The sequence below is a fragment of the Elephas maximus genome, chromosome 15 (assembly GCF_024166365.1).
Source record: "Elephas maximus indicus isolate mEleMax1 chromosome 15, mEleMax1 primary haplotype, whole genome shotgun sequence".
NCBI classification, from domain to species: domain Eukaryota; kingdom Metazoa; phylum Chordata; class Mammalia; order Proboscidea; family Elephantidae; genus Elephas; species Elephas maximus.
The window spans coordinates 31,138,256-31,210,344 of NC_064833.1; positions in this window are offsets into that span (position 1 = coordinate 31,138,256).

The following is a 72,089-nucleotide window of genomic DNA, read 5'->3' on the forward strand; positions in this document are numbered from 1 at the left end:
GAAAGAAAACCTGTGGAATTCACTGTACATAATAATCAAAATTATTCAAACCATTCTGCTCCACCATACCATCACTCGCAGTGTTATATCATTTTAAGGGATATGTTAGTGGAGTTTGCAGTTATCTGCACAAAGAGAACCATGGATTCCAAGTGTAAATAGTACCAATTTACTGTAGAAAATAATAATTAGAGCAGCATTTAAAAAAAATTCTGCTGGTGTTAGGCACCATTACTTCCTTCTTTTTAAACCACAACAATCACCTGATCATGCCAAAATTATAAGTCAAGTTTTCCTTACCTGCCATAGCAAATAAAGTGTTCTTGCTTAAAATGGTAATTATTGGTATTGATAATAACTTCATTTCTCCACCTTCAGTGCAGTGAAGGTTTGAACATTTCTGCCCCTCAAATTGCCTATTTGGCAATTTTTGCCCAAATAAATGCAAGAGAAAGTGATGTTTCTCATTTCTGCATGGATGGGTTTAATTTCCCATGAAAGACTCTATAGATTCACTGCACTGGTTATTGTGAAAGCAACTGTTGATAGGTAGGTGTAACCTGGAGGCATCAATTAAAGTGACGTTATTCTGGAGAGTGACCTAGATCTGAGGTAAACTTTACATGAGCAAGAAATATCTGCAGAATTTAAGACTTTTTTTTTCACTGTAACATGTCATTAGCCTATGCATCGTATATTGATAGATACATTAGCCCTGGTGATGCAATGGTTAAGTGCTAGGCTGCTAACCAAAAGTTCAGTGGCTGGAACCCCACCACCTGTCTATGGAAGAAAAGACCTGGCTATCTGCTCCTATAAGGATTATACCCCTATGGGGCAGTTCTACTCTGTGCTACAGGGTCACCATGAGTCAGAATCAACTGCACAGCACACAACAACACATTGTTAGATTACTTCAGTGTTGTTATTTCGATTGATAAATTCTAGCTAAGAAGAGAAATCATGAACTTTCCAACTAATAAAGAGAAAAAACTAAGTGATTGCATGGAATACTAAATATCAAGAAGGGCAATAATTCCTATGCCTACAACAGGAATGAGCATATTATCTACTTTCAAATGTATATTCCAGTATCGTCATAAGTGTTAAGATTTCAGTTGGGGAGCAGGAGTTATTATTTACAAACTTAGCTTACGATTCAAATTGGCAGCTTAAGCATTTTATTCAATCCAAAGTTTTGTCTCTTTTTTATTAAAAGCACATTTTACTATAAAGATTAAATTAACCATTGTTGTCAAGTTGATTCCAACTCATAGCGACTGTATAGGACAGAGAACCGTCCTCATAGGGTTTCCAAGGAGTGGCTGGTAGATTTAAACTGCAGACCTTTTGGTTAGCAGCCGGACACTTAACCAGTGTGCCACCAGTGTTCTAAAAGATAAACTGTGTATTAAATATACCATTAACTGCTAGAAGAACAAAAAAATCTGTCTTGGAAGAAGTATAGCCAGAATGCTCCATAGAAGTGAGGCAATGAGACTTCATCTCATCTACTTTGGACATGTTATCAGGAGGAACCAGTCCCTGGACAAGGACATCATTCTTGGTAGAGTAGAGAGTCAGCAAAAAAGTAGACACTCAATGAGATGAATTGACACAGTGTCTGCAAAAATGGGCTCAAACATAGCAACGATTGTGAGAATGGGGCAGGAACAGGCAGTGTTTCTGTTGTACATAGGTTGCTATGAATCAGAACCAACTTGAAGACACCCAACAACAACATGCATTGCATGAAATGAACAAAGTAAATTAATTTTAGAATATTATCTAAAAAAACTTACTATAAATATTTGTATTATGAATATTTGTTTATTTCAATAAATTACCTAGTAGCTTTTGGTTGTTGTTGTTAGTTGTCTTCAAGTCAACTCCCATTCATAGTGACCTCCCAATTCATACAACAAAACATAGTGCTTTTAAGAGTCTTCGATATTATTGTTTCACTAGTTTGTTCACTTTTATTGCTGAGTAGTATCCCATTGTATTAGTATGCCATAACTTGTCTATCAATTCAAATGTTTGTAGACATAGAGATATTTTTCCAGGTTTGTTTTTATGAATACAGATACTGTAAACATGCAGGTACAAGCCTTTGTGTAGATATTTCCTTTTGTTTATCTAGTGTAAACACCTAGAAGTAGAATTTTTCAAGAATTTCTTGGTTTTATGGAAAGCCTATGTTAACTTCATGACAGTGTCTCAAATTGTTATCTTTTTTTTCCACCAGCTATACATGAGCATTCTGGATGCCTCGCATCCTTTCCAACACTTGAAATTACCAGACAATTAAAATTTTGCTTTTCTAAAGGGTATGTTTAAATTGGCATTTCTAATGATTTTGAGAATTGTTCCATTGGCTTATCAGTTATTTGAATATCTTCTTTTGTGAAGTGTCTGTTGAAATATTTTGCTCAATTATTATTATGTTATTTGTTGTCTTATTATAAAATTGTAAAAGTATTTTAGATGCTATCTACAAATCCTTTATGAAATAAGTGTGTGGGAATATTTTCTCAGCTTCTGTGGCTTGCCTCTTCAGCTTAGTAATGTGCCTTTCAGTGAGCAGAAGTTTACAATTCTAATAAAGTCAGACATAATTTTTTTTAAATTTTATGTTCTCTGGATGTTTTGTCTTATAAATGTCACAAAGCTTTTCTTTTATGCTCTCTCTTCGAAGTATGCCTAATTTATATTCAGGGAATAACAATTTTATTTTCAAAATAAAGTAAAATTTGTTTTTGGTTTTCAATTTAAAGAACCCGCATACAAAGTAGTAGCATACTTACATTTATCCAGTTCAGTGTGAAAAATCCTAGAAATAAGAAATGTGTGGAAGTAAACATGATAAAATGAAGTGTGAATGTCCAGAGGTTTTAAATTTTTGTATTTTTTCAGTGGGGTCACCATAAAAACTATTGAGAGATTATTAATCATTACATGAGGCTTAATTATATAAAAGATTCAATCAGAAGAATAAAAGTTATTAGGCAAAATTTACCATATGAGGAAATTTAATGAGTTAAAATCTTCAAGTTTTGAAGTTGACAATAAATAATTTTTAGAATTCTTAAGTCAAAATAGATCTAGGAGCTTAGCACTTACTATTATAGCACTAACTGATGGCAGAACAAAATAGTCAGTCAAACGTGTTTCCCTCTTAGGGGAATGGGATTCTTTTTTATATGCATATAGTGCTGTAAGAATGTGATTTTTTAAAGAAATATATTTCATTTTATAATAAAATATATAATATTTACAATGGTTTGGCCAATTTTTATGACATTGAGATACAGAAATTCAGAAATAGACATATCATTTTTGTCCCTAAGTCATTGACAAGATACACCTTCTAATATGGAGTTGTCATATGTGGCCTAAGGCAACTTAGGGACTTAGTTTTTCACATTGAGAAGAAAAAAAAAAAAACTTCTGCTAATCTGAAACATTGTAGAACTTCCTTAAAAAAGGCAAAATACAAGTATTACTAATTCTGCAATCTGAAAATTAGCAATTAGTGTTTATAGGTAATGAGAGTTTGGGTGATAAAAGACTAAACTTTTGAATATATGAAGATGGTTAAGAATGTTTAAACATGCTTAAATAAAATATTTATTTTGTATTATTCTTAGTGATGTAATTGTAAAATGACTAGTATATAAATATATGTCAATATTGTATAGTCATATATATACATTTTTGACATTATTTTACATGTGTACACACACAAATTTTTGGTATATAGATATATACAAAAAAAATTCATTGCCCTTGAGTCAATTCCAACATATAGTGACCTTATAGGACAGAGTGGGACTGCCTTATCGGGTTTTCAAGGAGCGGCTGGTGTATTTGAACTGATAATCTTTTGGTTAGCTCCTAACCTCTGTGCTACCAGGGCTCCCATACATATATATATATATATATGGAAACCTTGATGGTGTAGTGGTTAAGAGTTTGGCTGCTATATATATACAAAAAAAAAAAAAAGTTTCCCATGGGGTCAATTCTGATTCATGGCCCCAATGTGTGTTAGAGTAGACCTGTGTTTAATAAGGCTTTCAATTCTTGTTTTTCTGATAGTAGATTGTCAGGCCTTTTCTCCATGGCACCTCCGGGTGGGTTCAAACCACCAACCTTTTGGTTAATAGTAGCCACACACTTAACTGTTTGCACCATCCAGGAACTCCTAGGAACTTCCTCACAATCTCAAAATATGACGGTTCTCTCTCTCTCTTTTTTTTTTTTTTGGTTCTATAAGAACCATTATAAATATCGTTTGCTATAGACGCTTTTTTTTTAAATTTTCTTATTCACCATGAGAAAACAAACTGGAAATTTGTTATATTTGAAATAAGTCATTGGGTGCCAAATATCTTCCAGCTATAATGGCATAATAAAAATTTATTTTTATTAGGGGAAAATCTTGAATTTTTGCATATTTTTAATTTTGAGGCTAAGTGAATCTGTCACATACTTCAGTAGAGCATATTCTCCAAGTTGACACTTCAGTTAGGGCTTCTGAAGGCAGCAGAAAGATGACAAAAGCAAGTTGTTTTCTGGATAAGTCAGAGGGAATTACGCAAAGCTGATTTTAATAAGAAGTCAGCTCTTGCATCTTCCAAAATCCTCTGACCTTGCTGGGATATAAATAAGGTTCAAACATGAGCATACAAATTAATGAAGAAACTTTTACTTGTGCTGGCTTAAAAAAATAGAAATAAAAAAAGACAGCCTGACTCATAAATGTTGCCTCAAAACAAGTAGCTATGAAATACGTAAAATTCAGAGAAAAGTTTCATTTCACAATTCCCTTCAATGCTGTTCTTCATAATGTGGTTCAATCAATTGTATCCTCTCTGAAGCAGAATAAACGATGTTAAAAGCTCAATTTGTAATTGTGCTCAATTACAAAAAAGATTGAAAATTTTTTGAAATATTAAAAGTTTTTTAAAATTATACTGTGAGAAATAACAGAAGATATCATTTATAATTTTAGGGAAGAAATTAAAAAATGTATTATGCCAACGAGGCTAATTATACAATATCTCTGTATTCAGTTTAGGAGACATTTTGCTCTGAAATTTAAAATATGTGAAAGCAGCAAATACTCTGCAGCTGATCCATCAAAATAAAAGACATCTATTAGTTAAGGACTTTATCAAACTCAAAGTTGGTTAACTACTATCCTTATCTAGACTAGCAATTCTGCTTGTTTGACTGAATCACAAAAGTGGTACCAAATATTAACATGTCATGCAAGGCAAAAATTCTAGGCAGAAGAAATTATTACAGAGAAAGCGCTATCATATAATTACAAAACTTACTGAGTACTACCTATAATCAATCAAAACACCTTTCTCTCTTTCTTTCTGTCAGTCTCTCCTTCTCCCTGTTCCTTTCCCCTTTCCTATTTATGACTATTAATATAGACTAAATTAAAATTAAATGTTTAAATAAAATGAGCCACAAAATGGGTAGTAGAGCTGTGTTAGTTCTGACAGATTGAGTTATATATTATTTTATAGTTTGATGTATGCAATTATTCACTCTGACTTGAGACGTTAATGATAGTTTTAATTCTTGAACATTGTGGGAAAAAAATAAAAAAGATGATAGTATTTTCGTCTAACTTCATCTTTGTAAAATAATGTGACCTATTGATATTGGACAAATTAAACTTTTCCTCAGTTCCTCATCTATAAAACTAATATAATAAGTCTCTTATTATTCTAAATAAGGATACCTAGTAGCAGAGTGGAAACCCTGGTGGTGTAGTGGTTAAGTGCTATGGCTGCTAACCAAGGGGTTGGCGGTTCGAATCTGCCAGGCCCTCCTTGGAAACTATGGGGCAGTTCTCTTCTGCCTTATAGGGTCACTATGAGTCAGAACCGACTCAACGGTAATGCATTTTAGTAGCAGAGTGTTTAAGCCTGTAACTGCTAATCAAAATGTCGGTGGTTTGAACCCATCAGCCACTTTGAAAGAGAAAGGTGTAGCAGTTGGCTTTCATAAAGATTACAGCCTTGGAAACCCTGTGGGGCACTTCTACTCTTCTGTACGGTCACTATGAGTCAGAATTGACTCAACAGCAACAGGTTTGGTTTTGACATATTGTAAAAGTGTGTTCGCTATTTGTATTAGTTTTCGAATGTATAATTACTATTTGTATTAGTCTAATAATTTTTTTTTTTTTTAGGTGCTGTAACAAATTACTATAAACTGGGTAGCTTAAAAAACAAAAATTCTCTTACAGTTCTGGCTTGAATTCAAAATCAAGGTATTGACAGGACCATGCTCCCTCGGAACGCTCTAGGAAGAATCCCTCCTCGCTTCTTCCTATGTTATGATGGCTTCTGGAAATGCTTAGTATTCTGTCACTTATGGGAGTGTAACTCCAAACTCTGCCTCCATTTTCACATGGCGTCTTTCTTGGTATGTCTCTGTGTTTTCTCTCCTCTTCTTATAAGGACATCAGTCATTGGACTTAAGGTCCAGCTTAATTCTGATAAGTTTATTTTAACTTAAATACATCTGCCAAGAATTTATTAGCAAATAAGGCAACATTGTGAGTTTACAGGTAGACATGCATTTTTTTGGAAAACTATTCAACCTACTACACTATTATAATCTTATTAAAAATTCATTATTTTTATAGTACATTATATGTACTACATTTCTGCATTCTGAGATTCCAGAAAATGCTTTCTATCTCAGGTTCAAGGCTTTAATTATTTTTAACAATATCAACAAGCTGAATGATGAAAAGGAAACCAACCAATTAGAGAACTTAACTAAGAATAGGTTTTATGACTGACATCCAGTTTGGGAATGATGAAGTGGCTTAGAACAGGCTGACACTTCAGCCAAGACCAATAAAGAAATGTAAACAAATTAGGTTACTATTACTATCACTGTGGCATTCCATTTGGCTTTCCAGCCAAAGGTACAGAAAGAAGGATTTTCAGTAAAAAATGGTGACCTCAGAGCTGAGGAAACAAAAACTGGAGTCTGAAAAGTTGGAAATTGCTGGAAACTATGGGCATAACATCTAAAATTATGGAAATAAAGAGAAAGCTCTAAAACTGCAGCAGAATCTTCTGGAGTCTTTGAATGAATAATTATTTGATCATCCCTATCCCTTTTTTTTTTTATCCCTAGTCCCTAGTGCCATCGAGTCAATCATACAAGGGTAAATATTACTAGTCAAGAAGTAAATGAACAAAAAAATCAAAAAATAACTTTCAGGAATGAACAATTCCCAGACACCCCCAGGGCTGGGAGATGTTAGAATTGCTCCAACCAGAACAAGAGAATTTTAGTGCATGTCTAATGCATGTCTACACTCAGTAGTTATCTACTGAATGCTTGTTTGGTAAGGCTAAATTAGCCTGAGTAAATACTACAATAAACCTCTCTAACAAAGTTTATAAATAAGCTTCTAAAGGATCAATCAGATTTGCAGTTAGCTTAAGTTATTTCAAAAGGGGAAAGGAAATTAAACATCAACAATTTAACAATCACAATGCCTGGCATTTAATCATATACTCTTACACATTTTTAAAAGCAGCAAAATTTGACCCATAATGAGGAGAAAATTACCAGTCAGTTGAAACAGATTAAAAGTTGACAGAAGCTGACAATAGGACACATGAACCTTAAAAGGGCTATTATAAATGTGCTCAGTAATTTAGCAAAACACATGAATATATAAGGAAAAGATAAAAGGAAGATAAAAAAAAGAATCAAATGGAACTACTAGAGATGGAAACATTGGGGATAAGGGCTCATGAGACAGTGCAGAAGGACAAGACCATCAAACTTAAAGACAGTCATAGAAACTAAGTTAAACTGAATCATAAAACCAAAAAAAAAAAAAAAAAGAACAGCAAACCCACTGCCATTGAGTTGATTACTACTCTTAGCGACCCTACAGGACAGAGAAGACCTGCCCCCCAGGGTTTCCAAGGAGCAGCTGGTGGATTTGAACTGCCAGCTTTTGGTTAGCAGCCATTGCTCTTAACCGCTGCTCATCCAGGGCTCCAAACTGAATCATAGAGGGTTAAGAAAAAACAAACAAACAAAAAAAGAACTAAGAATATGAACAGCCTTATTTATCTAGATACTTGTCAAGCCAGTTAACTAAATGTTATAGTAGTTCCAGAATGGAGTGGGCAGAAAAATAGTTGAAGAAATAATAGCTGAAAACTTTCCAAATTTGAAGAAAAATGTAAACTTACAGGTACGATTTCAACAAACCTTAAGCAAAATATGCACAAGGAAAATCACACAAAGTCACATCATAATCAAAATGATTCAAGACACTGATAAAAGAAAAAATCTTTGAAGCATCTATATAATAAAGGCATATTGCATACATGTCTGTCAGTTTGTCATACTGTGGGGGCGTGCATGTTGCTCTGATGCTGGAATTATGCCACCGTTAATCAGATACTAGCAGGGTCACGCATGAAGGGCAGGTTTCAGCTGAGCTTCCAGACTAAGACAGACTAGGAAGAAGGGCCCGGCAGTTTACTTCTGAAAAGTATTAGCCAGTGAAAACCTTGTGAATAGCAGCGGAACATTGTCTGATATAGTGCTAGAAGATGAGCTCTCCAGGTTGGAAGGCACTCAAAAGATGACTGGGGAAGAGCTGCCCCCTCAAAGTAGAGTCGACCTTAATGATGTGGATGGAGTAAAGCTTTTGGGACCTTCATTTGCTGATGTGGCATGACTTAAAATGAGAAGAAACAGCTGCAAATATCCATTAATAATCGGAACCTGGAATGTACGAAGTACGTATCTAGGAAAATTAGAAATTGTCAAAAATGATATGGAATGCATAAACAATGATATCCTAGGCATTAATGAACTGAAATGGACTAGTATTAGCCATTTTGAATCAGACAATCATATAGTCTACTATGCTGGGAATGACAACTTGAAAAGGAATAGTGTTGCATTCATCGTCAAAAAGAACATTTCAAGATCTATCCTGAAATACTATGCTGTCAGTGATAGGATAATATCCATACACCTACAAGGAAGACCAGTTAATACGACTATTATTCAAATTTACGCACCAACCCCTAGGGCCAAAGATGAAGAAATAGATTTTTATCAGGGGCTGCACTCTGAAATTGATTGAATATGCAATCAAGATGTATTGATAATTACTGGTGATTTTAATGTGACAGTTGGTAACAAAGAAGGATCAGTAGTTGGAAAATATGGCCTTGGTGATAAAAACAATGCCAGAGACCAAATGATAGAATTTTGCAAGACCAACGACTTCTTCATTGCAAATACCTTCTTTCACCAACATAAACGGTGACTATACACTTGTGCCTCGCCAGATGGAGCACACAGAAATCAAATTGACTACATCAGTGGAAAGAGACGATGGAAAAGCTCAATATCATCAGTCAGAACAAGGCCAGGGGCAGACTGTGGAAAAGAACATCAACTGCTCATATGCAATTCAAGCTGAAACTGAAGAAAATCAGAGCAAGTCCATGAGAGCCAAAATATGACCTTCAGTATATCCCACCTGAATTTAGAGACCATCTCAAGAATAGATTTGATGCATTGAACACTGGTGACCGAAGACCAGACGAGTTGTGGAATGACATCAAGGGTATCATCCATGAAGAAAGTAAGAGGTCACTGAAAAGACAGAAAGGAAAGAAAAGACCAAGATGGATGTCGGAGGAGACTCTGAAACTTGCTCTCGAACATTGAGCAGCTAAAGCAAAAGGAAGAATTGATGAAGTAAAAGAACTGAACAGAAGATTTCAAAGGGCAGCTTGAGAAGACAAAGCAGTATAATGACATGTGCAAAGAGCTGGAAATGAAACACCAAAAAGGAAGAACATGCTCGGCGTTTCTTAAGCTGAAAGAATTGAAGAAAAAAAATCAAGCCTCAAGTTGCAATAGTGAAGGATTCTAAGGGGAAGATATTAAATGACGCAGACAGCATCAAAAGAAGATGGAAGGAATACACAGAGTCATTATACCAAAAGGAATTAGTTGATGTTCAACCATTTCAAGAGGTAGCATACGATCAGGAACTGATGGTACTGAAGGAAGAATCCAAGCTACGCTGAAGGCATTGGTGAAAAACAAGGATCCAGGAATTGATGGAATATCAATTGAGATGTTTCAACAAAGAGATGCAGCGAGAGGCGGAGCCAAGATGGCGGACTAGGCAGACGCTACCTCGGATCCCTCTTACAACAAAGACACGGAAAAACAAGTGAATCGATCACATACATAACAATCTAAGAACCCTGAACAACAAACACAGATTTAGAGACGGAGAACGAACTAATACGGGGAAGCAGCGATTGTTTCCAGAGCCTGGAGCCAGCATACCAGTCAGGTACGGCACAAGCACAGAGACCTGCTCCACCCCCCTGAACTAACCCCGGGAGGGGGACTAGCCGGTTCCACGGGCGGCGTGGGACGCAGCCGTTAGGAGAAGTCCCCGGGAGGCAGTGACTGATCTTGGAGCAGAAAGAGCAGCACCCGAGCCGGGGAACCGTCCCACAGGGATTTGGACTGCACGCAGGTACGCCATAAACACGGAGAGTTGCTCCACCCCCTGAACTAACCCCGGGAAGGTGACCATCCGGGTCGCGCAGGCGGCGTGGGACGCAGCCGGTAGGAGAAGTCCCCGGGAGGCAGCGACTGGTATTGGAGCGGGGAGAACAGCGTTCCAGCCGGGACACTCGGTCGCGGCACAAGCACGGGGAGCTACTCCACCCATCTGAACTAACCCCGGGAGGGGGCCCACCTGGTTCACGGGGGCGGCACGGCCACGCGGCTGGAGGGACGAGAAGTCCCCGGGAGGCAGCGACTGATTTTGGAGTCGAGAGTGCACCGTCCCAGTAGGGGAGCCTTGACGCTGGGCGTGGGGCTGGAAGCGGAGGATCTGACCGTGACTCCAGCGGGCCAGACCCCCCGGGGGCAATCTCCACACAGACAGCACACATAGGCGACGCACCCGCGGGAATCTCAGATATAATAGTCATTCCAAACAAGACAAGCAACTCTGGCTATATTCTGAGGTGCTACTCTCCTATCTCTCTGTTCCCTCCCCCACCCTCCCCAGGCGGCTTCATTAACATCTGAATAGCCTGAGCCAGAGGGAGAACTCTGATAGGGATCTGACTGCAGTTTTTTTTTAGCGGATTTTCTGGAAAAACTAGTTTCCCAGTGATGGCTCGGAGACAACAATCCATATCAAACCACTTAAAGAAGCAGACCGTGACAGCTTCTCCAACTCCCCAAACAAAAGAATCAAAATCTTTCCCAAATGAAGATACAATTTTGGAATTATCAGATACAGAATATAAAAAACTAATTTACAGAATGCTTAATGATATCACAAATGAAATTAGGATATCTGCAGAAAAAGCCAAGGAACACACTGATAAAACTGTTGAAGAACTCAAAAAGATTATTCAAGAACATACTGGAAAAATTAATAAGTTGCAAGATTCCATAGAGAGACAACATGTAGAAATCCAAAAGATTAACAATAAAATAACAGAATTAGACAACACACTAGGAAGTCAGAGGAGCAGACTCGAGCAATTAGAATGCAGACTGGGACATCTGGAGGACCAGGGAATCAACACCAACATAGCTGAAAAAAAATCAGATAAAAGAATTAAAAAAAATGAAGAAACCCTAAGAATTATGTGGGACTCTATCAAGAAGGATAACCTGCGGGTGATTGGAGTCCCAGAACAGGGAGGGGGGACAGAAAACACAGAGAAAATAGTTGAAGAACTCCTGACAGAAAACTTCCCTGACATCATGAAAGACGAAAGGATATCTATCCAAGATGCTCATCGAACCCCATTTAAGATTGATCCAAAAAGAAAAACACCAAGACATATTATCATCAAACTCGCCAAAACCAAAGATAAACAGAAAATTTTAAAAGCAGCCAGGGAGAAAAGAAAGGTTTCCTTCAAGGGAGAATCAATAAGAATAAGTTCAGACTACTCAGCAGAAACCATGCAGGCAAGAAGGGAATGGGACGACATATACAGAACACTGAAGGAGAAAAACTGCCAGCCAAGGATCATATATCCAGCAAAACTCTCTCTGAAATATGAAGGCGAAATTAAGATATTTACAGATAAACACAAGTTTAGAGAATTTGCAAAAACCAAACCAAAGCTACAAGAAATACTAAAGGATATTGTTTGGTCAGAGAACCAATAATATCAGATATCAGCACAACACAAGGTCACAAAACAGAACGTCCTGATATCAACTCAAATAGGGAAATCACAAAAACAAACAAATTAAGATTAATTAAAAAAAAAAATACACATAACAGGGAATCATGGAAGTCAATAGGTAAAAGATCACAATAATCAAAAAGAGGGACTAAATACAGGAGGCATTGAACTGCCATATGGAGAGTGATACAAGGCGATATAGAACAATACAAGTTAGGTTTTTACTTAGAAAAATAGGGGTATATAATGAGGTAACCACAAAAAGGTATAACAACTCTATAACTCAAGACAAAAACCAAGAAAAACGTAACGACTCAACTAACATAAAGTCAAACACTATGAAAGTGAGGATCTCACAATTTACTAAGAAAAACGCCTCAGCACAAAAAAGTATGTGGAAAAATGAAATTGTCAACAACACACATAAAAAGGCATCAAAATGACAGCACTAAAAACTTATTTATCTATAATTACCCTGAATGTAAATGGACTAAATGCACCAATAAAGAGACAGAGAGTCACAGACTGGATAAAGAAACACGATCCATCTATATGCTGCCTACAAGAGACACACCTTAGACTTAGAGACACAAACAAACTAAAACTCAAAGGATGGAAAAAAGTATATCAAGCAAACAATAAGCAAAAAAGAAGAGGAGTAGCAATATTAATTTCTGACAAAATAGACTTTAGACTTAAATCCACCACAAAGGATAAAGAAGGACACTATATAATGATAAAAGGGACAATTGATCAGGAAGACATAACCATATTAAATATTTACGCACCCAATGACAGGGCTGCAAGATATATAAATCAAATTTTAACAGAACTGAAAAGTGAGATAGATACCTCCACAATTATAGTAGGAGACTTCAACACACCCCTTTCGGAGAAGGACAGGACATCCAGTAAGAAGCTCAACAGAGACACGGAAGATCTAATTACAACAATCAACCAACTTGACCTCATTGACTTATACAGAACTCTCCACCCAACTGCTGCAAAATATACTTTTTTTTCTAGCGCACATGGAACATTCTCTAGAATAGACCACATATTAGGTCATAAAACAAACCTTTGCAGAGTCCAAAACATCGAAATATTACAAAGCATCTTCTCAGACCACAAGGCAATAAAACTAGAGATCAATAACAGAAGAACGAGGGAAAAGAAATCAAATACTTGGAAAATGAACAATACCCTCCTGAAAAAAGACTGGGTTATAGAAGACATCAAGGAGGGAATAAGGAAATTCATAGAAAGCAACGAGAATGAAAATACTTCCTATCAAAACCTCTGGGACACAGCAAAAGCAGTGCTCAGAGGTCAATTTATATCAATAAATGCACACATACAAAAAGAAGAAAGAGCCAAAATCAGAGAACTGTCCCTACAACTTGAACAAATAGAAAGTGAGCAACAAAAGAATCCATCAGGCACCAGAAGAAAACAAATAATAAAAATTAGAGCTGAACTAAATGAATTAGAGAACAGAAAAACAATTGAAAGAATTAACAAAGCCAAAAGCTGGTTCTTTGAAAAAATTAACAAAATTGATAAACCATTGGCTAGACTGACTAAAGAAATACAGGAAAGGAAACAAATAACCCGAATAAGAAATGAGAAGGACCACATCACAACAGAACCAAATGAAATTAAAAGAATCATTTCAGATTATTATGAAAAATTGTACTCTAACAAATTTGAAAACCTAGAAGAAATGGATGAATTCCTTGAAAAACACTACCTACCTAAACTAACTCATTCAGAAGCAGAACAACTAAATAGACCCATAACAAAAAGAGAGATTGAAACGGTAATCAAAAAACTCCCAACAAAAAAAAGTCCTGGCCCGGACGGCTTCACTGCAGAGTTCTACCAAATTTTCAGAGAAGAGTTAACACCACTACTACTAAAGGTATTCCAAAGCATAGAAAATGACGGAATACTACCCAACTCATTCTATGAAGCCACCATCTCCCTGATACCAAAACCAGGTAAAGACATTACAAAAAAAGAAAATTATAGACCTATATCCCTCATGAACATTGATGCAAAAATCCTCAACAAAATTCTAGCCAATAGAATCCAACAACACATCAAAAAAATAATTCACCCTGATCAAGTGGGATTTATACTAGGTATGCAAGGCTGGTTTAATATCAGAAAAACCATTAATGTAATCCATCACATAAATAAAACAAAAGACAAAAACCACATGATCTTATCAATTGATGCAGAAAAGGCATTTGACAAAGTCCAACACCCATTTATGATAAAAACTCTTACCAAAATAGGAATTGAAGGAAAATTCCTCAACATAATAAAGGGCATCTATGCAAAGCCAACAGCCAATATCACTCTAAATGGAGAGAACCTGAAAGCATTTCCCTTGAGAACGGGAACCAGACAAGGATGCCCTTTATCACCGCTCTTATTCAACATCGTGTTGGAAGTCTTAGCCAGGGCAATCAGGCTAGACAAAGAAATAAAAGGTATCCGGATTGGCAAGGAAGAAGTAAAGTTATCACTATTTGCAGATGACATGATTATATACACAGAAAACCCTAAGGAATCCTCCAGAAAACTACTGAAACTAATAGAAGAGTTTGGCAGAGTCTCAGGTTATAAAATAAACATACAAAAATCACTTGGATTCCTCTACATCAACAAAAAGAACACCGAAGAGGAAATCACCAAATCAATACCATTCACGGTAGCCCCCAAGAAGATAAGATACTTAGGAATAAATCTTACCAAGGATGTAAAAGACCTATACAAAGAAAACTACAAAGCTCTACTACAAGAAATTCAAAAGGACATACTTAAGTGGAAAAACATACCTTGCTCATGGATAGGAAGACTTAACATAGTAAAAATGTCTATTCTACCAAAAGCCATCTATACATTTAACGCACTTCCGATCCAAATTCCGATGTCATATTTTAAGGGGATAGAGAAACAAATCACCAATTTCATATGGAAGGGAAAGAAGCCCCGGATAAGCAAAGCACTACTGAAAAAGAAGAAGAAAGTGGGAGGCCTCACCTTACCTGACTTCAGAACCTATTATACAGCCACAGTAGTCAAAACAGCCTGGTATTGGTACAACAACAGACACATAGACCAATGGAACAGAATTGAGAACCCAGACATAGATCCATCCACGTATGAGCAGCTGATATTTGACAAAGGACCAGTGTCAATTAACTGGGGAAAAGACAGCCTTTTTAACAAATGGTGCTGGCATAACTGGATATCCATTTGCAAAAAAATGAAACAGGACCCATACCTCACACCATGCACAAAAACTAACTCCAAGTGGATCAAAGACCTAAACATAAAGACTAAAACGATAAAGATCATGGAAGAAAAAATTGGGACAACCCTAGGAGCCCTAATACAAGGTATAAACAGAATACAAAACATTACCAAAAATGATGAAGAGAAACCCGATAACTGGGAGCTCCTAAAAATCAAACACCTATGCTCATCTAAAGACTTCACCAAAAGAGTAAAAAGACCACCTACAGATTGGGAAAGAATTTTCAGCTATGACATCTCCGACCAGCGCCTGATCTCTAAAATCTACATGATTCTGTCAAAACTCAACCACAAAAAGACAAACAACCCAATCAAGAAGTGGGCAAAGGATATGAACACACATTTCTCTAAAGAAGATATTCAGGCAGCCAACAGATACATGAGAAAATGCTCTCGATCATTAGCCATTAGAGAAATGCAAATTAAAACTACGATGAGATTCCATCTCACACCAACAAGGCTGGCATTAATCCAAAAAACACAAAATAATAAATGTTGGAGAGGCTGCGGAGAGATTGGAACTCTCATACACTGCTGGTGGGAATGTAAAATGGTACAACCACTTTGGAAATCTATCTGGCGTTATCTTAAACAGTTAGAAATAGAACTACCATACAACCCAGAAATCCCACTCCTCGGAATATACCCTAGAGATACAAGAGCCTTCATACAAACAGATATATGCACACCCATGTTTATTGCAGCTCTGTTTACAATAGCAAAAAGTTGGAAGCAACCAAGGTGTCCATCAACGGATGAATGGGTAAATAAATTGTGGTATATTCACACAATGGAATACTACGCATCGATAAAGAACAGTGACGAATCTCTGAAACATTTCATAACATGGAGGAACCTGGAAGGCATTATGCTGAGCGAAATGAGTCAGAGGCAAAAGGACAAATATTGTATAAGACCACTATTATAAGATCTTGAGAAATAGTAAACCTGAGAAGAACACATACTTTTGTGGTTACGAGGGGGGGAGGGAGGGAGGGTGGGAGAGGGTTTTTTTATTGATTAATCAGTAGATAAGAACTGCTTTAGGTGAAGGGAAAGACAACACTCAATACATGGAAGGTCAGCTCAATTGGACTGGACCAAAAGCAAAGAAGTTTCCGGGATAAAATGAATGCTTCAAAGGTCAGCGGAGCAAGCGCGGGGGTCTGGGGAACATGGTTTGCGGGGACTTCTAAGTCAATTGGCAAAATAATTCTATTATGAAATCATTCTGCATCCCACTTTGAAATGTGGCGTCTGGGGTCTTAAATGCTAACAAGCAGCCATCTAAGATGCAGCAATTGGTCTCAACCCACCTGGAGCAAAGGAAAATGAAGAACACCAAGCCCACATGACAACTAAGAGCCCAAGAGACAGAAAGGGCCACATGAACCAGAGACCTACATCATCCTGAGACCAGAAGAACTAGTTGGTGCCCGGCCACAATCGATGACTGCCCTGACAGGGAGCTCAGCAGAGGACCCCTGAGGGAGCAGGAGAGCAGTGGGATGCAGACCCCAAATTCTCATAAGAAGACCAAACTTAATGGTCTGACTGAGACTGGAGGAATCCCGGCGGTCATGCTCTCCAGACCTTCTGTTGACACAGGACAGGAACCATCCCTGAAGACAACTCATCAGACATGAAAGGGACTGGTCAGCGGGTGGGAGAGAGACGCTGATGAAGAGTGAGCTAATTATATCAGGTGTACACTTGAGATTGTGTTGGCAACTCTTGTCTGGAGGGGGGATGGGAGGATAGAGAGAGAGGGAAGCCGGCAAAATTGTCAAGAAAGGAGAGACTGAAAGGGCTGACTCAAGACGGGGAGAGTAAGTGGGAGTAGGGAGTGAGATGTATGTAAACTTATATGTGACAGACTGATTGGATTTGTAAACGTTCACTTGAAGCTTAATAAAAGTTATTATAAAAAAAAAAAAGTATAAGATACCATCAAAAAAAAAAAAAAAAAAAAGAGATGCAGCACTGGAGGTACTCACTTGTCTATGCCAAGAAATATGGAAGACAGCTTCCTGGCCAACTGACTGGAGGAGATTCATATTTATGCCTATTCCCAAGAAATGTGATCCAACCAAAAGTGGAAATTATAGAACAATATCATTAATATCACACGCAAGCAAAATTCTGTCAAAGATCATTCAAAAACAGCTGCAGCAGTATATCATCAGGGAACTGTCAGAAGGTCAGGCCAGCTTCAGAAGAGGACATGCAACCAGGGATATCATTGCTGATATCAGATGGATCCTGGGTGAAAGCAGAGAATACCAGAAGGATATTTACCTGTGTTTTATTGACTATGCAAAGACATTGAACTGTGTGGATTATAACAAATTGTGGATAACATTTTGAAGAATGTGAATTCCAGAACACTTAATTGTGCTCGTGAGGAACCTTTACATAGATCAAGAGGCAGTTGTTCGGACAGAACAAGGAGATACTGATTGGTTTAAAGTCAGGAAAGGTGTGCATCAGGGTTGTATCCTTTCACCATACCTATTCAATCTGTATGCTGAGCAAATAATACGAGAAGCAGGACTATATGAAGAAGAACAGGGCATCAGGATTGGAGGAAGACTCATTAAGAACCTGCGTTATGCAGATGACACAAACTTGCTTGCTGAAAGTGAAGAGGACTTGAAACACTCACTAATGAAGATCAAAGACCACAGCCTTCAGTATGGATTGCACCTCAACATAAGGAAAACAAAAATCCTCACTACTGGACCAATGAGCAACAACATGATAAACGGAGAAAAGATTGAAGTTGTCAAGGATTTCATTTGACTTGGATCCACAATCAACAGCCATGGAAGCAGCAGTCAAGAAATCAAAAGATGCACTGCATTGGGTAAATCTGCGGCAAAGGACCTCTTCAAAGTGTTGAAGAGGAAAGATGTCACCTTGAAAACTAAGGTGCACCTGACCCAAGCCATGGTATTTTCAATCGTATCATATGCATGTGAAAACTGGACAATGAATAAGGAAGACCGAAGAAGATTTGATGCCTTTGAATTGTGATGTTGGCGAAGAATATTGAATATACTATGAACTGCCAGAAGAATGAATAAATCTGTCTTGGAAGAAGTACAACCAGAATGCTCCTTAGAAGCAAGGATGGCGAGACTGCGTCTGACATACCTTGGATATGTTGTCAGGAGGGATCAGTCTCTGGAAAAGGACATCATGCTTGGCAGAGTACAGGGTCAGTGGAAAAGAGGAAGACCCTCAATGAGGCGTATTGACACAGTGGCTGCAACAATGGGCTCAAGCATAACAATGATTGTGAAGATGGCGCAGGACCGGGCAGTGTTTTGTTCTGTTGTGCATAGGGTCACTATGAGTCAGAACCAACTCGACGGCACCTAACAACAACAATATACAAAGGAACAATGAAAAGAGCAAACTCAGACTTCTCATCAGAAAATATGCAATTCAAAGACCAATAGAGAGACATCTTTAATGTGCTAAGTGAAAAGAACTGTGGACCAAACTTTTAAGTATATAATTAATACCCAAAACAAAGCCCTTTGCCATGGAGTCGATTCTGACTCATAATAGAACTGCCCCATTGGATTTCCAAGGAGTGGCTAGCGGATTCAAAACGCTGACCTTCTGATTAGCAGCCATGCTCTTAACCATTTTGCCACCAGGGCTCCATACAATTAATATATTCTTCAAAAATAAAGTGAAATAAAAACATTAACAGATGAGTGAAAGCAGGGAGATTATGTTGCTAGCAGACTTGTATTACAAAAACGCTGAAGGCAAACACTTCGAGCTTCTGCCTAGCTGGTAGAAAGCGGGAAAGAACATCACTCCCACTCGGACAACTAGGAACAGCTGGGTGATCTACAAAATAATAACTTTTTCCGAACCTTGCAGGGAGCTGGGTTTATATGACAATCAACCAACCTGAAAGCTAAAGGAAGACAGCACCTCAAACAAACCTTGGCGCATCCATGGCAACAGGAAGAAATCAAGGCACCTGGAAAGTTAGGTAAGAGGAGAAATGTTTACTCAATTGCTAAAGGCCAAATGTGATCTGTTGTTGTTGTCAGGTGCCATCGAGTCAATCCTGACTCATAGCGACACTATGTACCACAGAACGAAACACTGCCTGGTCCTCCACCATCCTCACAATTGTTGTCATGCTCAAGCCCATTGTTGCAACCACTATCTCAACCATTTTCATAGAGGGTTTTCCTGTCCTTCACTTACCCTCTACTTTACGAAGCATGAGATCCTTCTCCAGGGACTTATCCCTCCTGAAAACATGTCCAAAGTATGTAAGATGCAGTCTCGCCATCCTTGCTTTTAAGGAGCATTCTGGTTGTACTTCTTCCAAGACAGATTTGTTTGTTCTTTTGGCAGTCCATGGTATATTCAATATACCATGTGCTCTAGCATGAGATTGTATGTAGAACCCTTAGGAGCCACAGACATAAGGGGTTCTCCACAACTCTCTAAGTTCCCATGTGACATACTCAGGGCAGGGAGATAGTTCAAACCAGGGTTTAAAACCACTTTGTTCCACCCCAAATATACTGAATCAGAATCTACATTTTAACAAGATCCCCAGGTGATTCTTATGTATAATTTCCTGGGAACTTTTTAGAAAAGCAAATTCTCAGCAGGGAACTTGTTAAAAATGCAAACTACCAGCAGAGTTTGAACCAGAGTGAACTGGTTCAAAGCCCTGGTTCAGACAAAGCTTCCTTCCTTAATCCTGATTACAGGTGAACCAAATGTATCATTTAACAGCTTGTTGCTGTGTTTACCTAATCTAGTGACCCAATGTATCTGAAAATACCCGTCTCTTTTTGGACAGCTCTCAAATATATTCAGGAGTCCTGGTGGTGCAGTGTTTAAGTGCTTGGCTGCTAAACGAAAGGTTGGCAATTTGAACACACTAGCAGCTCCATGGCAGAAAGATGTGGCAGTCTGCTTCTGTAAAGATTTACAGCCTTGGAAACCCTATGGGGCAGTTCTACTCTGTCCTATAGGGCTCTTGTGAGGCAGAATCAACTTGAAGGCAACAAGTTTGATTTTTTTACATACAGTCATCTGATGTTTCCCTGTTCAGGTACTCAATTTCTAATAAAACCCGGTGGAGTACCAGGAGTTAGTTTTCAAATGGCAAGTAGTCCTCAGCCAAAAGCACAGAACATAGCTTTGTTTATGGTACTTCTTGGGCTTTAAGGGATCCATGCAGCATCCTTACCCATATGAATGCCTCTAGCATCACAAGATCTTAGTATTCTGTGCCCTAAATAGCAAGGTTTCTTGGACAATAACCTGGGCTTCTGAATCAATTTCACCCTGAGTGTCAGTCAAATTTTGACAGCCTTGTGAATAACCAATACATTAGTAGGAGCGCTATTTCTAAGTGTTGTAAAATACTACTTAATTCACAAAACCTCTCCTACCTCTTCATCCCCCAAAAAGCACTAATTAATCTAGCTTTTCACTGCAGAGGCATAACTAGGGAATGGCAGGTATGGCAGTATGGCACTGGCCTTGGGCGCATGCTGCCACTGAACAGTTTCTATTAACCCAGTCCAGGCAGTGGTATAGCCATGGAAAATAGTGCCTATGGCAAGCACTGAAATTCTGCCCCTGTCCAGATATCTGACACCTCTCTTTCAGATAACTTTACCATAATATCAGCCCCAAATTCCAAGTCAAGCTTGTTAATCTTTTAATGAACACATTACTGTGCTTGGGGAAGAACATTGGGTCGTACTGGGTTAATAGAAACTGCTCAGTAGCATTAAGTTCCAGGGATCAGTGCAACACCCTAGGCACACCACTGGTGATAGGCAATCCAAAGTGTAACAACTTCTCCATTCATTTACTGATATTTATCTGGATGCCCCAGACCATAACGTTCCTCCAAACTTTATCAGCATGGCTGACCTCTGAATCTTTGTGGGGTTAATCTTCCATCATCTGACATCTGTGTTTCCTACTAGGGCATTTAGAACATTGGCCTTTTTTTATCACTAAGTTTGATTAGGATGATATCATTAATACAGTGGACAAGCATTAAGTTTTATGTGACATCAAGGCAATCAAGGTTTTCTCTGATGATGTCTGTTATGTGAGATAGTAGAAGAGTTAACATCACCCAGAAGTTGGTTGGCCTGTGACAGCACAGAAATGGTGACTACAGCTTTGGCTGGATTAAGTGGTGCTGACAATATTTGAAGTGGTGCATGAGTGATCTCTAATAAATCGTCCTATATCCCCTGCTCTAAAATGGAATGTAAAATAATTACTGAGTGTTTATCCTGTTTGAGAAATTTTGTTAGATAACTTGAGGACAAGTGTCAAAGATATCTAAGGCCTAATATCTTATTTCCAAGATATTATAACCTATTTAATTGTAAAAAATATTTTATATAGTCAACACATTTAAAAATATAGCTAGCAAAGAAAATGTATACAATAAATACACCAAATAAGCACAGTAAATTATAAATACTGTGGGGCTTCAGAGGGAAAATATATACCTGTGACCTAAGATTATTACTGAGGCTGTTATTTGATCTAATCTTGTACAAAAACCAAAATGAAACATATTGCCTTGAAGTTGATTCTGACTCATGTTGACCCCATATGTTACAGAACAGAACTGATCATCATACAAACTTTTCACACCACCCAGGGACCTAATCCTGTACAAATTAATACAAATTATATAGAGATTCCCTACTATGACCCACTGTATTGGGTCACAGGAAATTTTAAGAGGATATGTATTCATGGCGATGTAATTTAGAAATTGAACAAATAGAACAAATGGAAGTGTTGTTTTATGAGAATGGTGAATTAGAGTAATGGTGACAGAATCGCTAGCTCAGAGTGAGTATGAGCTAATTTAAGGCATGTTTTGTCCTTAATGTGGTTGACTGTTCATTCTGCCATTCTTTAGGTATATACTATATTTCTGTCAGAGAGGGGATGTCTATTCCCCAGTTAAATTAAATGCTCTGCTAGGTATTCAGATCTCCTGAGGTCCAGAATTAAAACCATAATTTTTATTCTTTGTGTTCTGATTTGTTTGTAAATTATTTGATGTTTTCCTGTATCTTAAACCTTGATTTTTACCTTAAGAACACCATCATGCCTGCTGATTGTGACCAAGGCCCCTAGACAACTATTTGTTTCTCAAACTGTGCTTATGGATATCTTATTGAGATTAATTTAAAGTGATTTTTAAGTATGTAAAATATCAACAACTTCTGCCTGGAAATGGGATGACAAAGTTGTCTGAAGATTATTCTGCTACATACAAAATATACCCATCAGTTATTTCTTATCTCCCTAGTAGTAGCGAAGATCTCTAAAGAATTTAGAGTGTTAAAAAAAAAAACCTGAGAAGATTGGAAAAAAACATATTTAAAGACATTTGTAAATAGTCCAAATGTAGATAGACGTCAAAACAAAAACCAAACCCATTGATGTTGAGTTGATTCCAACTCATAGCAACCCTACTGGATGGAATAGAGCTACCCCATATGGTTTTCAAGGAGTGGCTGGTGTATTTGAGCTGACAGAGCGGAGTTAATTCCAAAAACTGTCACTGGAAGGGGTAGGGATTGAAAAATTATGGTTTTGGTGGCTAGAGGGTGTAGCTCAAATTTCCTATTAATGGCTATGAGAGACATCAGTGTGAAAAGCTCAGTGTGGATGGTCAAAGGTGCCCAGAAATTGGAGTTCAGGTTTGAAAAGCATCTGAAAATCAAAGGATAAATTTTGGCAGCCGGAAAAACAGGAGGCATGAAATATTCATTTTAAATGTGTTTAAATTAAAATATTCTGAGAATTAACTGTCAAAAATCCCTGAATGACAGCTAAATGCTGCATGTGCAAAGAGGCCTGGGAATGGAGGGGAAGTATAATGTCAAAAAAAGGGGGCAGAAGCCAGAGAGAAATCTACTTTCAAAGACAGAGAGCAGGGGGCCAGATGTGTGATTTTGATGTTTTCTTATATGCGTGCATTTCTCAACTGTGCACAGTTCTGGTGGCAGAAGACTTGAAGTGTTAGAGTACAAGAGTCCAAAGCCAGCAGAACAGCTGGAGATAAGGGGAATCTAAGAGACAAGGACACCACAGAGGAAGTGAGCTCCATCTCTGTTCAAATATGTGGTTCACTGTTAAATGTCCCAGGGAGTGGGGTAAGTCAGAGGAGACCAGGCTAAAAAGACAGCAATAGAAAGTTAAAAAGGGATCAGAGAGTTTAAGTAGCTGCATACTATAGTTCCAGACAATTTAATTCCCTATAGTACAAAATTCTCATAATCCTCAGAAGAACATGAGAGAATCCAGAGTCTCTAGGAAATATCATCTACATTGTCTAGTTTTTAATTGTTACTGTATATGTAAAGGAGCAAGAACATATGGCTAAACCATAATCAGGAAAAAGACAGAAACTTGCTACATGTGGAATCACATGCTGGATTTAGCAGAAAAGATTTCAAGCCAGCTACTTTTTACTATAAATAATAAATGTGATATGCTCAAAGAATTGAAGGAAAACATTGCACCTGTGAAGAAGCAGATTGATAATCTCCACAGAGAAATAGAAACTCTAAAAATGTGGAATTTCTAGTTGAAAATTATGATTACTGAAATACAGATTTTCACAGTCTTAACAGAAGATTAAATATACAAGAAAAAAAATCTGTGACTAAAAAGAAAGAAGAACAGACATTACCCAATCTGAAAGATAAAAAGAAAATAATGAAGAAAAATAATAGAACATCAAAGCCATCCACTTGTGATATTTCTGTTATAACAGCACTAGATGACTAAGACAATGTACGTAGACCAAAAGGCAGTTGTTTGAATAGAACAAGGGGATAATGCATGGCTCAAAGTCAGGAAAGGTGTACATCAGGGCTGTATCAATTTCACCATACTTATTCCATCTGTATGCTGACCAAATAATTCAAGAAGCTGGACTATATGAAGAAGAACGGGGCACCAGAATTGGAGGAAGACTCAGTAACAACCTGCGATATACAGTTGACACGACCTTGCTTGTTGAAAGTGAAGAGGACTTGAAACACTTACTAATGAAAATCAAAGACCACAGCCTTCAGTATGGATTACACCTCAACATAAAGAACACAGAAATCCTCACAAATGAACCAATAAGCAACACCATGGTAAATGGAGAGAATATTGAAGTTGTCAAGGATTTCATTTTACTTGGATCCAAAATCAACACCTGTGGAAGCAGCAGCTGAGAAATCAAACTATGCATTGCAGTGGGCAAATCTGCTGCAAAAGACCTCTTTAAGGTATTAATAAGCAAAGATGTCACTTTGAGGACTAAGATGTGCCTGACCCAAGCCATGGTATTTTCAATTCCCTCATATGCATGAAAAGGCTGGACAATGAATAAAAAAAAAAAAACTGAAAGAAGAACTGACACCTTTGAATCATGGTGTATGTCATGGAATGAATTGTGACCCCCCAAAATTTGTGTCTACTTGGCCAGACCATGATTCCCAGTATTGTGTAGCTGTCCACCATTTTGTGATCTGAAGTGATTATACTATGTGTAGTAAATTCTTACCTTTATGATGTTGATGAGGCAGGATTAGGGATGGTTACATTAATGAGGCAGGACTCAGTTTACAAGATTAGATTGTATATTGAGTCAGTCTTTTTTGAGATATAAAAGAGAGAAGCGATCAGAGACTGAAGAAAAACATACCACCAAGAAAGTAGTGCCAGGAGCAGAGTGTGTCTGTCAGACCCAGGATCTCTGTGCTGAGAAGCTCCTAGACCAGGGGAAGGATGATAACAAGGAACTCCTCCTAGAACCAACAGGAAGAGAAAGCCTTCCTCTAGAGCTGGTGCCTGGAATTTGGGATTCTAGACCCCTAAACTGTGATAGAATAAATTTTTGCTTGTTAAAGCCATCCACTTGTGGTATTTCTGTTATAGCAGCACTAGATAACTAAGACAGTGTTCTTAAAGAATATCAGATATACCATGGACTGCCAGAAGAATGAACAAGTATGTCTTGGAAGAAGTACAGTCAGAGTGCCCCTTGGAAGTGAGGAGGGTAAGACTTCCTTCTCATGTTATCAGAATGTGTTATCAGAAGAGACCTGTCCCTGGAGAAGGACATCATGCTTGGTAAGGCCCTCAACAGGATAGATTGACACGGTGGCTGCAACAATGGGCTCAAACATAACTATATATACACACATATATATATACGTATATATATATTCCCCCACGTGTCTGTCAGTTTGTCATACTATGGGGGCTTGTGTGTTGCTGTGATGCTGGAAGCTATGCCACCGGTATTCAGATTGAACTTCCAGACTAAGGCAGACTAGGAAGAAGAATCCAGCAGTCTAATTCTGAAAAGCATTAGCCAGTGAAAACCTTATGAATAGCAGCGGAACATTGTCTGATATAGTGCTGGAAGATGAGCACCCCAGGTTGGAAGGCACTCAAAAGATGACTGGGGGAGAGCTGCCTTAATGACATGGATGGAGTAAAGCTTTTGGGGCCTTCATTTGCTGATGTGGCACGACTCAAAATGGAAGAAACAGATGCAAACATCCATTAATAATTGGAACCTGGAGTGTACGAAGTATGAATCTCGGAAAATTGGAAATTGTCAAAAATGAAATGGAATGCATAAACATTGATATCGTAAGCATTAGTGAGCTGAAATGGACTGGCATTGGCAATTTTGAATTGGACAAACATATACTCTACTATGCTGGGAATGACAACTCGAAGAGGAATGGTGTTGCATTCATCATCAAAAAGGACGTTTCAAAATCTATCCTGAAGTACAACTCCGCCAGTGATAGGATAATATCCATATACATACAAGAAAGACCAGTTAATACAACTATTATTCAACTTCATGCATCAACCACTAGGGCCAAAGATGAAGAAATAGAAGATTTTTATCAGCTGCTGCAGTCTGAAATTGATCGAACATGCAATCAAGATACATTGATAATTACTGGTGATTGGAACGTGAAAGTTGGAAACAAAGAAGAAGGATCAGTAGTTGGAAAATATGGCCTTGGTGACAGAAATAATGCAGGAGATCGAATGATAGAATTCTACAAGACCAACCACTTCTTCATTGCAAATACCTTCTTTCACCAACATAAACAGCAACTATACACATGGACCTCACCATATGGAACACACAGAAATCAAATTGACTGACTACATCTGTGGAAAGAGACGATGGAAAGGCTCAATATCATCAGTCAGAACAAGGCCAGGGGCCGACTGTGGAACAGACCATCAGTTGCTCATATGCAAGTTCAAGCTGAAACTGAAGAAAATCAGAAGAGTCCACGAGAGCCAAAATATGACCTTGAGTATATCCCACCTGAATTTAGAGACCATCTTAAGAATAGATTTGACATGTTGAACACTAGTGACCGAAGACCAGACGAGTTGTGGAATGACATCAAGGACATCATCCATAAAGAAAGAAAGAGGTCACTGAAAAGACAGAAAAGAAAGAAAAGACCAAGATGGATGTCAGAGGAGACACTGAAACTTGCTCTTGAACGTCAAGCAGCTAAAGCAAAAGGAAGAATTGATGAAGCAAAAGAACTGAACAGAAGATTTCAAAGGGCCTCTCGGGGAAACAAAGTAAGGTATTATAATGACATATGCAAAGAGCTGGAGATGGAAAACCAAGAGAGAAGAAAATGCTCGGTGTTTCTCAAGCTGAAAGAACTGAAGAAAAAATTCAAGCCTCAAGTTGCAATAGTGAAGGAGTCCATGGGGAAAATATTAAACGACGCAGGAAGCATCAAAAGAAGATGGAAGGAATACACAGAGTCATTAATACAAAATGAGTTAGTCGATATTCAACCATTTCAAGAGGTGGCATATGATCAGGAACTGATGGTACTGAAGGAAGAAGTCCAAGCTGCTCTGAAGGCATTGGTGAAAAACAAGGCTCCAGGAATTGATGGAATATCAATTGAGAAGTTTCAACAAAAAGATGCAGTGCTGGAGGTGCTCACTCATCTATGCCAAGAAATATGGAAGACAGCTTCCTGGCCAACTGACTGGAAGAGATCCCTATTTATGGCTATTCCCAAGAAATGTGATCCAACCGAATGTGGAAATTATAGAACAATATCATTAATATCACACGCAAGCAAAATTTTGCTGAAGATCATTCAAAAACAACTACAGCAGTATATCGACAGGGAACTGTCAGAAATTAAGGCTGGTTTCAGAAGAGGATGTGGAACCAGGGATATCATTGCTGATGTCAGATGGATCCTGGCTGAAAGCAGAGAATACCAGAAGGATGTTTACCTATGTTTTATCAACTATGCAAAGGCATTTGACTGTGTGGATCATAATAAACTATGGAAAACACTGCAAAGAATGGGAATTCCAGAATTCTTAATTGTGCTCACGAGGAACTTTTACATAGATCAAGAGGCAGTTGTTTGGACAGAACAAGGGGGTATTGATTGGTTTAAAGTCAGGAGAGGTGTGCGTCAGGGTTGTGTTCTTTCACCATACCTATTTAATCTGTATGCTGAACAAATAATCTGAGAAGCTGGACTATATGAAGGAGAACGGGGTATCAGGATTGGAGGAAGTCTCATTAACAACCTGTGTTATGCAGATGACACAACTTTGCTTGCTGAAAGTGAAGGAACTTGAAGCACTTACTAATGAAGATCAAAGACCACAGCCTTCCATACGGATTATGCCTCAACATAAAGAAAACAAAAATCCTCATAACTGGACCGATGAGCAACATCATGATAAATGGAGAAAAGATTGAAGTTGTCAAGGATTTCATTTTACTTGGATCCACAATCCACAGCCATGGAAGCAGCAGTCAAGAAATCAATAGACTCATTGCATTGGGCAAATCTGCTGCAAAGAACCTCTTCAAAGTGTTGAAGAGCAAAGACGTCACCGTGAAGACTAAGGTGCACCTGACTCAAGCCATGGTATTTTCAATAGCATCATATGCATGTGAAAGCTGGATAATGAATAAGGAAGACCGAAGAAGAATTGATGCCTTTGAACTGCAGAGTTTGTGAAGAATATTGAATATACCATGGTCTGCCAAAAGAACGAACAAATCTGTCTTGGAAGAAGTGCGGCCAGAATGCTCCTTAGAGGCAAGGATGGTGAGACTGCATCTTACATACTTTGGACATGTTGTCAGGAGGGATGAGTCCCTGGAGAAGGACATGATGCTTGACAGAGTACAGGGTCAGCAGAAAAGAGGAAGACCCTCAGTGAGGTGGATTGACACAGTGGCTGCAACAATGAGCTCAAGCATAACAACGATTTTAAGGATGGAGCAGGACCAGGCAGTGTTTCGTCCTGTTGTGCATAGGGTCTCTATGAGTCAGAACCAACTCGACGGCACCTAACAACAGCAACAACAATATATATATATGTCATAATCAACTCAGTGGCAATGGGTTTGGTATGTGTATGTGTGTGTATATATATATATGTACATATAATTTATATATTTATATAATTTATGCATAAATCAATCCCATTGCCTTCAAGTTGATTCCAACTCATAGTGACCCTATAGGACAGAGTAGAACTGCCCCAAGGAGGGGTTGGTGGATTTGAACAGCTGAGTTGATTAGCAACTGAGTTCTTAACCACTGTGCTACCAGGGCACTGTATTTATTTACAAATGTATATATATATATATATAAATTTTTTAACCATAAGAGGTAATGGGAGGAAATACTAGTAAATTTCATAGCTGATAAATGCCTAGTATGCACAATATGTAAATAACACAACCCTAAGTCTTACAACTCAACTATAAAAAGACATCCTAATTTAAGAATGGGCAAAGGATTGGAACAGGTATCTGTCCAGAAAGGTGTACACATGGACAATAAGCAAATGAAAAGATGCTCAACATCATTAGTCATTAGGGAAATGCATATTAAAACCACAATGAAATAGTACTTCATCCCTACTCAGGGACAGATTATCCAATAAGCAAGGTATGCAGGGCTGTGGAGAAATCCATGTGAAACTGTTCACTACATATAAGTAAGCACACGTAAGCCCATGCTTACCTTGCTTACTGGGTCATCCATTTCTGTCAGGGATTGCAAATTGGAAAAGAGGCTTTGATTCTGCAGCAGGTTGCTGTAGGGCTGGGAGAAAGACAGATCCCAGCCATACCTGTAAGCAGAATCTTTGATGTGTTGAAAAAAATGTGATGTTCACTACAGATGATCTGATGTTTATTTGATGATCTGCTCCTGCCACCACAAGTACGGTTATAATCAGAAAAACAGAAAACAAACGTTGGTGAGAACATGAAGAAATTGGAACCCCAGTACATTGCTGGTAGGAATGGAAAATGGTGCATTTGCTGTGGGAAACAGTTTGTCAGTTCTTTGAAAAGTTAAACGTACAACTACCATCTATGACCCAGCAATTCTACTTCTGCTTATCCCAAGATAACCAAAAGCATCTGTTCACACTAAATTTGTACACCAATGTTTACAGCAGCATTATTCATAAGAGTCAAAAAGTAGAAACAACCAAAATGTCCATCAACTGAGAAATGGATAAATAAAATGTGATATATCTGTAAAAATAAGTTGCCATCCAGCTGACTTGACTCACGGCAACCCCACGTGTGTCTGAGTAGAACTGTGCTCGTAGGATTTCCAAGGGCTGATTTTTCAGAGGTAGATCAGCAGCCCTTTCTTCACCAGCACTTCTGCGTGGACTCAAACCACCAACATTTCAGTTAGCAGTTGAGAGCATTAGCTGTTTACACTTTTCAGGGCCTCCAGTGTATGTATACAAAAGAATAGTCTTCAGCCATAAAAGGAATGAAGTACTGACATGCTACAACGTAGAAGAACCTTGAAAACGCTGTACTAAGTAAAAGAAGCCCGACACAAAGCCCGTATATTTTATGATTCCATTTACATGCAATGTCTAGAATAAACAAATTGATAAGAGACAGAAAGTAGATTAGTGATTGTCAGGGCCTGGGGAAAGAAGTAATAGAGTGATTGCTAATAGGTATGGGGTATCTTTTGGGGGTGAAAAAAATATTCTGAAACTAGATAATGGTGGTTGTTGCATTGCCTTGTGAATATACTAAAAAAAAAAAAAAAACTTAACTGTACTTTAAAATGGTGACTATGATGGTATGACGTATGTCTTAGTTTGCTGTAACAAAAATAACACGTGGGTGACTTTAAGGAACAGAAATTTGTTTTCTCTCCTGTTAAGAGGCTAGAAGTCTGAATTGAAAGTGTGGATGTAAAGGGAAATCCCTCTCTGTCTATTGCAGCTCAGCTGGCAATCCTTGGAGTTCCTGGGCTTGCAGATTCAGCTTTGCCCATCACCTTCAGACAGCATCGCCTTCCCCCAGAGCTTGCTTAGCTCTCTCTGTGTCTTTGCTGCTCCTTATATATCACTCAGAAGTAATTAGGTTTAGGACACACACTGCACTTGTATGGACTTCTTAAGATAACAAAGAAGACCCTGTTATCAAAGGGGATTACATCCACAGATATGGGGGTCAGGACTCCAACACGTATTTTGGGAAGACACAAATCCATAACAGTATATATACCGTGGGGTAGGACATAGTCTTGTGGAAGCCCCTCTCAGTGGCATTCAAACACAAAACCCTGTCTGCTTCTTGGAACCTGCAGAAACTTAAGCCTTTGGGGAAAGGCAAGAAACTTCCATTCTAGCTCACCGACAATGCACAGTGTTGCTAAGAAAGTGGGGGGAAAAAAATGTATCTGTTCTCTTAAATCATCCTGCCCCTGGTCTTATTGTTACACTGCTTTTGATGGAGAAGGAGAAGCAAAAGCTTTCTGCTCTGTGAGAGCCTCTGGAAAACCACTGGACCTCAGAATCCTGCACGGAGAGAAAGCAGAGATCTACTGCTCTGTGGAAGGGCAGGATGCTCCCTCATCTGCCCAAGATTCTCCACAGTTGCAAAGCAAAGGTTTTCTAGGTCTTTACTTTCTCACCATACTGCTTTTTTTTTTTTTAAAACATACCTGGGTGATTCATTGAATGAATGAAAAGTATTTGCTTTTAAGAAGAATGTCTTATACGTGATCTGGATTCTATATAATAAGTAAAAATATAATATTATGTTTGTGCAATATGGTGTTACTTGAAGAGATGAAGTCATCGTGAAAGAATTGAAAAATGAATGGAATTTTATTTTTCCATGGCATTATACAGTTTAATTTGTCACATAGCTGTTACATTTGCCTTAATATTAATAGGGGTTCAGCAGAGAAAAAAATAATAAAAGAGAGCAAAACATATCTTTAGAGATGCTGCCTGGCTAAATAAAACTTAGATTGTCTTGTCAGGTTGCAGGATAGAAATTGTTTTACTCTATAGACTCAAATGTAAACCCTGCATTCTCCCGTATATTTCAACAAGCTAATATTTTATATAGTCTCATAGAAGATATTGAACTTTTTTTCAAAAGAACAAGTACTCTAGGGAGCACTTTATGTCATTAATAAGTAAAGTGAAATATGTATTATGTAGAGAATATAACAAAAGAGTCTTGAGAGACCACTTCGTCATTCCAATTGGGAAAAAATAGTTGGATCTACAATACTACTCAGTGTTATAATTATGAAGTGTTAAATATATGAACCTATGCCATACATCAAAGTTGAATTTACTTTTGGGCATTTGCTAAAAAAACAATAACAGCCCAAAGCAGGAAAATCTCTGCTCTAAACACCAATATGAGTGAACAAATTGTTTTCTATGCAGTCATTCTTGGTAAAATCATAAAGGGATACTCTTAATAAGAAGACTATGAAGATTTGAGGGGCAAGCTAGGGTAGCTAAATAAGGAGAAACTAGCATAAGTGAGGAGTGAAATATTCTTATTCTCTTCATTAATTGAATCTTCTGGTCACATTTCCATCTTTAAAAATCCAACTAACCAGGCTTTTACCTTTCGGTGGACATAAGTGGTTAGATCAGGGCTAGAATGGCCATCAGGGAGACTGTGTGTTGTAGTCTGGTATCCCATACCATTAAAAAAAAAAGTCCTTTAATCACTAAAGAATGAATATTTTCCTGCAGTCCTAAACATTCAAGTCAATCCTAAAGGAAAGTACAAATATAGTTGAAATATAGAAAATTCCTCAAAATATAAGGCAATATAGTATCGGGCAGAGCTAAAAATTAGCATGTGACTATTTTCACTTTTAAAATTCAAAATTGGGAAATTAATGAATATAGAATGATAAAATGGAATATTTGTAAAATACTATAAATTTGTATCCAATAGTAATCCATTTGAGAAGAGTCCATTATTCTAAGCGTCTAGTATCACATGTAGCAAAAACATGATAGTAAATAACATGCTGGTGAATATTAGGCATTGATGCTATCCAAAATGTTGGCAGTTCAAATCCACAAGGCCTTCCTTGGAAATCCTATGGGATAGTTCCATTGTGTCCTATAGGGTCACTATGAATCGGAATCAGCTTGACGGCAATGGGTTTTATTATAATTATTGCAATCATTAGTACAAAATAATTCCATCTACTGTTCCATCAAGATAGAATTTTTGACCAACAGAGTTCAGAAAAACACACAAAAATAAAAATAATTTTTTTAATTAAAAAAAAACCTTATATTAATGGCGCTTACTACAGTAGCTCATCTTTTGACGTCAATCATACATTTTAAACCACATGAAATTATTATTGTTCTCTTTCTGTTAAAATAATGTTTGGTTAAAGATTTAATCTCAATAGGGAATGAAGTTGCTCTTTTGTTATCTTTGCCTAATTTGTAGAGGGCTAGAATCAAAGCTGTTTTAATCAAAACTTCTTCCTCATTATGTTGAACAATGTGTAAGTCCCTTATGTCTTCAAATTTTTGCCTTAATATATTCCTATTTGTTTTATAATAATTGCTTGATTTTGAAATTCATCTGTTATAACAATGACAATGGAAATGAGGCAGGGAAAAAAATGTATAATTAAGTCCATGGGGTATCTTGAGATACAGGAAAACTCATAAGTCAAAAGGGATCTTCAAAAATTCAGCACTTAAGTAGCAAGATGAGAGAAAGATTTTTTTTCCTCATACAATTCTTATTTCAGAATATATGTTTTTAGAAGTATGACAGGAAATATTCCAATCTTGGCTCAAATAATGATTTGGGTACCATGGTTCATCAAAAAAATTCTAATATACCTTCACCAATAAGCAGTCTTGCCCAGCAGTTGCAACTTATGAAATTATAATACAGTGTCAAAACCAGGAGACTGATGTTGGTAAATGCATATGTATAATTCTAGGTTGTCTTATCACAGGTGTAGATTTTTGTAACTAACATTGTAGTCGAAGAGCCCTGGTGGCACAATAATTAAGTGCTCTGCAGCTAAGTGAAAGGTATGCAGTTCGAACCCACCAGTGGTTCTGCTGGAGAAAAGACCTGTTGATCTGCTCCCGTAAAGATTACAGCCTAGAAACCCTATGGGGCAGCTCTACACTGCCATATACAGCACGCAATAACAACAAACAATAATACTGCAGTCAAGATACAGAACTGTCCCACCGTCACGAAGACCTCATCATGTATAGTTACACTCTCCCACCTCCCCCACCTCACCATCCAAACCCCTAAACTAATCTTCCGTGGTGAGAGAAGACAGCCTTGCTTTGTTCCCCATCTCAGAAGGAAAGCATTCAGTCTTTCACCATTAAGTATGATGTTACCTATAGGCTTTTTGTAAATACTCTTTATTAAGTTGAAAAAAATTCTCTTCATTCTTACCTTTACGAGAATGTTTAACTTAACAGGTGTTGTATTTTGCCAAACACTTTATCTACCTCAAGAGATATGTGATATTTTTTCCTCTTTAGACCATTAACAAACTGGATTGTATCAATTTTTGAATATTGAACCACCCTTGCATCCTTGAAATAAACTTCACTTAGTCATGATGTAGAATTTTTTTTAAGCAGTGCTGAATTTTATTTGCTACTCTGTCCTAAAGGGTCACTATGAGTCGGAATCGACTCGATGGCGCTGGGTTAGTATTTTGTTAAGGATTTTTACATTTATATTCATAAGGGATATTGGTCTGTAGCTTTCTTTTTTGTACTGTCTTTGTCTGGTTTTGACTTGACTCATAAAATGAATTGGGAAGTGTTTCCCTCTCTTATATTCTGGAAGATATTGTGTATAATTTTTTTGTTTCTTTGTTTTTTAAGTGTGATAGAATTGGCCAGTGATTATTTCTTTATGGGGAGTTTTTGGAATTACAAATTCACTTTCCTTAATAATAATTGGACAATCCACATGATCTACCTTATTTTTAGTAGTTTGTGATTTTCAAAGAAGTAGTTTATTTCATCTAAGTTAGCAAATTTAAATGTGCACAATGGTTCCTACTATTCCCTCTAATGCCTGTATGGTTTACAGTGGTATCTCCTCTTTCATCCCTGGTGTTAGTAACCTATCTTTCTCTCTCTTTTTCCTTTGTCATTCTTATTAGAGATTTGTCAGTTTCATTGATCTTTTCAAGGGACCAGTTTTTTTGATTTGTTGATTTTTATCTACAGTTTTCCTGTGTTCAATTTCATTGATTATTGCTCTTTCTTATTCCCTTCTTTTTCCTGGCTTTGGTTTGATTTTGCTCTTCTTTTTCTAGGTTCTTTAGGTGGGAGCACAGGCATCGATTTGAGATTTTCTCCTGTTTTCTAATGTAAGCATTCAGTGCTATAAATTTCTCACCACTGCTTTAGCTGTGCCCCACAAATTTCAGTATGTGGTATGTTCTTTTCATTCAATTCAAAGTGTTTTTTGTTTTTTGTTTTAATTTCATGAGACTTCTCTGACCTATAGGTTATCTTAAAGTGTGTTGTTTAGTTTTTAAATATTTGGAGATTTCCTATTTTTTTTCTGTTATCGATTCCTAATTTGATGCCACCATTGTCAAGAAGTATACTGCATGATTTAAATTATTTTAAATTTGTTGAGGAAACTTACACGGCCAAGGATATGGTCTGTCTTGATATATGTACTCTGAACTCTTGAAAACAGTAAATATTCTGCTGTGGTGGTGGAAAGTTATATAAATGTTGATTAGATCCTGTTGGTTGATGATGTCCTTGATGATTTTCTCTCTAGTTGTTTATGAATTGTTGGGAGAGTGGCATTGTAGTGTCTAATTATAATTATGGATTTTATATATAGATTTATTATACTGCTCTTTTTTCAAGTTAACACCTGATTCAGAAGATAAATGTGGATATTGACATTTTTTTCTGAACTTTTAGAAAAGTTTAAATTTGTTCACATTATTTGTTTGTTGCTTTGTGTTCTCAGTGATTCTTTGACCTTGTTTTTCAATTGAATTCAATTGTTATTGGTATCTTATGTTTTTCACATTCCCATCGGTACATGTAAGTAACTTAAAGTTTACTACCTATCGTGAATTTAGTCAATTATTATTTATTTAACATAGATGCGAATACATTTTTAATTTTTAAAATCTTCTAATAAATGTTTTTTTAATTTATTTAAACAATCAACATAGGATACACGTGTTTTATATTCTTGATTGAATAATTTTTTGTGACTTTAGTATGTTTTAAATTTCAAATATCAACTTTTAGATTCCTTTGGCAATTAACTTACACATTTGTTGTTTGTAAGTTTTAGTGATGTTCTCAACTACTGTCTTATTTCTATTTTATTGTTTTTTTGTGTACAACTTAATTTATAATTGAAACAAATAGAGAAATAAACATATAAGAGAATTATTAAGGTAAATTACATTATAGCTGTATCATGGACCACAACACATGTTGAAAATATAGTTATATTATGACATTAGAGTTTATATACTTGTTGCATCCATCTTTGATCATTTCTTAAGTCTACTGCCTACTTGTATTACTAAATTAATGGGTAATGTGTTCTAAATATTTTGATACCTTTCTACAAGGAGTTTGTGGCCACAATTTTTAATGTTATAAAAGCTGAACAAGACATTATTATGTGAAAAAAGTCCTTTATTAAGCAATGTAAACTTACATAGTACACTTGCTTTTATGTCTCATAGAACCAAACCCTTAAACACAGTTTCCTCCCCACCTCCTCTCTCTCAGTACATATATATATACCTACACACACACATTTCCATGTAGTACTAAAATTGTGATTACATTATTATATATTGTTGATGTTCCTAGAACAAATACACAATTATAGTTACAATCAGACAAACATTATTAAAAAGTATAAATATAAAAGATATATAAATGCATCATTCATTCCAATATAATTGAATAGATATATAGGTTGTCTTCTCCACTGCATAAATATATATTTTAACATCATATACTCAGCATATTTGTGAGAATTCCTACAAATTGGTAATTTTGATGTATATAGTTGCATGTTCATTGTTTACTTGAGGGATTTTTAGTACCTTGCCTTTTTTAAGACCATGTCAAGAGAGATAATTTGCACATCTTCTGCTTTCCAGTGATATGTTTTTTGAATTAAAGGGATACCTTTAAAATAATTAAATGAAAAAATCATCAAATTAAAAGTAAGTATTGCTAAGGTCAGTACTTATTTAAATACTTCTCACTGTGAAGTATACGTGCATACATGTCTCAGAGGGCTTATTTGGAGAGAACCCCTATCTGAGGACAATACATTGGTAGAGAAGTAAAACATATTAAATTACTGTTATAGAGGTAATTAAAATGCAGATAGCTCAATTAATACAAATGACAAATAGAATTTGCACATGCCACGATTATGTTCAATTCTGAAATATTCCTTAAATTTCCAATTGATTAAGCATGCTCAATATTCAGAATTTCTTCTTCAAAAATAAATAAAAACATTGCAATCATTCATGCTTCTGGAGAATTCAATATGCATTACATAAAAATGTAATTTTGTAACCATTTTTCAATTTGAAATTATCTTTTGAATCAAATACTCATATTTAAATGAATAAACACACAGAACATAAAATAAACTATAATAATTCTATTAAAATATTGTGAGCAAAAAGGAAATGAGCATAATGTAGGTAAATTAAACACAGAAAGTACATTTTAGAGCAAATTGCATGATGTTGGGTTAGTAATGTTGAGGAGATACATGTAGAAAAGCTAAATTGAAGAACGTTAAAATTTTTTCTGCTTTGATTAAAACTTATTTAATGCTTACAAACACTAGCAGTACTCAAATCTTTTTGCACTTAAAAAAGTTGATATTAATTTTAACATTAGGAAATAGATGGGCTTCATTTTTACAAATATAAGTCAGATGTTCATTACAAGGTATCACAGCCTGTTGAATGTCCTAGCATATTCACATACTTGGCATTTAATAAATATTGATTTAGTATTTTTCTACTTTTGAAAGTATAACTATGACAGGAAACATTTTGGAGCATTAATTTTGAATGAAATAAACTGACTTTCTTTAAATGGATTATAGCTGATACAAAAGTACTGAATTCATGAGTTTTGATTTTAGCCACAAAGAGACTTTCACAAAAAAACTCTTTGTCTACCACTGTTCATCAACATCTAACTGAATTATTACTCCATTAATAGCGATAATTAATTTATTAATAAAGTATTAAATGCTAAATCCTAATAATGCATCATGTGCTAAGTGCTAATACTCATTTAATCAACTTGAAAACTCTATGACGTAATTTAAAAATCACCTCATTTAACATATTATGAAGTTAAGTATTATGATCCAGAAAAAACCTAATAAATTATGTGTTACTTTTCTATTGCTGCCATAAATTTCCACAAACTTAGTGACTTAACAGAAATTTTCACCTTGAAGTTCATGGTCAGAAGGTCAATATGGTTTTCACTAAGCTAGAATCAATGAGCTGAAATGGTTACATCTTTTCCAGAGACTCTAGGAAAGAATTGATTTCCTTGTCTTTTCCAGGTTATAAAGGCCACCCCCATTTTTTGACTTGTGTCCCTCTTGTTCCATCTTCAAACCCAGCAATGTTGAATGCATTCCTCTGACCCTTCTTTCATCCTCACATGTGTCTGTGACCACAACCTCAAAAAGTTCTCTGCTTTCGATGACTCATATAATTAGATTGAGTCCAATGAGATAAATCAGGATATACTCACATCTCAAGGTCTTTAAACTTAATCATACCTGCAAAGTACTTTTCCCTACAAAAGGTAATATATTCACAGGTCCCAGGGATTATTGTTTGGACACCTTTGGGAAGGAGCACGTTATTCTGTCTAGTACAAATGATAAACCTGAAGGTTAAATTCAGTTCTTTGTTTAAGTATCTTGAACTACACTACTACACTATATGTCTACACACCATATTATTTCTTAATCTTATCTTTTTCCAGCAATGCTATTAATTGCTTCACATTTATTAGTTTTAAAGGATTAAGAGAGCAACCCTGCAAGGGGGAGTTATTGCCCCCTTGTTTTATGTAAGAACACTAAAGAAACATAGTTAAAAATTTTCAAGTAATATTTATTGCTATTCAAATAAAACCACTACGCGTCTATCAGTTTGTTAGGATGTGGTGGCTTGCATGTTGCAGTGATGGAGGAAGCTATGCCACTGGTATTTCAAATATCAGGAGGGCCAGCCGTGGTAGATGGGTTTCAGTGGAGTTTCCTGACTAAGACAGGTTAGGAAGAGGGATCTGACAGCCTACTTTGGAAAAACTAGTCAGTGAAAACTTTATAAATAGCAGCAGAAAATTGTCTCATATTTGCTGGAAGATGAGCATCTCAGGTTGGAAGGAGCTGAAAATACGACTAGGGAAGTAGACTCGACATTAATGATATGAATGGAGTAAAATTTTCAGGAACTTCATTTGCTGATGTGGCATGACTCAAAATGAGAAGAAACAGCTGCAAACATCCATTAAAAATTGGAATGTGGAATGTAGGAAGTATCCATCTGGGAAAATTGGAAGTCTTCAAAAATAAAATGGAACACATAAAGATCAATATCCTTAGGCATTATTGAGCTGAAATGGACTAGTACTGGCCATTTTGAATCACAATCATATGGCCTACTATGCAGGGAGTGAAAAATAGAAGAAGAAAGGCTTCACATTCATCATCAAAAAGAATATTTTGAGACCCATTCTGAAGTGTAATGCTGTCAGTGATAGGATAATATCCATATGACTACAAGAAAGACCAGTTAAAATGACTATTATTCAAATTTACCCACTGACCTTGAACACTAATGACTGAAGACCAGACAAGTTGTGGAACGACATCACAGACATCAAACATGAAGAAAGCAATAGGTCATTGAAAAGAAAGAAAAGACCAAGATGGATGTCAGAGGAGACACTGAAACTTGCTCTCTAACATCGAGCAGCTAAAGGAAAAGGCAGAACTGATGAAGTAAAAAAAACTGAACAGAAGATTTCAAAGGGCCTCCCGAGAAGACAAAGTAAGCTATTATAATGACATGTGCAAAAAGCTGGAGATGGAAAACCAAAGGGGAAGAACACGCTCAGCATTTCTCAAGCTGAAAGAACTGAAGAAAAAATTCAAGCCTCGAGTTGCAATAGTGAAGGATTCTACGGGGAAATAATTAAATGACACAGGAAGCATCAAAAGAAGATGGAAGGAATACTCAGAGTCGTTATACCAAAAAGAATTAGTCGATGTTCAACCATTTCAAGAGGTGGCATATGATCAGGAACCGATGGTACTGAAGGAAGAAGTCCAAGCTGCTCTGAAGGCATTGGCAAAAAACAAGGCTCCAGGAATTGATGGAATATCAATTGAGAAGTTTCAACAAACAGATGCAACACTGGAGGTGCTCACTCATCTATGCCAAGAAATATGGAAGACAGCTTCCTGGCCAATTGACTGGAAGAGATCCATATTTATGCCTATTCCCAAGAAAGGTGAGCCAACTGAATGTGGAAATTATAGAACAATATCATTAATATCACACACAAGCAAAATTTTGCTGAAGATCATTCAAAAACGACTGCAGCAGTATATTAACAGGGAACTGCCAGAAGTTCGGGCCAGTTTCAGAAGAGGACGTGCGACCAGGGATATCATTGCTGATGTCACATGGATCCTGGCTGAAAGCAGAGAATACCGGAAAGATGTTTACCTGTGTTTTATTGAACATTCAAAGACATTTGACTGTGTATATCATAAAAAATTATGGATAACATTGTGAAGAGTGGGAATTCCAGAACACTTAATTGTGCTCATGAGGAACCTTTACATAGATCAAGAGGCAGTTGTTCAGACAGAACATGGGGGTAAGGATTGGTTTAAAGTCAGGAAAGGTATGCATCAGAGTTGTATCCTTTCGCCATACCTATTCAATCTGTATGCTGAGCAAATAATCCTAGAAACTGGACTGTATGAAAAAGAACAGGGCATCAGGATTTGAGGAAGACTCATTAACAACCTGCGTTATGCAGATGACACAACCTTACTTGCTGAAAGTGAAAAGGACTTGAAGCACTTACTAATGAAGATCAAAGACCACAGCCTTCAGTATGGATTGCACCTCAACATAAAGAAAACAAAAATCCTCACTACTGGACCAATGAGCAACATCATGATAAACAGAGAAAAGATTGAAGTTGTGAAGGATTTCATTTTATTTGGAACCACAATCAACAGCCATGGAAGCAGCAGTCAAGAAATTAAAAGATGCGTTGCTTTGGGTAAATCTGTAAAGGATCTCTTTAAAGTGTTGAAGAGCAAAGAAGTCACCTTAAAGACTAAGGTGCACCTGACCCAAGCCATGGTATTTTCAATAGTATCATATGCATATGAAAGCTGGACAATGAATAAGGAAGACCGAAGAAGAATTAACGCCTTTGAATCATGGTGTTGGTGAAGATAGTTGAATATACCATGGACTGCCAAAAGAATGAACAAATCTGTCTTGGAAGAAGTACAACCAGAACGCTCCTGAGAAACAAGGATGGAAAGACTGTGTCTTACATACTTTGGACATGCTGTCAGGAGAGATCAGTCCCTGCAGAAGGACATCATGCTTGGCAAAATACAGGGTCAGCAGAAAAGAGGAAGACCCTCAGCAAGGTAGACTGACACAGTGGCTGCAACAACAATTGTAAGGATGGCACAAGACCAGGCAGTGTTTCATTCTGTTGTGCATAGGTCACTATGAATTGGAACCGACTCGACGGCATCTGACCACAACAACCCACCAACCAAAATGCCAAAGGCGAGGAAATTAAAGATTTTTACCAACTTCTGCAGTCTGAAATTGATGAAACATGTAATCAATACAGATTGATAATTACTGGTGATTGGAAAGTGAAAGTTAAAAACAAAGGATCAGTAGTTGGAAAATTTGGTCTTGACCATAGAAATGAAGCTGGAGATCACATGACAGAATTTTGCAAGACCAATGATTTAATCATTGCAAATGTCTTTCTTCAACAATATAAGCTGATTATACACATGGTCCTTGCTGAAGATCAACTACATCTGTGGAAAGAGACAATGGAAATGATCAGTATTATCAGTCAGAATAAGGCTAGTGGCCAACTGCAGAACAGACCATCAATTGTTATTACACAAGTTTAGTAGAAACTGAAGAAAATTAAAACAACTCTATGAGAACCAAAATAAATCTTGAGTATATCCCACCTGAATTTAGAGACCAGCTCAAGAATAGATTAGACTCAATGAACCCTAATGACAGAAGACCAGACAACATTAAGGACATCATACATGAAGAAAGCAAGAGGTCATTAAAATGACAGAAAATAAAGACCAAAATGGATGTCAGAATAGACTCTGAAACTTGCTCCTGAATATCAAGTAGCTAAAGCAAATGGAAGAAATGATGAAGTAAAAGAGGTAAACAGAAAATTTCAAAGGGTGGCTCCGGAAGACAAAGTAAAGTATTATAATGAGATGTGCAAAGGCCTCAAGTTAGAATACTGAAAAGGGAGATCAGGCTCAGCATTTCTCAAGCTGAAATAATTGAAGAAAAAAAAAATCAAGCCTTGAGTTGCACTTTTGGAGTATTCTATGGGCAAAATATTAAACAACTCAGAAACATCAAAAGAAGTTGGAAAGGGTGCCCATAGTCACTGTACCAAAAAGAATTGATCAATGTTCAACCATTGCAAGAGGTAGCATATGATCAAGAGCCGATGGTACTGAAGGAAGAATTCCAAGCAGCACTGAAGGCATTGTTGTTAAAAAAAAAAAAAAAGGCCCCAGGAATTGTTGGAATACCGGTTAAGATGTTTCAACAAAACTGGAGATGCTCACTCAGGAAATCAGGAAAAGTGTCAGGGTTGTATCCTTTCACCCTACTTATTCAATCTGTGTTCTGAGCAGATAAACCAAGAATCTGGACTATCTGAAGAAGATTGTGGCCTCAGGACTAGTGGAAGATTCATTAACAACCTGTGATACACAGATTACACAACTTTCCTAACTGAAAGTGAAGAGGAATTGAAGCACTTATGATGAAGATCAAAGACTACAGCCTTCAATGTGGATTACACCTTAACATTAAAAAAGAAAACCTCACAACTGGACCAATAAGCAACATCTTGATAAACAGAGAAAAGATTGAAGTTGCCAAGAATTTCATTTTACTTGGATCCGCAACCAACACCTGGGGAACAGCAATCAAGAAATCAAAGGATGTATTGCATTGGGTAAATCTGCTGCAAAAGACGCTTTTATAGTATTAAAAAGCAAAGATGTCACTTTGAAGGCAAACTGCACCTGACATAAGACAAGGTATTTTCTATCACCTCATATACATGCAAAAGCTGGACAATAAAGGAGACTGAAGAAGAATTGGTGCCTTTGAATTACCGTGTTGGTGAAGAATATTGAATATACCATGGACTGACAGACTGACGGAAGAATGAACAAAATCTGTCTTGGAAAAAGTACAGCCAGAGTGCTCTTTAGAAGCTAGGATGGGGAGTCTTGCTCTCACGTACTCAGGACATGCTATCAGGAGGGACCAATCCCTGGAGAAGGACATCTTGCTTGGTAAAGCACAGGGTCAGTGAAAAAGTGGAAGACCCTCAGTGAGATGGATTGACACAATCTCAGCAAGAATAGTTCAAACACAGCAACAATTGTAAGGATAGCGCAGGGTATGGCATGTTTTTGTTCTGTTGTATATAGTGTCGCTATTAGTTGGAACTGACTTGGCAGCACCTAAAACAACAACATTCAAATAAAAGTGATAATTTATAACACAAATCACAGTTACATTTCATAGGGGAGAGCAATAAAGCAGATAATAGTAACTTTATCTACAGGTAAACCAAATTTTGAGGGAAAATATCATTGCCTTTTTCCTACCGTATTCTTAGCAACTAACATAACTGAATTTCTTGAAACCTTATAACACATTAAAATCAATAAATTAGCTTTTAAATCAAATGATGACACTCAACCCCATTTTTTTTGTTTTTTTTTTTATTGTTTTAAGTGTAAGTTTACAAATCAAGTCAGTCTCTCACATATAAACTTATATACACCTTGTTACATACTCCCAGTTACTCTCCCCCTAACGAGACAGCCTGCTCTCTCCCTCCACTCTCTCTTTTCATGTCCATTTCACCAACTTCTAACCCCCTCTACCCTCTCATCTCCCCTCCAGGCAGGAGATGCCACATTGTCTCAAGTGTCCACCTGAACCAAGAAGCTCAGTCCTCACCAGCATCCTTCTCCAACCTATTGTCCAGCCCAATCCATGTCTGAAGAGTTAGATTCAAGAAAGGATCTTGTCCTGGGCCAACAGAAGGTCTGAGGGCCATGACCATCAGGGTCCTTCTAGTCTCAGTCAGACCACTAAGTCTTGTCTTTTTATGAGAATTTGGGGTCTGCATCCCACTGCTCTCCAGCTCCCTCAGGGGTTCTCTGTTGTGTTCCCTGTCAGGGCAGTCATCGGTTGTAGCCAGGCACCATCTAGTTCTTCTGGTCTCAGGATGATGTAGTCTCTGGTTCAAGTGGCCCTTTCTGTCTCTTGGGCTTATAATTGCCTTGTGTCCTTGGTGTTCATTCTGCTTTGATCCAGGTGGGTTGAAACCAATTGATGCATCTTTTTTTTTATATATATGGCTGCTTCCTAGTGATGAAGACCTCAGACGCCACTCTTCAAAGTGGGATGCAGAATGTTTTCTTAATAGATTTTATTATGCCAGTTGACTTAGATGTCCCCAAACCCCTGCCCCTGCTACACTGGCCTTCGATTCATTCAGTTTGTTCAGGAAGCTTCTTTGCTTTTGGTTTAATCCAGTTGTGCTGACCTCCAATGTATTGTGTTGTAAAGTAGTTCTCATCTCCTATCTAATTAGTGGATAGCCCTCTCTCACCCTTCTTCCCTCCCCCCTCTCGTAACCACAAAAGAATGTTTTCTTCTCAGTTTAAACTATTTCTAAAGTTCTTATAATAGTGGTCTTATACAATTTTTGTCCTTTTGCAACTGACTAATTTCACTCAGCATAATGCCTTCCAGGTTCCTCCATGTTACGAAATGTTTCACAGATTCGTCACTGTTCTTTATCGATGCGTAGTATTCCATTGTGTGAATATACCATAATGTACCCATTCATCCATTGGTGGGCACCTTGGTTGCTTCCATCTTTTTGCTATTGTAAACAGTGCTGAAATAAACATGGGTGTGCATATATCTGTTCGTATAAAGGCTCTTATTTCTCTAGGATATATTCCAAGGAGTGGGATTGCTGGATCGTATGGTAGTTCTATTTCTGGCTTTTTAAGGAAGTACCATATTGATTTCCAAAGTGGTTGTACCATTTGACATTCCCATCAGCAGTGTAGAAGTGTTCCAATCTTTTCACAGCCTCTCCAACATTTATTACTTTGTGTTTTTTGGATTAATGACAGCCTTGTTGGAGTGAGATGAAATCTCATTATAGTTTTGATTTGCATTTCTCTAATGGCTAATGATTGAGAACATTTCCTCAAGTATCTGTTAGCTACCTGAATGTCTTCTTTAGTGAAGTGTCTATTCATATCTTTTGCCCATTTTTTAATTAGGTTATTTGTCTTTTCGTAGTTGAGTTTTTGCAGTATCATGTAGATTTTAGAGATCAGGTGCCGATCAGAAATGTCATAGCTAAAAACTTTTTCCCAGTCTGTAGGTAGTCTTTCTACTCTTTTGGTGAAGTCTTTGGATGAGCATAGGTGTTCGATTTTTAGGAGCTCCCAGTTACCTAGTTTTTCTTCTGCATTCTTAATAATGTTTTGTATATTGTTTATGCCATGTATTAGGCCTCCTAACATTGTCCCTATTTTTTCTTCCATGATCTTTATCACTTTAGATTTTATATTTAGGCCTTTGATCCATTTTGAGTTAGTTTTTGTGTATGGAGTGAGGTATGGGTCTTGTTTCATTTTTTTGCAGATGGATATTCAGTTCTGCCAGCACCATTTGTTAAAAAGACTGTCTTTTCCCCATTTAACTGTATCACAATATAAGAGAAGTTTTCTGCCAACAAATCTTCAACCATTCTCTCCATATTTTCTGTTATCCCTCCCTGTTCTGGTACTCCAATCACTCATAGGTTATTTCTCTTGATAGAGTCCCACGTGATTCTTAAGCTTTCTTCATTTTTTTAAATTCTTTTATCTGATTTTTCTTCAAATATATTCGTGCCAAATGATTTATCTTTGAGTTCAGAGATTCTAGCTTCTACTTGCTCAATTCTGCTCCTCTGACTTTCTATTGAGTTGTCTACTTCTGTAATTTTATTGTTAATCTGAATTTCTGATTGCTGCCTGTATATGGATTTTTCCAGCTTATTAAACTTTTCATTATGTTCCTGAATAATCTTTCTAATTTCTTCAATTGATTTATCTGTGTGTTCCTTGGCTTGTTCTGCATATTGCCCCATTTCCTTCCTGATGTCTTGAAGTGTTCTACATATTAAACTTTCGTATTCTGCATCTGGTAATTCCAGGAATGCATTTTCATCTAGAAGATCCCTGGATTCTTTGTTTTGAGAGCTTGTTGATGCTATCATGGTCTGTTTCTTTATGTGACTTGATATTGACTGTTGTCTCTGAGCCTTCTATAAGTTATTGTATTAGTTTATGCTTGCTTACTGTGTCATAGCTGCTTCTTTGTTTTCTTTTGGTATACCCCTATGAGTTGCTTGAGTGAGCTAGCTTGTTTATTTTCACCTTTGGAGCTCTGGTGTCCTGTCCCCAGCTGGATAGAGCTGTAATCAGGTATATCAGTCTAGGAGTCCATTCAGTTTTCTTGTATGAATTCAGCTCAGGTTTCCAAGTAGCTGATCATCAAGTGTGTGGTACAGGCTCTGCCCTACAGTCTTAGGGGGCAGGCGTGATTGGTGTATATACTGATATCTGTTGCAGCAGGGGGTCATGCTCTGAACAAGGCAGGGGGCTGAGAACTGACCCCCAAGTGCCTCTGAGGAAAGTGTGTCCCTGTTCCCTAGAGCATGCAGGTGGGTGGGTTCTGCAGACAGACCATGGGCACCCAAAGTTTTTGGTTGTAAGGACTGGGAGGTACCAGTTATCTTTGGACCCCTGTCATAGGTGGCTGCATGACCTGAGTGTATCTACCAGTCCTTAGGTCCCTGATGTGGGTAGGTGAGGACCTTGTTTAATAGATAAAACAATGTCAAACATCAAACACCCACCTCTCCACCGCATAGCTGAAATGCTTGGAGTTTGCCAACAAGGGCCTATTCTCCTGAAATAGGCCCACACAGGTCCATGCAGAAGGGAAAGTTGCTCAAGGTCCAAGGACGGTTTATGCCTGGACAGGAGCCATTTCTGTCCTGAGCTCCCCTGGTTAGTGGAGCTAGCAAATTATCTTTTCCCCCAGTTGCCAATTTTTTTCCTTCCCCAAAGCTGGGAGGATGGCTGTATATGCTCAACAGTGCCTATCTCAGGCCCAGGGAACTCAGCCGCTGAAGCCCACTTGGAGTGGAGGCTATAAAATATACGTAAGTACTTAGCTTTTGCCAAGAGTTCCATTCTTCTCTGGTTCCAGAAGTGTGAGTAGGCTGTGTGGCTAGCTGCTTCTCCCTGAGAAAACTGTGACCGAACACTAGTACCAGCCTGCCGCCACCGCTGCTCCAGGAATGGTGCCTGAGGGCTCCCTGCAATTCAGGTCTGGTAACTCCTCTCCACTTCTGAACAGTCTCTTTCTCCTCCTGCCCCTCAGTTCATTTTCTAAGCTTGCCTTTGAAGCTCAGGGCTCCCAGCTTGTCACGAACATACTTGTTTCACTTGTTTTTTCAGAATTTTTTTTTTGTTGTAAAGAAGGCTTGCCAGAAGCGTCTGTGTATTCCACCATCTTGGCTCCGCCTCCTCAACTCTATATTTTTTGACAATACTGTGACTCCTAGAAAAACATTAAAAATTTCTAGGTGCAACATTAATTTATTCAAAATAATTTATGAAAATATCATCAATCTGTTATAGATATGAAGATGAATATTTCCTTTGCTTTCAAATAGCATATAGTCTTATAAAAGAGATTTTTTTTTATACTCACTGATAGATTAGTGCATGTGATTTTAGTTCCACAGTTGAGCATGCTTGTTTATCAACATGTTTAAAATTTTTTTTTAATCCAAAAGTAATGGAAAATTCAATTTAAATGATCTCATTAAATTATTGTCTCTTGAAAATCATTAAACTGTAAGCCAAAAATATCCCCTGAAGTCTTATTTAAACCAAACAATATCTTAGCTTAATCAGTAAAGAATGGCTACCTTGACCATTGTGCTCTTTTAAAGAACTATCCATAACGGATCAAACTGACAACAGCAACAGGAAAGATTAGATTGGAAGCTTAAGGTGCAGTGAGTTTATGTTAATGGAGGGGGAATAATGCAGAAAAAGAAGAAGAATGAGAATGGCTGTATAACTTGAGGAATGTAAACAGTGTCACTGAATTTACATATAGAAATTGCTGAATTGGTGTATGGTTTGTTGTGTATATTTTCAATAACAACAACAAAAAGGCAAAAAATAGATTATATTCATAAGCTAACCAAAAACATCTTGAGTCAAAATTTGTCTCTACCACTAAATATTATATAGGCCTTAACACAAGAACTCTCTCAAATCTCTCTTCTTTCCAGCCCCCAAATTTTCTCAAGTCACTTTCAAAGCCATCCTCATTGTTTGCTTACTTGTTTGTTTATTTTTTTTTAACTTGTTCAAGTTCTAGAACTTGCCTTCAGTAGATATTCCTGTTTCTTTGCCAACTTCAGTCAATCTTGGTCTTTCAAATCCTTACATCAAAATATTCTTTACTGCATAGAGGAGTCAGAAAGTTTAGGATTTATCAAATGTAGATGTGTTTTTAACATTATGTATTTAAATAAGTAGACAGCAAGTTGTCATTCTCCTAGTTTTTCACAAACACTCCAGTCCCCACAGTGTATGAGCTTTATGGAATCTGTGTTGTACTTATAAGTCTCGGTGTATGATTTTGGTTAGAGATGAGAACCCTGGTATTTTTCAGTTCACAAAAAAGGAAGTGTAATTAGTGATGGTAGAGTGATTCTAACAAAAATTGGACTTTATTCTTTTTCAGAATTTTCCTTAACTGAAAACTTAGAAGTAAAACTGTATTTTACTTTGTGTTTAAATAACAAGCACTTAACATAATTACGTAATTATTTTCTATCATTCAAATCAAAGGTTATCCTGGATAGTTTCACCTAAAACTTTTAACAAGAAGAGTTGTCAATTTATATCTGTTCTCAAGCATTTAATTAGTCATATATTTAAAAATATTTGAGTGTCAGATATTCTGTTAAATGACAAAATGTGGTATTTTCATTTTTAATCAATATTTTATATTTCTTCCAGTGTGATGTGAAGATGGCATACCTGGTTTTTAGCTGTGGCCTTAACAAGTTCAGTTCAGCAGTAATATTTCACAAGTTATTATCTCAGTAAGTCAGATTTTCTCCATTAACTCACACAGAAAGGAATATTTAAAAATTGAAGATAAAAGAATTTTAGGAATATCAAATAAACCATTTGTCTTTCCCATTGCAACCTCAAGATACATTTTGATCAAACTATTTAATATTATACTTCAGAGAAAGAACACTACTGTTAATTTTCAAACATCTGTGTCAATGAAGGGAATTCTTGTCTTAGGTAATTAATTAAGTATATTAATCTGTATGGAACTATGGCATTGTCTCCCTCCGGACTCCAAAACATAATTTAAAGAACTTTGCAAGGATTACTGTGAAAGCTCTGACATTTCTGATCTGAGTTAAAGATCAACTTGCAGCTGGCCTACTTGCTCATGGTTTTCAAAGGAGAGGGAACAGGTAAATTTCAAGTGTCAGTGCCTGAAATGCTATCTTTAGATATTCACATATTTTTTCATTCAACAAGTATTTTGTAAACTGCTCCTATGGGAAAATGTGCTGATGAGGCTTGTCAGAGAATACAGAAATGAATTTTTTATGAAACCTCGTCCTGATCATTTGGAGGTTTGGCGTTAACCACAATTGCTAGCAAGAGTGAAAAAATAGAAATATTCACTAATATTCCTTTCAATTTTGTACTTCTTATCTGCCCATTTAGCTAGTTTCCTTGAATTAAGCCTATGTCTTCCAAATCCCATCTCTAAATTTTACCCAGCCTCCACCCACTCACACTTGTCCTCATAATTTTGATAGAAACTTTCTTGGCATAAAGTTCTTATATGTTTTAAATTTCTTACCAAAAATGGGTAAATGATTATCACTCATGGATTTAAAAAGTAGTCTTGCTCACAGTTCCAATTTGAGACTACACGGATGATCAGATTTCTAAATCAGACTCTCATAAAATCCAAGATCTTTACAGGATCAAGTGTTACTGATATTTTCTTTATTGATAAAAATTTTTTTGGTATGTATGAAACAGGGGTAGGTTCAGGACCCTTAACATGGTTCCACAGGTTCTTCGTTCTCCTGTTGAGCGTGCTGTAGCCTAGGTAGTCACTTCACTTACACAGGAGTCATTTCGGTCACAGAAATCACCATTTTATATTCTGATATTGTATCAGACAAACTTCTCCAGAGAATTAAAAGCAATAAGCTATAATAAGTTTATATACATATACCCACACACATACACATACATATACATTCTTTGCAATGTTATTTATCCAAAATTTGGTAATTATCCATAATTTGATAACATTACAAGAAATAGGAATTCCAGAACACTTAATTATTCTCATGAGGAACCTGTAATAGATCAAGAGGTAATCATTTGGACAGAACGAGGGTATACTGCATGGTATAAAGTCAGAAAATGTATACTTCAGAGTTACATCCTCCCACCATACTTATTCAATCTGTATGCTGAGCAAATAATCTGACAAGCTGGACTAGATGAAGAAGAATGGGGCATCAGGCTTGGAGGAAGACTCGTTAACAACCTGCATTATGCAGGTGACACAACCTTGCTTGCTGAAAGTGAAGAGGACATGAAGCACTTACAGATGAAGATCAAAGACCACAACTTTCAGTGTGGATTACATCTCGACATAAAGAAAAAAAAAAATCCTCACAATTGGACCAATAAGCAACATCATTATAAATGGAAAAAAGATTGAAGTTGTTGAGGATATCATTTTACTTGGATCCATAATCAACACTCATGGAAACAACAGTCAAGAAATCAAATGACACATTGCATTGGGCAAATCTGCTGCAAAAGACCTCTTTAAAGTGTTAAAAAGCAAAGATATCACCTTGAAGACTAAGGTAAGCTGAACCCAAGCTATGGTGTTTTCTTTCACCTTATATGCATATGAAAGCTGAGCAATGAGTAAGGAGGGTGGAAACCTTTGAACTGTGGTGTTGGCAAAGAATATTGAATATATCATGGACTGCCAAAAGAACAAACCAATCTATCTTGGAAGAAGTACAACCAAAGTGTTCCTTAGAAGCAATGATGGAGAGATGACGTTTCACATATTTTGGACATGTTATCAGGAGGGATCAGTCCCTGGAGAAGGACATTATGCTTGGTAAAATAGAGGGTCATTGAAAAAGAGGAAGGCCCTCAATGGGATGGATTGACACAGTGGTTGCAACATTGGGCTCAAGTGTCAGAAAGAATGTGAGAACAGTGCAGGACCAGGCAATGTTTCATTCTGTTGTACATGGGGTCTCTACGAGTCAGAACCAACTAGAGGGCACCTAACAACAACAACATACCTATACCTATATGTATACATATTTGGAGCCTGGTGGAACAGTTAAGAGCTTGACTGCTAACCAGAAGATCAGCAGTTCGAATTCATCAGCTAATTCTTGTAAACACTATGGGACAGTTCTACTCTGTCCTATGTGTTCACTACGAGTGGGAATCGACGTGATGGAAATGGGTTTGGTTTATTTTTTTTATGCATATTTAGAGACAGAGACTATTTTGAGGATTGGCTTACACCGATTGGCTGATAAGTCCAAAATTCATAGGGCAGGCCAGCATGCTGGGAGCTAAGATAGGTTTTTACACTGCTGTCTTGAGGTGGAGTTTCTTCTTTTCCAGATAACTTTAGTTCTGGCTCTTAAGACTTTCAACAAATTAGCTGGATAAGATCCATTAACCTTAACCCAAATCAAACATTACTAGTAATTTTTAAAAATACCTTAAGTCAACCAATTTAGATGTTAACCACATCTACAAAATGCCTTCACAGCCAACACCTAGATTGTTGTTGTTATTGTTGTTAGGTGTTGTCGAGTCTATTCAGACTCATAGATACCCTATAGGAGAGAGTAGAATTGCCACATAGAGTTTCCAAAGAGCGACTGGTGGATTCGAACTGCCGACGTTTTGGTTAGCCGCCTGAAGTCTTAACCACTGCACCACCAGAGCTCCGACACCTAGATTAGTGTTTGATTAAAAAACTGGGCACTATAGCCTAGCAAAAATTGACACATAAAATTAGCCATCATAGACATTTACATAGTTCTCATGATATTCTCCAGAGATACATGTCCTATTATTTCTTAGATTTCAGGCTTTTTACATTAAGAAATCCTAAACAACCAGGTCTCTTCTGTGAAAACGCATTCCTCACTTGGGGACTCTCCTGCTCACAAAAAGACTTTGGTTATTCGAACACACGTGGGATCACTAGGAGTAAGAGAAGAAAAAAAACAGCAACTGTTAAGGTAAGATATTCACCAGAAAGTCTGTCATGAGCACATTTACAAGGAGACTAGACAGTCAGCTGCCTCCTTGTTTTTCCTGGGAGTGCACCACGCGTTAAAATTGGCAAATGGATTTTAGACCAGCTTCTTAACCAGTTTATTCCCTCCCCTCATTTGTCATTATTAAAAACAAACAAATAATAAACAAAACAACCAAAACCATTCCTTTTATGGTATTAAATGTTTTCAAAAGATGGCGGTACTGTTTTCCTCATTATAGACAATGAAATTTTTACTACACTTTCCCATGAAATCAACTGTAACTGTTTTCTCTCTTTCTGTGTGCTTCTAATACGTACCATCCTCGTGGTTGTAGAAGCTCTGGAGAAAATAAATGCAGATTGAATATGACTCTGGTAAAATATTTCTCCCTTGTTTAATAAAACATTTAAAGATTTTACTTTCTATGTTTAAGCATTAATTTTATCCTAATCTCCATGAACTGGAGTAATTCTTTTAAATAATTTAGTTCTATACATTCCCAAGATGATGATTTCAACAATGTATCATACCTCGATTTTAAGTATAATATCTCAATTTTAAGTTTTTCTTTAGGATTTTTTTCTCACTGTACTAAAAAAACTTTGAAAGTATAACTGCCTTTTTGGTTTGGTTAGGATCTTACTATTGAGAATACGTTCAGTGGCAATTTAAATGTTTATTTACACACAATGCAGACATTTGTACTAAAAAACTGTGAGAGTATAATTGCCTTTTTAGTTTGGTTAGGACCTTACTACTAAGAATGTATTCAGTGGCAATTTAAATGTTTATTAACACAGAAGGCAGAAACTCACTTACTCCCACCCCAGACAATTCATTTAGCTGAATTATAATTCATCTGAATTGGAAAATGTCCATTGAGTTGGTCAGGTAAAATATTCTAGTTTTTGAGCATTGATTCTCTACAGTATCAGTCGTATGTTTATTACTTTAATGTTTAATTATTCAAAACTTTGACACTATGATACACATTATAAAATGTTACCTTGAAAAGATACTCTAGGAAAAATATTTCACTTATGAATTTAGTGAATATATTTTTGCATTCATAATAAATTACAATGTTTGCAATTGGATACAGACTTTAACCAAATATTTGATTACCCAAAATGATTGATTTTAATTGTACATGACTACTGCTTGTTATTATTATTATTATTATTTTTACTTATTAACATCATTAATCTTAAAACCAAATTTTTAAATGCTATTCAGTGACTATATTCAAAAACAGTACTTTACGGGCTATTACAGTATTCAGATGAGATACTTTAGAATCGATGATTTTTTTTTTTTTTTAGATGTTATTGTGTTTTAGTGAAAGGTTACACAGCATATTAGCTTCCCATTTAACAATTCATATACAAATTGTTCCTTGGCTGCTATCCCCACAATGTCTCCGCTCTATTCCCATTCCTCACTTCCACCCATCCAGTTTCCCTGCCCCTCCTTGCCTTTTCATCTTGGTTTTGGGACACATGTTGCTCATTTGATTGCTTATATAGTTGATTGTTCTAAGAAGAAGCACATTCCTCAAGGGCGCTATTCATTTTATAGGCCAATCCATTATTTGGCTAAAAGGTGACTTCTGGGAGTGGCTTCAGTTTCAGATTAAAAAGATGTTTTAGGGCAACAGTCTCAGGGGTTTCTCCAGTTTCTATCAGTCCAGTAAGTCTGGCCTTTTTTTATGAATTTGTTTTTTATTCTATATTTTTACCCCATTCTAACCAGGACCTCCCATTGTGTCCCTGATCAGAGTGGTCAGTAGTGGTTGCTGACCCCATCTAATTCTTCTGGTCTCAGGCTAGAGGCGACTGTGGGTCACGCAGGCCATTAGTCCTGTAGACTAATTATTTCATTGAGTCTTTGATTGTCTTCACTCTCCTTTGATCCAGATGGGAAGATACCAATAGTTGTATGCTTAGATGGCTGCTCGCAAGCTTTTAAGACCCCAGATGCTACTTACCAAACTAGGATGTAAAATATTATCTTTATGAATTATGCCATGCCAATTGACCTAAATGTTCCTTGGGACTGTGGTACTGAGCTTTCAAACCTGGTAACTCAGTCCCACAAGGTGTTTGGATATGTCTAGGAAGTTTTCATAACTGTGTCTTCTATGTACTCTCTTATGTATTTGAATACATATACAGCAAATATAAATACATATATACATATGCCCACCACCATACTTATACATGCACATGCATGAACTCCCGTTCACCTTCCCATACCTATACAGTGTATGTATCTGCCTATGTAACACGCAGGTTTTTGGTTGTTTTTACTGTTGTCGTATGTTATAGCATTTACCATAGTTGTCCTTTATTTTTGTGTACTTTCTCAGTATCTTTATTTACCACGGTCGTGTTGTGTTGATTTCCCCATACTGTGTTTTGCCTTTCTCTTCACCAGAATTAATATCCACTGTATGGCAACATTTTTTTTTTTTTTTTTTTTTGGTTTTACTATCTAGTAAGTGATTCTGCCTTTCCCCATCTATCCCTGGTAGCCATCAAAGAATATTGGTTCCTCTGTGTAAAGCTATTGACCTTTACAAAAGTGGTATCATATAATATTTGTCCTTTTGTGATTGACTTATTTCACTAAGCATAAGGTCCTCCAGGTTCATCAATGTTATAAGATGTTTTGTGGATTCATTGTTATTCTTTATTGTGTGTGATATTCCATTTTAGGTATGTATCACATTTTATTTGTCCATTGATCCACTGATAGACACTTATGTTGTTTCCATCCTTTTGATGTTGTGACTAATGCTGCAATGAACATGAGCGTGTATCTGTCTAGTCATGCCATTGCTCTTGTTTCTTTAAGATATATACCTAGGTGTAGGATTACTGGATCATTTCTATTTCTAGCTTTTGAGGAACAGCCATACATTTTCCGTAATGGTTGTACCACTTTACAGTCCCACCAGCAGTGTACAAATGTTCCAATCTCTTCACAACCTTGCCAGCATTTATCTTTTTTTGGTTTTTTGATCAGTGCCATTTTTGTAGGAGTGAGATGGTATCTCATTGTAGTTTTGATTTGTATCTCTCTGATGGCTAATGTTAAGTGCTAGGGCTGCAATCCAAGAGGTTGGCAGTTTGAATCCGCCAGGCACTCCTTGGAAACTCTATGGGGCAGTTCTACTCTGTCCTATAGGGTTGCTATGAGTCGGAATCGACTCGATGGCAGTGGGTAATGGCTAATGCATCCTGGTGGTGCAGCGGTTAAAAGGTTGGCAGATTGAATCCACCAGCCACTCCTTGGGAACGCTAGGGGGCAGTTCTACTCTGTCCTATAGCATCACTGTGTGTCGGAATCAACTCCACCGCTACAGGTTTGGTTTGGGTTTGGAATGGCTAATAATCACAAGCATCTCTTCATGTGTTTGTTAGTTGCCTGAATGTTTTCTTTAGCGAATGTCTGAATGTCCTTTGTCCACTTTTTGATTGGATTGTTTGTCTTGTTACTGTTGAGGTATTTAGGTTTTGGTGTTGAGGTGTTTTAGAGATTAGACCCTTGTGAGATATGTCGTTGCCAAAGTTTTTGTCCCCACCCCCCCCAGTCCGTAGGTTATCTTTTTACATAAAAATGTGTTTAATTTTTAGGAGGTTCCTTTTATCTAGTTTATATTCTGGTATTTCTGTATTTTTAGTTATGTTTGATAGTGTATTTATGTCATGAATTAGGAGCCCTAGCTTTGTCCCCATGTTATCTTCCAGGAACTTTATAGTTTTAGGTTTAACATCTAGGTCTTTGATCCATTTTGAGTTAGATTTTATGTATGGTGTGAGGTATGGATCTTGTTTCAGTTTTGGCAAATGGATATTCAGCTTTGGTGGAACCATTTGTTAAAGAGACTATTCCTTCCTCGTTGAATGGACTTCAACCCTTTGGATAGATTTACATCTGGATTTTCAGTTTTGTTCCATTAGTCTATGTGTCTGTCATTCTGCCAATACCAGGCTGTTTAGATTACTGTGGCTGTAGAGTAAGTTCTGAGATAGGGAATTGTGAGGCCCTCTACTTTGTTCTTCTCCTTCAATAAAGCTTTAGCTAGCCGGGGCTTCTTTCCTTTCCACATAAAGTTGGAGGTTAGTTTTTCCATTTCATCAAAGAATGTGGTTGGGATTTGGGTCGGGATTGCATTATATCTATAAATCGCTTTGGGTAGTATTGACATTTTCAGAGTATTCCAATCCATGAGCATGATTTTTTTTTTCCATTTTTATGGGTTTTTTTCATTTCTTACAGTAGTGTTCTGTAGTTTTCCTTGTGTAAGTCTTTTATGTCCCTGGTTAGATTTACTCTTTGGTATTTTATCCTTTCGGGGTTATTGTAAATGGCATTGTTTTCTTTATTTCCTATTTGGAGTTTTCCTTGTTATTGTTATTTGTAATTGGGTGCCATTGGATCAGTTCCAACTCACAGGGACCTACGTACAACAGAACAAAACACTGCTCAGTCCTGTGCCATTTTCACAAATGTGCTATGTTTGTTTGCATTGTTGGAGCCATTGCATCAATCCATCTCATTGAGGGCTTCCTCTTTTTCACTAATCCTCTATTTTATCAAGCGTGATGTCCTTCTCCACAGACTAGTCCCTCCCGGTAATATGTCCAAAGTACGTGAGACTAAGTCTCATCGTCTTCTCTTCTAAGGAGAATTCTGGCAGTACTTATTCCAAGACAGGTTTGTTTATTCTTCTGGTTGTCTATAGTTTATTCAATATTCTTTGCCAATGCCATAATTCAAATGCATCTATGCTTCCTCAGTCTTCCTTATTCACTGTTCAGCTTTCACAGGCATATGAGGTGACTGAAAATACGATGGCTTGGGCCAGGTGCACTTTAGTCCTCGATGAGATGTATTTGCTTTTTAACATTTTCTTTGCAGCAGATTTTCCCAATGCAATATGTCTGATTTCTTGACTGCTGTTTCCATAGGTATAGATTGTAGATTCAAGTAAAATGAAGTCTTTGAGAGCTTCAATATTTTCTCCATTTATCATGATGTTGCTTATTGGTCCAGTTGTGAGGATTTTTGTTTTCTTTATGTTGAGGTGCAATCCACACTGAAAGCTGTGGTCTTTGATCATCAGTAAGTGCTTCAAGTCCTCTTCAGTTTCTGCAAGCAAGGTTGTGTCATCTGCATAGTACAGGTTGTTAATGAGTCTTCCTCCAATTCTGATGCCCTGTTCTTCTATAATCCAGCTTCTCAGATTATTTGCTCAGAAGAAAGATTAATAAGTATGGTGAAAGGATACAGTGCTGACACACACCTTTCCTGACTTTAAATCTGGAAAGTATTCCCTTGTATTGTTTGAATGACTGTCTCTTGGTATGTGTATATTTTCCTCATGAGCACAGTTAAGCGTTCTAGGTTTTCCCTTCTTTGCCATATTATTCATAATTCGTCATGATCTACACAGTCAAATGTCTTTGCATAGTCAATAAAGCACAGGTAAATATCTTTCTGATATTCTCTGCTTTCAGCCATGATCCATCAACAACAGCAATGATATTCCTTGTCCCATGTCCTCTTCTGAATCTGGTTTGAACTTCTGGAAGTTCCCTGTCCATGTACTCCTGCAGCCACTTTTGAATGATCTTCAGCAAAATTTTACTTATGTGTGATATTGATGATATTGTTCAATAGTTTTCACATTCAGTTTGATCACCTTTCTTGGGAATAGGCATAAATATGGATCTCTTCTGATTTGTTGGCCAGCGTCATGAATTGAATTGTGTCTCCCCAAAATATGTGTCAACTTGGTTAGGCTATGATTCCTAGTATTGTGTGGTTGTCTTCCATTTTGTGATTGTAATTTTATGTTAAATAGGATTAGGGTGGGATTGTAACACCCTTACTAAGGTCGCATCCCTGTTCCAAAGTAAAGGGACTTCTCCTGGAGTGTGGCCTGTACCACTGTTTATCTTACAAGAGCTAAAAGGAAAGAAAGTAAGCAGAGAGAGAGGACCTCATACCACCAAGTTAGCAGTGCCAGGAGCAGAGTGTGTCCTTTGGACCCGGGGTTCCTGTGCTGAGAAGCTCCTGGTCCAGGGGAAGATTGATGACAAGGACCTTCCTCCAGAGCTGACAGAGAAAGCCTTACCCTGGAGCTGACCCCCTGACTTTGGACTTCTAGCCTACCAGACTGTGAGAGAATAAACCTCTGTTTGTTAAAGCCATCCTCTTGTGGCATTTCTGTTTTAGCAGCACTGGATAACCAAGACAGTCTTCCAAATTTCTTGGCATAAAGGAGTGAGCAATTTTAGTGTTGCATCCGTTTGTTGAAACATGTCAATTGGTATTCTATCAATTCCCAGAGCCTTGTTTTTTGCCATTCCCTTCAGCGTAGCTTGGACTTCTTCCTTCAATACCATCTGTTCTCGATCATATGCTACCTCCTGAAGTGGTTGAATGTTGACCAATTCTTTCTGGTACAGTGACTGTATGTGTTCCTTCCATCTACTTTTGATGCTTCTTGCATCGTTCAATATCTTCCTTGTAGAATCCTTCAATATTGCAACTTGAGGCTTGAATTTTTTTCTTCATTCTTTTAGCTTGAGAAACCCTGGTGGCGTAGTGGTTAAGAGCTACAGCTGCTGACCAAAATGTCGACGTGTTCAAATCCACCAGGCGGTCCTTGGAAACCATATGGGGCAGTTCTACTCTGTCCTATAGGGTCGCTATGAGTCAGAGTTGACTCGACAGCAAAGAGTTTTTTTTTTTTTCAGCTTGAGAAATGATGAGTGCCTTCTTCCTTGCATACTTGGTATGAATCCCACCTAATTGTAATGTATTATTTTTTTTTTTGGTATGCTGTTGTATTTTCTTGGCTAGCTTTTTGTTGAAAATTTTTGCATCTATATTCCTGAGGGATATGCATTTGTAATTTTCTTTCTTTTTTTTTTTTTTTATATTTTTGCCTAACTTAGAAACAGGGTCATACTGGATTATACATTTCTGGAATAGTTTGAATAGAACTGGTGTCAACTCTTCACAGAAAGTGAGCATTTAGGCTGTATTTATTTATTTATTTTTGTGTGCTTTTGCTTTTTAATGACTTCATCAGTCTTCTTTTGTTATGGGTCTTTTTTGGTTTTCTTCCTGTGTTTGTGTTAGTTTAGGTGAATTGTGTGCTTCTAGAAATGTGTCCATTTCTTGTAGTTTTTCAAATTTGTTAAGAGTACAATATTTCATAACAGAGGCAGTCTCTGGGGTATAATTATCTGACTTAGGAAAAACTCATACTTGCTTTTTAAAGTTATGTAAATATAAATTGCTCTCACTTTGAAACAATTGAACCTACCCCTACTGGCAACAAAGTCTTCATCACAGTCACCTTCACTTGCTGCATAAAAAGCAGCTTCTAAATCATTAAAAAGGCTTCTAGCCTTTTCTTGCATTAAAGTAAGGCTAAATAAGACCCATCTGCACTTGTTCCAATTTATCTACAAATTTGACTTAAAGACACAGGAAGAGAACTCTTTTTTAACCCAGGGACTGCCTATGTTCTGTTATGATCCTCTTTGTTTTCATAGGTTCTGTTGTAATGATTCCATTTCATTTCTTATTTTGCTTCTTTGCATCTTCTCAATTTTTTCCTTTGTCAGTTTGGCCAGTAGTTTGTCAATTTTCTTGATCCTCTCAAAGAGCCAACTTCTAGTTTTGCTAATTCTTTCTATTGCTTTTCTGTTTTCTATTTCATTAGTTTGTGCTCTTATCTTTATTACTTCATTTCTTTTGGTGACTGTGGACTTCTTTTGCTGGTCCATTTCTGTTTGTTAAAGTTGTCAAGTTAAATTATTGATTTTGGACCTTTCTTCTTTTTCGATGTGTACGCTTATTGCTATAAAATTTTTGTCTGAGCAGTGCTTTTGTTGTGTCCCAGAGATTTTGGTATGTTGTGTCTTCATTCTCATTTGATTTTAAGATTTTTTTATTCCATTTTTAATTTCTTCTGTAACCCAAACCAAAACAAAACCAAACCCACTGCCATCAAGTCGATTTCAACTCATAGCGAACCTATAGTACAGAGTAGAAATTCCCCATAGAGTTTCCAAAGAACGCCTGGCAGATTCAAACTGCTGACCTCTTGGCTAGCAGCTGTAGCACTTAACCACTACACCACCAGGGTTTCCACCAGTAGTTTTTAATTCAGTTTCCATGTATTTAATATTTTTCCTCACTTTTTATGTTATTGATTTTTAGCTCTATAGCATTATGGTCAGAGAAGATGCTTTGTATTATGTCGATGTTTTTTAATTTATCGAGGCTCGGTTTGTGGCCTAGAATACAGTCTGTTCTGGAGAAGGACCCAAATGTGTTGGAAAAGAATGTGTACTGTGCTGCTGTTGGGTGGTGTGTTCTCTATATGTCTATGAGTCAAGTTGGTTTCTTAAGTTATTTAGATCTTTTGTATCTTTATTGAGTTTCTTTCTGGTTGTTCTGTCCATTGTCAAAGTGGTGTGTGAAAGTCTCCTAATATTATTGTAGAAAAGTCTATTTCTCTTTTTAATTCTATTAGAGTTTGTTTTACGTGTTTTGAAGCTCTGTCACTGGGTGCATAAATATTTACTAATTTTTAGGTCTTCTAGGTGAACTGACCTTTTAATCATTATATAATACCCTTCTGTGTATCTTATAATGAATTTAGAATTAAAGTCTATTTTATCTGAGATTATTATTGCTACTTATCTTAGGCTGGGTTCTCTAGAGAAGCAAAACCAGTAATGCATATAAAGATATATAGAGAGATTTACGTTAAGGGAACAGTTCACACGATTGTAGGGGTTGGAAGTCCCAAGTCCTTGGATAAAGATAGTCTTTTCTCAATTCACGGAACTTCAGAAGCTGGTGAACCTAAGATGAGCGGATTGGAGAGCAGGGATCCCGCTCTTAGGTTGTGACAGTCAAGGAGTCCCCAAGGTTGGCAGACAAGACCACAAGGTTTATTCTAAGTCACTTAGCTGCAGGGGCTGGCAAATCCAAGATAGGCAGGTTAGGGAGCAGGACTCTTGCTCACAGGCTGTGAAGATCAGTGAACTCCAAGATGGACAGGTAAGCTGCTAGCTCAAGTCCCAAGAACCAGAGGTCAGACAAGAGACAGCTGCTGGATCCAGAACAAGCCAACAACCTTTGCAAGGTGAGCAGGAAGGAAGTAGGAGACAGAAGGTGGAGAGATGAAGGCTGAGAGGGTGGTAAGCCACCACAGTCCCTGCCTCCACCAGTACCACTCAGCAGGTTCCATCATGGGGGTGATCACAGGTCAAATTTCAACAGGAAAGTGATCACAATGTTACACAACTGCCAAAACACTGAGAATCATGGCCCAGCCAAGTTGACACAAAATCTTAACCACGACACTACTCCTGTTCTCTTTTGGATACTGTTTGTTTAATGTATTTTTTCTATTTGATTTTTAACTTGTTTTTGTATTTGTGTCTAAGAGTATCTCCTGTAGGCAACATATTGATAGTTCAATTTTTTTTTTTTTTAATCCAATCTGCTATTCTCTGTCTCTTGACTGGTGCATTTAATCCATTTGTATTCAGTATGACTAACAATGGGTATGCTTTCATTGCTGTCATGCCTTATTTTATTTATTTATTATTTTTTTTTTTTTTTGGTGTTAACAGCTTCTTTCTTCTTAATTATCTTCACTGAGTTATTTTTCTATATGGATTTTCTTTACCTATCAATCATTGTTGTTTTGGGGTTTACTGAGTGTTTGGGATTTTCTTCTTTCTTTTAGTGAGTAGATTTATTACTTTTCTTTGTGGCTACCCTGAAGTTTACCTTAATCCTCTTAAAATTAGAAGAGCCTGCTATATCTTGAAATTACCTTGACTTCTTCCTTATATTTAAATTCCGTAACTAGATCTTTTATTCTCCGCCTTGTTTTGAAGTTGTTATAGTTTGCAGCTTAACTCCTCTAGTTTCCTGTAGTCAGTTTTTTGTTTTTTTTTTTTGCTTTATTTTACTTTTGTGAAGTCTTTAGCTGGGTTGGTATCTCTGTGATGTTGTCATGTGTCTTTATCACAGGTTGTTGTCTGATGTCCTTGTTTCTTTATCCAAAGGACTTCTTCATATATTTCTTTTAAGCCTGGTATGGTTTTTACAAATTCCTTTAGAGTCTGCTTATCTGGGAATGTCTTAGTTTTGCCTATGTTTTTGAAAGACAATTTTGCTGGATATATGATTCTTGGTTGCCAGTTCTTTTCCTTCAGGATTTTATATATGTCATCCCATTGCCTCCTAGCCTGCGTAGTTTCTGGCAAGAAATCATCATTTAGTCTTGTTGGTGCCCATTTGTAAGTGATATTTCATTTCTCATGAGCTGCTTTCAGAATTATTTCTTTGGCTTACAATGTTTGATTACGATAAGTCTTGGTAAATTTTTTGGAAGGCTTATCCTCTATGGTAACATTGTGGAGAATGGGGACACTTAATTGTGCTCATGCAAAACCTGTACATAGCCCAACAGGCAACTGTTCAAACAGAACAAGGGGATAATGCATGGTTTAAAATCAGGAAAGGTATGTGTCAGTTTGGGTCCTTTCACCATACATATTCAATCTGTATGCTGAGTAAATAATCTGAGAAACTGGACTATATAAGAAAAATGTAGCTTCAGGGTTGGAGGAAAACTCATTAACAACGTGCGATATGTAGATGACAGAACATTGCTTGCTGAAAGCAAAGAGAACCTGAAGCACTTACTGATAAAGGTCAAAGACCCCAGTCTTCAGAAGACATTGTACCTCAACATAAAGAAAACAATAGTCCTCACAGCTGGACCAATAAGCAACATCATGATAAACAGAGAAAATATTGAAGTTGTCAAGGATTTCATTTAACTTGGATCCATGCTCATGGAAGCAGCAGTCAGGAAATCTAATGATGTATTGAATTGCGCAAATCTGCTGCAAAAGACCTCTTTCAAGTAGTAAAAAAGCAAAGATGTCACTTTGAAGACTAAGATGCTCCTGACTCAAGCCATGGTGTTTTCTATCACCTCATATGCATACCAAAGCTGGACAATGAATAAGGAAGATTGAAGAAGCATTGATGCTTTTGAATTATGGTGTTGGCAAAGAATATTGAATATACTGTAGACTGCCCAAAGAACAAATGACTCCACCTTGAAAGTATAGCCAGAATGCTGCTTAGAAGCTAGGATGGTGAGGTTTAGTCTCACGTACTTTGGACATGTTTTCAGAATGACATCATGGATTGGTAAAGTAGAGAGTTGGTGAAAAAGAGGAAGGTGCTCAACAAGATGAATTGACAGTGGCTGTGACAATGGACTCAAGTACAGTAATGACTGTGAGAATAGTGCAGGACCAGGCAGTGTTTTGTTCTGCTGTACATACAGTCACTATTAGTCAGAGCTGGCTCAAGGGTGCCTAACAACAACACCCTGTAAGGGGTGCACTTAGCTTCTTGAATGGTAACCTTCTCATCTTTCATGATACCTGTTTGAGCCATGTTAATCCTGTTTTTTTTCCTATGATTTGTTATTGTCTGCTGTTTCTGAAGCATTAAGATTTCATTTCATTTATTTATGTATTTATTGGTTGATTGTATGTTTATTTGTTTTGTCCTGACTTTTTTTTTTAAAATATATATCATGGTGGGTGGAGTGGTCTTAGTTTGCTGATCGCTGGTCTGCCAGCATGGGAGCTCTCGCCACCTGTCACTGGGTGGGTGGGGATGTGGCTGGCAGGAGAATTGCAAATATGTGTTTACTGGGCTTGTGGCATGGCTGTGGACAGGCTGGGCATGTGCAGTCTGCCACCTGTTGGGGATCTAGTGACACAGAAGCATGCAATCGTGTTCAGTTGGTGTGCCCAGACACGTGCAGGGGTGTGGTGGGTCACCTGTGTCCTGGCACACTCACTGCTGCTTGCTGGGTAGGCAGCGTGGTAGGGGGTGTTGGTGGTGACCAGCAGGTGGGCTGGACTCACTGCCACTTGCCAAGCCTGCGGGGTCGTGAATCCAGGGTGTGGCGGGCATCCAGCAAGCTCAGTAGTGCTCATTGCTACTTTCTGAGTGGATGGAGTAGCAGGCAAGGGGTGTAGTGGCCCAGAGGAGTGTGGCTGGTGACCAGCAGGTGGGCACACTCACTGCTGCTTGGCAAGTAGGTGGGGTGGCAAGTTGGGGGTGTGTGGCAGGTGACCAGAGGCACAGGACCACTCACTGCTACTTGATGGGCTTGTGGGGGGGATCTCATGCAGGGCACACTGGATGGGGGCTGGAGGAGGCTTATACTGTTGTCCCTGAGTGGCGGGTGGCAGGGGTGGGGGTGTTCACGTTGCTAATCATCAGGAGGGTGGGGGGAGGCGAGAGTGTTCACCTGGTCATGGGGAATGGATACCTGGATGTTCTCCACTGGCTGCAGACAACAGTTGGGACCTGGCCCTGACTAAGTGCTGGGGCGAGTTGGGGGGGAGGGCCTGCCCAGAGTCCAGTGAGGTGGGGGACCTCCTGCTGACACTCTATGGATTTATTACTGTATGTGCACTGCCCACCCTAATGCTAAGGGACTGCTGCCGGTGAGTCGCCCTGTCTCTGGATTCTGGCTCCCTTCCTGCTCTTTTGACTACAGGATCCCTGGAGCTCTTGAACTCCTTCCTGTACTTTCCCTTTTAAGCTTGATTCATGTTCTGTTAAGCTTGCTTCATTCTGGATATGTCTACACACCTCTTGGCTTTATGTTGGGAATTCCATGAAGTTGCCTTCTTGTGCTCCTCACACAGGTTCGCTGCTGGCTTTGTCTCAAGATGGCCAAGCTGCGCCAGGCTAGCTGGCAGGAAACCTCCACCCTGTAACTCTCTTCATTCACTTTCTCTGTTCAGTTTCTCCTTCCAATCAGTGGTGTGTCAGGTTAAGCTGCCACCTTGGGCCGTCTCTATCAATAATCAGTTCTCAGGGTCATCTTTGCTTGAAAATATATCATTATAAAACAATATAGTTAAGAAAATTTCAAGGTATATTTTTTCAAACTGTGGACTGTTGCAAAGGGTTGAAGATTTGCTCAGACTCTTTTCAGCAAAAAATATTGCTTCAGCAGTTACTTTTACAATAGTACTGAGTAACTTGAAAACAGTATAGATCGATACTGTTTTCTTTTCTGCTCCTACATATTCATTCTCAAAGTATAACCCATTGTGCCTGAAAGTCAAATTGACCAATCTGTTGTGTTCTTAATTATAGTGATATGGAAAAACTAAGTAGACATATGGATCCAGTTAAATTGTGTGAATGTTTACGGTACAATTAGAAGATTATGGTATTATATTAAGAAAATCAGGTAATTGAAGGAGAAAATTAACAGATTGTCTAGTAAATTCTTACCAAAACACTATCATAATATTGTCTTTTAGTTCTAAATTTTTATATGAAAGTACGAGAAAGTAATTAGAAAGGTGTCATGTTGATTCTTCTGTAAAATTATATTGCCTTTTCACAAGATAAGACATGTTTATCAGGTAACAAGCCTTATTTAAATAACTTTTTATTACAAAGAAGTACAACATTATTATCACTTTCAAATTTTGTGTTACTCTATTTTCTGAAAAGTGAGTGTATTTTAATGATAAAGTATATGGCCTTTGATTAAAAGAAATTATATTCATGTATTGTTTTTAATTAGTACTTGTTTGGTTAGTGGTATATTTATTTTAGCTTATTTTTGCCTTATCTACTGTGATGGAAGCTCTATTTTCCAGGAGATCTCCTGGGTTTAAATGAGATTATGCTGGTGAAACACATAATAGTTGACTGCCTACATCATATGGGTTATCAACAAATGGTAATTTCACAATAAATATATAATATATATATATATATAAATACTAAATTATATATAAATTTAAATACTGGCATACTCAAAACATGATAAAAGTTTATGTGTAACCCATTTCATAAAGACAGTTTTTTTACCAGATGATTATCCAGTTGGAATTAAAGCAATTAGTTGAATTGCTTTGTAGCATATTTAGTTCATTTTAATATATTTAAGCATTTTATAATACATTTCAAAATCTGGTAGAGCACAACCTCCTTATGTTACTCTTCTTCTTCAGAATTTTCCATATAATTCACTTGAATATTCCATACTTATCGACATGAAATCTAACAACAGCTAATCAGCCATGAGAAAGATTGCCTACTTAGTATTATTAGGATAAGCATATTTATTTTAAATACATTTAGGGAGAAAAGGATCCTTACCATATTTAAATTTTTCTATCAAGGAATGATTTTTCATTTATTTGTTTATCTTTTCTTCATCTCAGTATAGTTTTATAGCATTGCTTTAATTTTTATGGTCAAAATCACTTTCACATTGGAATATTTAGGTAGAGCATATAAAAGAAGGTAAATAGCTATAATTGTATCATTATTGAGGTTATACCCTTGCAGTGAGAGAAAGAGAAAACAGTTGAATGTTAGGCCAGAGAAGTAGCAGAGGGCCATAGCACTGAGAATTTTGTATGTAATTTTAAGGAATGAGGTGAGAGCTATTGAAGGGTTTGAACAAAAGGCTAAACCAATGAGACTCACATTTCAAAAGATATATTCTACAAAGGATGAGCAGAACAGAGACAGAAAATACTACAGAAATAAGCTATATGAGAGATGATTGTGGCTGCGACAAGGGTGATACCAAGGTAGGTAGAGAGACAGACTTGGCCTCTAGAATATATTTTGAAGGTAATTCAACCAGGTTTGCTGTTGATTGGATGTGGAATATGAGAAAAAAGGGATCACCAGGATGACTCAGAAGTATTTGACCTGAGTATCTGGACCAATATGTCTGATGTTTACTAAGATGAAGAAGACTGGAAGAGGAGAAGAGGTTATATGTCTGCAGGAAGGGGATAGGGGCAGAATGGGTAGATCAGGAACTTGCTTTTCACATTTTAGATTAGAGAAAATATAAAAACCAGGTCAATGTGATTTCAACTAAAAGTCTAGTTAGGAAAATATTTCAAAGAATGGTTAATCACCTGAGTCATGTGATGCTGTTAGATGACGGAAGATGAAGACTGATAATGACGCCTTGTTTTAGCAACATCCCTTAATAGAAGCTTACCTTAAATTATTAATTGAGCTTTCAAGAAAGTAAATAGTTGCACATTTTAGGATTTGGGGATAAGCTGTTTAAGATACTATAAGGAGTCAAAAGAAATAACCAACCAATAGTCAGAAGAACCAGAGATGATAATAGTACTGAAATTGTAGATTAAAAAACTCTTAAACTGATTTTAAAAATATGTGTTGATTGTTTTCCTTCTGCTTAAACCACCTTGGGCAAGGTTCCTGTTATGAAGAAAGGAGATATTGCTTATGGAGAAGATCTTGAAATGATTTTTAATATTTAAGAAACCCAATTGAACAAATTCACTTAATAGTTCTTTTTCTTGTTCTTTAAAAGGCTTACATTTTAATGAAAAGTTTTCAAGCTTGTTGTTGTTTCATTCTGTACAACCTTGACAGCAACTCTTTTTTTTCTTTTTCTTTTTGGTGGAGAGGGATTGTTCATGGCTACTCTACTGATTTTTATGGCCAATTTTCAAGGATAAAATAGTTCATATCACATATTATTCTGGAGCCCTGGTGGTAGAGTGGTTAAGAACCCAACTGCTAACCAAAAGGTTGGCAGTTTGAATCCACCAGCTGCTCATTGGAAACCTGTGGGACTCTCCTATAGGGTCACTAGGAGTTGTAATCAACTTGATGACAATGGTTTTTTTTTTGTTTGTTTGAGCACATATTATTAATCTACAGATCATCATCAGGTTATTTAAAGTGAAATAAATGATGTATTAACTTCTATTACTAAAAATGAATACTGAAGGAAAAGGCTAACCATATTGATAGAAAAGTTCTGTTCAAAATGTAATTGTACAGAATAACAGACACATTATTAAATAAATGCTGTTAGTATAGGGAGAGGCTACATCATGAGATAGACTCTGCTTATATTTCAAATATCTACAATTAGGGAGATCTACAGATAAACAAGAATTAAACATTAAGTGCTGATGGCATTTCTAGGCAGTGAAACTATTTTGTATGCTGCTGTAAGCATCATATTTAGCTTTGGTGAAACCCCTAAGACTGTACAACACAAAGCATGACCCCTAATGTAAGCTCTTAACTTTAGTTTTGGAATATGAGATAGTCACATTTATTATTCTTGGCCAAAAAATTGTCAGGATTTCTTCTGCAATTTTTGGGTAAACAATATTATCCTTTCACTCATGATAAAATGTTATTGCATTTCTAGGATTTGAAGTGCCAAAATTTAAGGTCCAGATGGGACTTATTTGTCATAAAGCAAACTAAAAAATGCTTAAAATGGATAATCCTCCAGTTTTTACCTATTTGCTTTTCCTATACCTCAGTAATCCACCCCCCAGTGCCGTCGAGTACTAAGCTCTAACACCTGATATGACCCTAACACATTTTCCTGTTTGTTTAAAATCCCAGAAAGCACATAAACATCTGTGGAATATTTATGCATTTATTTTTACTTTGAAATGGATGCACACATAAACAATGGAGCAGTAGAGTTTATCGTTAGTGAAAAGTAATAGGCCAGCTATATCTCAAATACGTAGTAGAAGTTCAATGACTTGGCTATGTTGCTCATGTAGAAGTGTATTTTCTTTTCTGAACACCTGCGTTGTATAGATTTTTAAGAACTGATTCATAAATGATCTGGAAAGTATTTTAAAAATATGTGAAACACTGTCATTATTTCGCAAACTCTATCATTTAAGTGTGTTACTTATATACAGTCAATTGTACAGCTTGAACTTTTATGTATGTGCATATGCATGGAACCTCTACCCAGGTCAAGATATAGAATATTATATGTATTTTTCATGCATCACTTCTGTCAGTAATCCCAAAATATAGCTACTAGTCTAATCTCTGTCACTGTAGAAGAATTTTGCCTGATCTTGATCCATATATACATAGAATCATAGAGCATATGTTCTAATGTGTCTGGCTGCTTTTGTTCAACATCATTTCTTTCAGAGTCACCCCCTTTGTTGTGTTCACTTTACACGTGTTCATTGCTGTAAAGTATTTCCTTCTTATGGTATCTTAGTTATCCAGTGCTGCTATAACAGAAATACCACAAGTGTGTGGCTTTAATAAACAGAAATTTATTTCCTAACAGTTTAGAAAGATAAAAGTGTGAATTCAGGGAGCCAGCCCTGTGGGGGACAGCTTTGTCTTTCTCTTGGCTCTGGGGGAAGATCCTAGTTTCTTTTCAGTTTCTATTCCTTGGCTCCTTGGAGATCATCCTGTGGCATGGCCTCTATCTTCCCCATCTCTGCTTGCCTAATCTGCTCCTTTTATATCTTCAAAGAGATTGAGTCAAGACACACCCTACACTAATACTACCTTATTAACATAACAAAAAAAGTTTTCCAAATGATACTATAACTACAGGTATAGGGATTAGGATTTATAACACATATTTTGGGGGGAACAATTCTATCCATAATATATAGAAAAAACATAGTTTATTAATTTACTCATCCAGTGTTATTGGATATTGTTTGTGTCAGGTTTGTGCTATTGTAAATAAAACTGCTATGAACATTGTCACATTTGTTTTTTGGTACATGTAAGAATTTGTTACTGTTTAAAATACACTCAGAAGTGGAATTCTTAGGTCATAGGTTATATATACCTTCTAACTGTAGTAGCCCCCATGTGTCTGTCAGTTTGTCATACTGTGGGGGCTTGTGTGTTGCTGTGATGCTGGAAGCTATGCCACCAGTATTCAGACACCAGCAGGGTCACCCATGGAGGACAGATTTCAGCTGAGCTTCCAGACTAAGACAGACTAGGAAGAAGAACCCAGCAGTCTACATCTGAAAAGCATTAGCCAGTGAAAACCTTATGAATAGCGCAGAACATTGTCTGATATAGTGCTGGAAGATGAGCCCCCAGGTTGGAAGGCACTCAAAAGATGACTGGGGAAGAGCTGCCTCCTCAAAGTAGAGTGGACCTTAATGACATGGATGGAGTAAAGCTTTCGGGACCTTCATTTGCTGATGTGGCAGGAATCAAAATGAGAAGAAACAGCTGCAAACATCCATTAAAAATCGGAACATGGAATGTATGAAGTATGAATCTAGGAAAATTGGAAATTGTCAAAAATGAAATGGAATGCATAAACATCGATATCCTAGGCATTAGTGAGCTGAAATGGACTGGTATTGGCCATTTTGAATCAGACAATCGTATAGTCTGCTATGCTGGGAATGACAACGCGAAGAGGAATGGTGTTGCATTCATCATCAAAAAGAACGTTTCAAGATCTATCCTGAAGTACAACGCTGTCAGTAATAGGATAATATCCATAAGCCTGCAAGGAAGACCAGTTAATGACTATTATTCAAATATACGCGCCAACCACTAGGGCCAAAGATGAAGAAATAGAAGATTTTTATCAGCTGCTGCAGTCTGAAATTGATCGAACATGCAATCAAGACACGTTGATAATTACTGGTGATTGGAATGCAAAAGCTGGAAACAAAGAAGAAGGATCAGTAGTTAGAAAATATGGACTTGGTGATAGAAACAACGCTGTAGGTCGAATGATAGAATTTCGCAAGGCCAATGACTTCATTGCAAACACCTTCTTACACCAACATAAACGGCGACTATACACATGGACCTCACCATATGGAACACACAGAAATCAAATTGACTACATCTGTGGAAAGAGGTGATGGAAAGGCTCAATATCATCAGTCAGAACAAGGCCAGGGGCCGACTGGGGAATAGACCATCAATTGCTCATATGCAAGTCCAAACTGAAAGAGAAGAAAATCAGAGCAAGTCCACGAGAGCCAAAATATGACCTTGAGTATATCCCACCTGAATTTAGAGACCATCTGAAGAATAGATTTTATGCATTGAACACTAGTGACCGAAGACCAGACAACTTGTGGAATGACATCAAGGACACCATACATGAAGAAAGTAAGAGGTCACTGAAAAGATAGGAAAGAAAGAAAAAACCAAGATGGATGTCAGAGGAGACTCTGAAACTTGGTTTTGAGTGTCAAACAGCTAAAGCAAAAGGAAGAATTGATGAAGTAAAAGAACTGAACAGATGAT